Raw genomic sequence first — 72089 nt, 5'->3', positions numbered from 1 at the left:
CCAAGAAAAAGCTTTCAATGCTCTTAAGGAAAAGCTCACCAATGCACCCATTCTAGCCCTCCCCAACTTTGCTCAAACCTTTGAGCTAGAATGTGATGCATCCGGTTTTGGCATAGGTGTCGTGTTACTTCAAGGAGGCCACCCTATTGCTTACTTTAGTGAAAAACTTCATGGGGCTACCTTGAATTATCCCACCTATGACAAGGAGCTTTATGCCCTTATTAGAGCCCTCCAAGTATGGGAGCATTACTTAGTGACTAGAGAGTTTATCATACACACCGATCATGAGTCACTTAAGTACATTAGAGGGCAAGGGAAGTTGAACAAGAGACATGCCAAGTGGGTAGAATATCTTGAGCAATTTCCTTACATTATCAAATATAAGAAGGGAAAGAATAATGTAGTGGCAGATGCTTTATCTAGAAGACACTCATTACTCTTTTCCTTGGGCTATCAAATTCTTAGATTTGATAATATAAAGGAGTTGTATGAGAAGGATCAAGATTTCCAATCCACCTTCACCAAATGCCTCGAAAAGCCTTTTGATGGATTCAATCTTCTTGAGGGGTATCTTTTTAAAATGGGAAGACTTTGCATACCCCAAGGATCCATTAGAAAGCTTTTGATTAAAGAAAGTCATGAGGGAGGTCTCATAGGCCATTTTGGGGTTGATAAAACCCTGTCTTTTAAAATATAAATTCTATTGGCCACATGAGAGTGGATGTTCAAAGGCATTGCTCCAAGTGTATCACTTGTCTTCAAGGAAAATCAAGAGTGATGCCTCATGGACTCTACACCTCTCTCCCTATAGCTAGCTCCCCTTGGGTTGACATTAGTATGGATTTTGTACTTGGTCTCCCAAGGACCCAAAGGGGATTCGATTCTATCTTTGTGGTAGTAGATTGTTTTAGGAAAATGGCTCATTTTATACCATGCCACAAAGTAGATGATGCTAGCTATATTGCTAAACTTTTGTTCAAAGAGGTGGTCTGTTTGCATGGGTTACCCAAGACTATTGTGTCCGATAGGGATGTTAAGTTCCTTAGTCATTTTTGGAAAATTCTTTGGGAAAAACTAGGAACAAAACTTGTTTATTCCACTACTTGCCACCCACAAACCAATGGACAAACCGAAGTAGTGAATAGATCCCTATCCACATTGTTAAGGGTCACTCTCAAAGGGAATAAGAAGACTTGGGATGAATGCCTCCCCCATATAGAGTTTGCCTATAATAGAGTAGTCCACAAGACTACTAACTTATCTCCCTTTGAGGTTGTATATGGCTTTAATCCTCTTACCCCTCTTGACTTGCTCCCACTACCTAATACTACTTCCTTGTATCACAAAAAAGGAGTATCAAAGGCTGACTTTATAAGAAAATACCATGAGAAAGTCAAGAGCCAAATTGAAAAACAAACTGAAAAATATGCCAAATACAACAACAAAGGGAGGAAAAATGTGACTTTTGAAGTTGGGGATTGGGTTTGGCTTCACTTGAGGAAGAATAGATTTCCTACTCAAAGGAAGTCCAAACTAAGCCCTAGGGGAGACGGTCCTTTCCAAGTCCTTAAGAAGATTAATGACAATGCATACATCCTAGACCTTCCCTCCGAATATGGAGTTAGTTCCTCATTTAATGTTTGTGATCTTACACCTTTTGTAGGGACTAATGACATGGATGAGGTTGAAGATTTGAGATCAAATCCTTCTCAAGAAGGAGGGGATGATGGAGGACCATCCTTGAGACATCATATAGGGCCTATCACAAGGTCCATGGCTAGGAGAGTAGAGGAAGATGAAGAACACACCACACCAAAAGCCATGATCATCATGTGTGTGGATTTTGGGCCCTCTCCTTAGCTTGTTGCTTTCCTTTCCTATTTTGCCCTTGTATTTTGGGGTACATTAGCTATTAGGATTTTATTGTGTATTTTTATTTAGCCTTTGTATTATGGGGCAAAAATAGGATTAGGATTTATTTAGGGACTTAACCTTGACTAGTAAGGTCAAAAGTCCATTTCTTTTATTTTCTAGGACTAAGGGTACTTTAGTCTTTTTGGAGAGATGAGAGTCATTTCATTTGGGCTGCATCTAGGGTTCATTTAGGGTGCATTTGGGCTTGAAATTTTTGGCCAAATGCTCCCAAGAAACCCTAGGATGCTCTCCTCTCTCTATAAGTACTCTAGTCCCTCCACCTTGTACCCACTTTGGAATATATGCATTTTGAGTGAGCCTTTGTGCCTCAAAATCCTTCCTTAGTCTCCTAGGGTCCTCATGCCTAACCTCCTCTCCTCTCTACCCTAAAGAGAGTTTGAGTTTCCCTTGAGTGGCCTCCACCAACCCTTGGTGGAGAGAGCTAGCCAAGAGCACCAAAAACACCTTCCACCTTCTCACCTCCATTTTCGTCCACCTTCACCTCAACCCTTCAATATTGTTTTTCCACCACCCTTGAGGAACATCCAGCCATCATCCTTCTTCCTAGACCATGGAGAAAGAGTGAGCTCCTACTTGGAAGCCAAAGACACACCATGGAAGGAAGGAGCCCATCATTGGCAGAACAACAGATGAAAAGCCCCCATGACCGACCTCAGCAATGATAACCAAATTGGCTGAACTAGGAAGGGATAGAACACTCCTACTATCCAAAGGTCGAGGAAGAGATTGCAACTTCTCTATGTCCTCCTCATCCACGGCGGACAAAGCGAAACCAATTGAACCAGCAAACCTAATCAAATTTTGCTGCCAATAAAGGGGGAACTTCGGGTCCCCATTTAAATGGAAAAGATGCTCAGATGCCACATCGGTATTGATAGGGCAGTTCTTAAAATAATCCTTTTTGAAATTTTTATAAGAAAGGAAGAATAGTGAGAACAACCCTCCTTCCTTACTACCACTCAAGAATAACCAACCTAAAGGAGGATCCCCCAACTTCAACTGGTAAAAATGTATAAACTTGGCCAACAAAACCTCTATCCCTAAAACCGAGCATAGAACTTGGAAAGCTCGGAGAAAACCCCAACTATTCAAATGAAGTTGGCTAGGAGCAACATTGACATGACTGAGGAAAGAGCACTCAAAGGGATTAAAGGGCACTGAGACACCGAGATCCTTGAAGAGACATCGATACATATAAAAGAAGGGAGAGAGACCTGACAAGAACATATGATCGTCAGGTTGGCAGTCGACGACCTTGACGAGATCGGCCACCGAGGGGGTGCAGATTGACAATTACTTAACAAGTAAATCCATTGACGATAGGGACAAAAACCTACTCTCAAATTTGCCGACATCCCCCCTCACCCACTCGTAACTAGGGATGGCTATTAGAGGGTGGGAATCTTTCCTATTATTCCCACATCGCTTCCTCTTGTTACCCTCATCCTCATTACAACCTTCCCCTTCCACCCTGGTATGACTACCTTCCATAATACACGCTCTTAAGCAAACAAGCAAAAAGAAATGGTACGAGAAGCCAATACCTTCATATCGGAAAAGAGGGAGGACGAACTTGCAAAGAAGCCATAAATGGTAGAAACAAAGAATGTCAAGGAGTAAAAAATGCACCAATGAGATGAAGATGGAGAAAGTGACGGTGGATAAATACATGAGAAAGTAAAGGTAAAATGTGGCCCCCCACCGCATTAAATAACATTCATGGTGGAGTGGTGCAGCTGGTCATAAAGGAACGCACCCCACCATTAATAAGGGGTCACCGTTTCCCAAATGACGAAAATGCGCGCCTCCTCGAAAACCTTGCCCAAAAGGTGATGTTTGAAAAATGAAGAGACACCACCCAATCCTAGCGACATGACGGGTCTGTACACCCTCTGGAGGCTCAAAAGCCCCTTTGCTCTTACATCACTCGGTGCTTGGGGGGCAAGTGTACTGGCCTTGCCAAGTTGCCAACTTGTCCCTCACCAAGCTGCCAACTCAGTCAAAGGTTTACCAGCTCGACCAAGCTACCAAGTCGGCTAAAGGCCTACCAATTTGACTAAACAGTAAACTCGAAAGCTGCTTAGAAGCCCCTTTGCTCTTACATCACTTGGTGCTTGGGGGGCAAGTGTACTGGCCTTGCTAAGTTGCCAACTTGTCCCTCACCAAGCTGCCAACTCAGTCAAAGGTTTACCAACCTGATCAAGACTTGGTCGAAGGCTTACTAGCCTGACCAAGTAGTGAACTCATTATTGCCGAGCTCCTCAGCTTGGCCATGAAACATGGACATCTGAACACCACATCATCCCAAAGAGGCCACGTCATCAAACAGATAAAAATACAATCTTGTCACCGCGCTGCAATCACAGGGTAAAACCCTAAAAATGCCAATGTGCCAGTAAACAGTAAAAACCCTAAAATCACCAAGGTACATCTGCTATATATACGAGACCCCTACACTATCAAGCACTAACTTTAGCATCAGAGTCTCTTTTGCAGGTGCCACCCCAATCTCAGAGTGGACGACCTGCGACTAATGGAGGCTCACCAATCTCATCAGAGTGATCGTCACTAATCCAATCTCAGGTGAGAACAGGAAGCATTTAGGGTTGATTTGAAGGTGCACATGTTCAGCCACTAGTGTTGAAAAACATGTGACTCAAATGCATCTTAAATGCTTTCTAAATTAAATTTAGGTTAGCCTAATTAGGCTATTTAAGTAATCCTTTCAAATTCCTATTCTAATGGCCTAAATACAATGTCCAATCAAATACAATGGAAAGGAAAAATTACAAGAATGAAAATGAGCCCAATATTGGGTATCAAAAGCCCAAAGGCCCATGGAGCCCAAAACTAGGCGCAATAAGCCTAAAGCCCAAAATACGTATACTATTGGCCCATAATACAAGACCAAACAATATGAAATCCTATACTACCAAAGATATAAGAAAGGTGGTCAACCATGTAAGGCCCAAGTGAAGAGAACCCTAGGCCCACCAAGCCCATTGGGCCCACTAAGCTCTGAAGCAGTCAAATCTTCAAGTAATCTTCTAGCTATAGCTCTAGTGGTTGGACCTTTGGTCCATGCTCTTCCATCATCTCCTCCCTCTTGAGAAGGATTCTTCCTCGAATCTAAAGATTGATCCTCATCGTTACTAGCTCCTACAAAAGGTTTTAAATCACTGACATTAAAAGTAGGGCTAACACCATAATCAGAGGGTAAATCAAGCCTATAAGTGTTATCTTTGATACGTTGTAAGAGTTGAAAGGGTCCATTTCCTCGGGGACTAAGTTTTGACTTCCTTTGTTGTGGAAAAAATTCTTTTCTAAGGAGAAGCCAAACCCAATCACCTTCCTCGAAGATCATGTTTCTTTTGCCTTTATTACTAGCCTTAGTATATCTCTCATTTTGTTGTTGTATATGAGATTTAATCCTTTCATGTAATTTTTTTTACAAATTAGCCCTTCAAGCCCCTTCCATATGTATAAAATGATTAACATTAGGGAGGGGTATCAAGTCCATAGGAGTCAAAGGATTAAACCCATAAACAACCTCAAAAGGAGAAATATTGGTAGTTTTATAGGTAGTTTTATGGACTACCCTGTTGTAGGCAAACTCAATGTGTGGTAAATACTCATCCCAAGATTTATGATTACTCTTCCAGACAACTCTAAGCATAGTAGATAGAGACCTATTAAACTACCTTAGTTTGACCATCAGTTTGAGGATGGCAAGTAGTAGAAAAGAGGAGTTTAGTTCTTAGTCTTGACCACAAGACACGCCAAAAATGGCTTAGGAACTTAGTATCTCTATCAGACACTATAGACTTAGGGAGTCCATGAAGCTTAACCACATCTCTAAAGAAGAGTTTAGCAATGTTTCTTGCATCATCTACTTTGTGGCATGGAATAAAATGGGCCATTTTGCTAAAGCGATCCACTACTACAAAAATAGAATCCATACCCCTTTGGGTCCAAGGTAAACCTAGCACAAAATCCATGTTAATATCTACCCAAGGGGATGAAGCAACATGCAAAGGTGTATAAGTGCCATGAGGCATAACTTTAGACTTGGCTTGTAAACAAGCCACACATCTAAGGCAATGCCTTTTGATGGAGGACCATCCTTGAAGACACATGTGGGCCCCATAACTAGGTCCATGGCTAGGAGAGTTGAAGAGGAGGAGGGAGTTCACACACCAAGGGACACTCTCCTCATGATCATAGAGTATTAGATTCTCTCCTAAGCATCATTAGTATAGGGTTTATTTTATTTGCCAATTTTACCCTTGTATTTTGGGGTATTTTAGTCATAGGCTTAATTTTTCTTGTATTTCCCATTTTACCCTTGTATTATGGGGTTCTTTAGGTGATTAGGCTTTTAATTTTGGGCTAGGGTGTAAATTAGGGGAGTGACGCATTTTTTGGTGCTTATTGGGTCTATTTTTAGTGTTAGAAAGGCTTAGGCCCAAGTGGAGGGCAAAGGTTGCATGGTCTTATCATGCACCTAGATATAGCCAATCTAAACCCATAGATTCCATACTTGGCCACCAAGTTGCATCTAGGGTTCATTTGCATTTCATTTTGAATGCATTTGCCTACTCCAAATGCAACCCTAGATGCCTCCCCTCCTATAAATACCCAACAACCCACCACTTGTAAATACTTTGGATTATATAGAATTTGAGTGAGCCTTTTGTGCCTCAAATCCTCTCCTTAGTCACTAGGTCTACACGGCCTCCCCCTCCTATCTCCTCCCTTGAGTGAGTTTAGGGTTTATTGAGTGGCCTTCATCTCCACTTGGTGAAGTGAGCCAACCTAGAACCACCTAGACACCTCCTCCCTTTTCTCCTATTCGCCCAACCATCACCCTACACGCCCACCTTCCTTTATTGCCTCACCCTTGAAGGAACATCCACCCTTAAGGTCATCATTTTGGCCTTAGCTAGGAGATTCTTCCCACCTTGGATGTCCATGATCAACCCCTTGGTGGAAGGAGTCCATCACCTTTGGTATCAAGAGCTTAGGTTATCTTCAAGGGTAACTAGCTTCCTTTCCATTTTCTTTGGTATCAAGAGCTTAGGTTATCTTCAAGGGTTTCTTTGAGTTTAGCCTTTTAATTGAGCATTTTCAGTTTTATTCCTTTGGCCTCCTTCTTGTTCTTGGTTGGTTTGTTATCTTTGGGTGTAGGTGAAGTACTACCTCCAAGAAACCCTTAGCAAAACTTCTTTGGGGGATTGAGTGGAGACTAAATCCGTGAGGTCCCAAGTGCTTTGGAGAAGGATATCATATCTCAAAGAGTGCAAACACCAAAGGAAAGGACTAACTTTGTTTGTTCCTTGTGAAGGGGAGCCAAATTGGAGGAGTTGAAGACCTTTAATTTCTTTTCTTTCTTACTTGCTCATTTTTGCTCAATTTTTGGCCACTTGTAATTGGGCCTTGCTTCTTTATTTTGGTTTGTAATTGGCCATTTTAAACCTCTTCATTTTGGTGGTAGTTTCGTGTAGTTGAAGGTGATTTGAAAAACTTCACCTAGGCATTCGACTAGTATATGCTTTAAGTGCTTTCCTTATGCATGTTTTAAAGCTTTTAGTAGTATAATTGCTTAGGTCTTTATTTTGCCTCAATTTTCGTTTAGAAGGCTCACAATTGCCTACTAAGGGTCCGTGCACACACACACCTTATTGTTGTGCCAACTTGTTTTGTGAGAAAAGTGAAAAAGGCTTAGTGATTTTTACTTGATAAGGCTTGGTTATTAAGTGATTCTTTGTAGTCCACCTCCCTTTGAAAGTTCACTTTGTGCACTTAAGCCTTTCCTACCTATCTTGCACTTTGAAAACCTTTTGTGAAAACCTTTTTATCACTCACTCTTTGTGAAAACCTTTTCAACCCTTTTGAAAACACTTTGTGAAAACCTTTTTGGATCAAAGATGAGTGATCATTCTAGTGTCCATGGTCATAACTCTTGTAGTACTAGGTCTAGTGTTAGGGATGAACTTAGGAAACTAAAAGAGTACCTAAGAAAAAAAGAAGAGGAAAACATAAAAAGAGAGGAAGTGTTGAGAAGAAAAGAAAAAGAGTTTGAGAAAAATAATGAGGAAATAAAAAGGTTGCTTGAAAGACTAGTTGTGGGAGGAGAGGCTAGTGGTTCAAAACCAAGAGTCACTTCTCCTAAATCCTCAAAAGGCAAGGGGCATATGTATTCAAGTGTTCATGAGGAGGAAGGGCATCATACCCAACCTCCAAGTGATATCTTCTTTAGTAGTCATCACAATGATGATTACTATCAAAGACCCCCAAGGCATCATAGACATAGGGAGTCTTCCAATAGGGAACCCCACATCCCTCTTCCCCCATTCCATGGCAAAGACAATGTGGAAACTTATTTGGATTGGGAAATGAAAGTAGAACAACTATTTTCTTGCCATGGAGTGAGTGAAGAGAGAAAGGTTTCTTTGGCAACCCTTAGCTTCCAAGGGCATGCCATGTATTGGTGGACCTCGTTAGAAAAAGAAAGAAGAATAAACCATGAGCCTCCAATTCAATATTGGAATGAGCTCCGTAGTGCCTTGAGAAGGAGGCATATTCCTCCATACTATGACCGTGAGCTTATGGATAAGCTACAAAGATTGAAACAAGGGTCATCTAGTGTGGAAGAATATAGGCAATCTATGGAGTTACTCATGATGAGGGCTGGGATAAGGGAAGAAGAGAGGATCACCATCTCAAGATTCCAAAGTGGTCTTAACCTTGAAATAAGGGACAAAGTTGAGCTCTTACCATATAGAGATTTGAATGAGCTTGTTCAACTTTGTTCTAGAGTGGAGCACCAACTTAAAAGAAAAACTTTTAGAAAAGACTCCACTCCATCTTATTCCAAGAGTTTTAAGAAGGAGGGCCCCTCTTCCCATCCTTTTCCTAAAGAAAAAGCAAAAGAAACCTCTCAAAGGACGTCTTCCAAAGACACTAAGACAAGTGACATCAAGTGCTTCAAGTGCCTTGGTCGAGGGCACATTGCCTCTCAATGCCAAACAAAGAAAATCTTGATTTTAAAAGGCCAAGACCACTATAGTAGCCTTGATGAAGCTACTTCTTCTTCTAGTGATGAAGAAGAAAACTTAGAGTCCGAGGAAGAAATTTACCCTTGTGAAGGAGACTTGTTAATGGTTAGACGGCTTCTTGGAAACCAATCTAGTAACCTAGACCAATCCCAAAGAGAGAACTTGTTTCATACAAGGTGCAAAGTTTTAGAAAACACTTGTGCTCTCGTTGGGGATAGTGGATCTAGTTGCAATTGTTGTAGCACTAGATTAGTGGATAAGCTAGCCTTAACTACTATACCTCACCCAAAACCTTACAAATTACAATGGATCAATGAAGAGGGAGGTATTGTAGTTAATCAACAAGTAAATATACCTATCTCCATTGGCAAATACCAAGATGAAGTTTTATGTGATATAGTGCCATTGGATGTTAGTCATATTTTACTTGGAAGGCCTTGGCAATTTGACAAAAAAACTATTCATGATGGCCTAACCAACAAAATAAGTTTTCATCACTTAGGTAAAAGGATTGTGTTGTGTCCTCTATCACCCTCTCAAGTGTGTGAGGACCAACTCAAAATGAAGGACAAAAGAGAGGTAGAAGAAAAAAAAAGTAGAAAACCAAAGAAAGAAAAAAAAGACCTTTCCCTTAAAAATAAAGAAGGGGAAGAGGAGGTACCAAGTTTAGAGGCAAGTGTCGCCTCTAAAGAAGTTGTTCATAAAAGTGTATTATCCCTTAAAAATGATATCAAAAACACACTTTTGATTGAACAACCTTTGTACCTTCTCTATTTCAAAGAGACACTTGCTGCCACTAGTCATGAGCTTGAGTCTCTACCTCATGAGGTTCAAAAACTTTTAAAGGAGTTTGATGATCTATTTCCTCAAGAAGTTCCAAGTGGACTTCCACCTTTAAGAGGAATAGAACATCAAATAGACCTCATACCGGGTTCTAGTCTTCCTAATAGGCCCGCCTATAGGACTAACCCACAAGAAACCAAAGAGATAGAAGCTCAAGTTGATGACTTGTTGAAGAAGGGTTGGGTTCAAAAGAGCCTTAGCCCTTGTTCCGTCCCCGTTCTCTTGGTGTCTAAGAAAGATGGTAAATGGAGGATGTGCACTGATTGTAGAGCCATCAATAACATAACAATAAAATATAGGCACCCAATCCCTAGGTTAGATGATATGTTAGATGAATTGCATGGGGCCATCATATTTTCCAAGATTGACCTTAAGAGTGGTTATCACCAAATTCGAATCAAAGAAGGTGATGAGTGGAAAACCGCTTTTAAGACCAAATTTGGTTTATATGAGTGGTTAGTGATGCCTTTTAGCCTCACTAATGCCCCTAGTACTTTCATGCGCCTAATGAATCATATTCTTAGGGATTGCATAGGTAAATTTGTGGTTGTCTACTTTGATGACATCCTTGTGTATAGTAAGACCTTAGATGAACATCTTGGACATCTAAGGCAAGTCCTAATAATTCTTAGAGTCAACCACCTCTATGCCAACCTTGAAAAATGTACTTTTTGTCAAGAGCAAGTAAAGTTTTTGGGCTTCATTGTTGGCAAAGAGGGAGTACAAGTTGACTCCGAGAAAATAAAGGCTATCCAAGAATGGCCCACCCCAAAGAGTGTTGGAGAAGTTAGAAGTTTTCATGGCTTAGCTAGCTTCTATAGAAGGTTTGTAAAGGACTTCTCCACACTTGCATCCCCTCTTAACGAGCTTGTTAAGAAGGATGTACCATTCCTTTGGGGTGAAGCCCAAGAAAAAGCATTCAAAACCCTAAAAGAGAAACTCACCAATGCACCCATTCTAGCTCTACCAAATTTTGATCAAACCTTTGAGCTAAAATGTGATGCATCCGGTTTGGGCATAGGTGCTGTGTTACTTCAAGGAGGCCACCCCATTGCTTACTTTAGTGAAAAACTTCATGGGGCCACCTTGAATTATCCCACCTATGACAAAGAACTCTATGCCCTCATAAGAGCTCTCCAAGTTTGGGAGCACTACTTGGTGACTAAGGAATTTGTTATTCACACCGACCATGAGTCACTCAAGTATCTTAGAGGGCAAGGGAAGTTGAATAAAAGGCATGCAAAGTGGGTGGAATATCTTGAACAATTCCCCTACATCATCAAATATAAAAAGGGAAAGAGCAATGTGGTAGCCGATGCTCTTTCAAGGAGGCACACCTTGCTCTCCACCTTAGGAACACAAATACTTGGCTTTGATGATGTAAAGGAATTGTATGAGCTTGATTTAGACTTCCAAGCCACTTATGCTAAATGCCTCCAAAGGCCTTTTGATGGATTCTATCTTCTTGAGGGGTATCTTTTTAGAATGGGCAAACTTTGCATACCCCAAGGATCCATTAGAAAACTTTTGGTCAAAGAGAGTCATGAAGGAGGTCTCATGGGCCATTTTGGGGTTGATAAAACCCTAAGTTTCTTGAAAGCTAAATTTTATTGGCCACACATGAGAATAGATGTCCAAAGGCATTGCTCCAAATGCATTACTTGTTTGAAAGCTAAATCAAGAGTAATGTCTCATGGACTCTATACCCCCCTTCCTATAGCTAGCTCCCCTTGGGTAGATATTAGCATGGACTTTGTGCTTGGGCTTCCAAGGACTCAAAGGGGATTTGACTCCATCTTTGTGGTAGTGGACCGTTTTAGCAAAATGGCTCATTTTATACCATGCCACAAAGTGGATGATGCTAGCTATATAGCTAAACTTTTCTTTAGGGAAGTGGTCCGTTTGCATGGTCTACCCAAAACAATTGTGTCCGATAGGGATACTAAGTTCCTTAGTCACTTTTGGAAAGTTTTATGGGAAAAACTAGGAACTAAGCTCCTCTATTCTACTACTTGTCATCCTCAAACCGATGGCCAAACCGAAGTAGTAAATAGATCCCTATCCACGTTGTTGAGGGTACTCCTCAAAGGGAATAAGAAAACTTGGGATGATTGTCTCCCCCATTTAGAATTTGCATACAATAGAGTAGTCCATAAGACTACTAATCTTTCTCCCTTTGAAGTTGTCTATGGCTTTAACCCAATCACTCCTCTTGATCTTTTACCCCTCCCTAATACCCCTTCCTTGTTTCACAAAGAAGGAGTATCTAGGGCAGATTTCATTAAGAAATACCATGAAAAGATCAAGAGTCAAATTGAACAACAAACTCAAAAATATGCCAAATACAACAACAAAGGAAGAAAGAAACTCACTTTTGAAGTTGGGGATTGGGTTTGGCTTCATTTGAGGAAGGATAGATTTCCTACTCAAAGGATGTCAAAACTAAACCCTAGGGGAGATGGACCATTCCAAGTCCTTCACAAAATAAATGACAATGCATATATATTAGACCTTCCTTCTGATTATGGCACTAGCTCATCTTTTAATGTTTGTGATCTCACACCATTTTTAGGAGCTGAGGATTTGGATGAAGAATCAAATCTGAGGACAGATGCTTCTCAAGAAGGAGGGGATGATGGAGGACCATCCTTGAAGACACATGTGGGCCCCATAACTAGGTCCATGGCTAGGAGAGTTGAAGAGGAGGAGGGAGTTCACACACCAAGGGACACTCTCCTCATGATCATAGAGTATTAGATTCTCTCCTAAGCATCATTAGTATAGGGTTTATTTTATTTGCCAATTTTACCCTTGTATTTTGGGGTATTTTAGTCATAGGCTTAATTTTTCTTGTATTTCCCATTTTACCCTTGTATTATGGGGTGCTTTAGGTGATTAGGCTTTTAATTTTGGGCTAGGGTGTAAATTAGGGGAGTGACGCATTTTTTGGTGCTTATTGGGTCTATTTTTGGTATTAGAAAGGCTTAGGCCCAAGTGGAGGGCAAAGGTTGCATGGTCTTATCATGCACCTAGATATAGCCAATCTAAACCCATAGATTCCATACTTGGCCACCAAGTTGCATCTAGGGTTCATTTGCATTTCATTTTGAATGCATTTGCCTACTCCAAATGCAACCCTAGATGCCTCCCCTCCTATAAATACCCAACAACCCACCACTTGTAAATACTTTGGATTATATAGAATTTGAGTGAGCCTTTTGTGCCTCAAATCCTCTCCTTAGTCACTAGGTCTACACGGCCTCCCCCTCCTATCTCCTCCCTTGAGTGAGTTTAGGGTTTATTGAGTGGCCTTCATCTCCACTTGGTGAAGTGAGCCAACCTAGAACCACCTAGACACCTTCCTCCTCCCTTTTCTCCTATTCGCCCAACCATCACCCTACACGCCCACCTTCCTTTATTGCCTCACCCTTGAAGGAACATCCACCCTTAAGGTCATCATTTTGGCCTTAGCTAGGAGATTCTTCCCACCTTGGATGTCCATGATCAACCCCTTGGTGGAAGGAGTCCATCACCTTTAGACATCTTTTCGCATATAGGCCCAAAAGAATTTTTTTAAGCAAATTAAGAGTTTTATCAACCCCAAAATGCCCCATAAGCCCACCTTCATGATTTTCTTTTATCAATAGTTTCCTCATGGATCCTTGTAGTATACATAATTTTCCCTCCTTATACAAGTACCCTTCATCCATGTAAAAACCATGTAAGGCTTTTTGTTGACAATTTGAATAAATACTACCAAAATCTAGATCTTTCTCATACATCATATTATTGAATCCAAGAATTTGAGTTCCCAAAGACACAAGCAAGGTGTGACTTCGTGATAAGGCATCAACCACAACATTGGCTTTGCCTTTCTTGAATTTAATAATATATGGAAATTGTTCAAGAAATTCTAACCATTTGGCATGTCTTTTATTTAACTTACCTTGGCCTCTTAAATACTTTAGTGACTCATGGTCACTATGTATCACAAACTCCTTGGACACTAGATAGTGTTCCCAAGTTTGTAAGGCCTTAACCAAAACATACAACTCTTTACCATAGGTAGGATAATTGAGAGAGGCACCTTTTAGTTTTTCACTAAAATATGCAATGGGGTGTCCTCCTTGCAATAACACAACCCCTATACCAATTCCAGTGCATCACATTCTAGATCAAAAGTATTTTCAAAATTGGGTAAAGCTAGTACGGGTGCATTTGTGAGTTGGTCTTTCAAGAGTTGAAAAACTTGATTATGTTTATTTCCCCAATCAAAAGGTACATCTTTTTTTACAAGTTCATTCAAGGGTGAAGCAATGGTATAGAAGTTAGGCACAAATCTTCTATAAAAACTTGCAAGCCCATGAAAACTCTTAACTTCACTAACATTCTTTGGTGTTGGCCACCCTTGAATGGCCATGATTTTCTCAGGGTGGACTCGAACCCCTTCTTTACTAATAATGAATCCTAGGAAAACAACATGATCCACACAAAAAGTACATTTTTCAACATTAGTAAACAAGTGGTTTTGCCTAAGAATCAGCAAAACTTCTCTAAGATGTCCTAAATGATCATCTTGAGACCTACTATAGATTAAGATATCATCAAAATAAACAACTACAAATTTTTCTATACACTCTCTCAAGACATGATTCATAAGCCTCATGAATGTACTTGGTGCATTAGTTAAGCCAAAAGGCATAACTAGTCATTCATACAATCCAAACTTAGTCTTAAAAGCAGTTTTATACTCATCACCCTCTTTGATTCTTATTTGGTGATATCCACTTTTAAGATCTATTTTGGAAAATATATTAGCACCATGCAATTCATCAAGCATATCATCAAGTCTAGGGATTGGGTGCCTGTACTTGATGGTTATGTTGTTAATAGCCTTACAGTCACAACACATTCTCCATTTTCCATCTTTCTTAGGGACTAACAACACAGGGACTCAAACTCTTTTGTACCCAATCCTTGTCCAATAACTCTTGAACTTGGTTCTCTATTTCCTTGGTTTTTTGTGGATTTGTCCTATAAGCATGCCTATTTTGTAGGCTTGACCCAGACACAAAATCAATTTGATGTTCTATACCCCTAAAAGGTGGAAGGCCCTTTGGATCCTTACTAGAAAATACATCATCAAATTCTTTTAATAATTGTGTGACACCAAGTGGTAGAGAAATAGGTTCAAGGTTTAAATTATGACACTTAAACACACTTCTACAAAGAAGAATATAAGAAGACTTTTCAACAAGAAGTGTTTGTTTAAGAATTTCTTCTTGTTGAAGTCCTTCTAAAGGAGAAATATTTTCTTCCTTCTTCTTCTTTATAGACTTATGCTTCTCTCTTTTTTTTCTTCTTTTTGCAACTTTTTCTCCTCTTCTCTTTTTAATTTCATTTGTACTTGATCTTCTATCACCTTTGAAGGTGATAAAGGATGAAGTACAAATTTATTTTCTTTGTGAGTGAAAGTTATTTCATTAGTGAGACCATTATGCATAGTTCTTTTGTCAAATTGCCATGGTCTCCCTAATACAATATGGCAAGCCTCCATAGGAACTATGTCACAAACCACTTGGTCTTCATAGTTGCCTATAGAAAACTTTACTTTCACTTATTTATCCATAATGATGTCCCCATCTTCATTTAGCAATGAAGTTGATAAGGTTTTGGATGGGGAATTGGTGTTAGATTTAGCTTCTCAACCAACCTAGTGCTACAACAATTGCAACACGAATATCTATCCGCAATTAGAGAACAAGCTTTATCCAAAATTTTACACCTTGTGTAAAAAATTCTCTTTTTGTGAAGCATATGACTCACTAGGTTGACCTCCTAGAAGCCTCCTAATCATCAAAAGTTGACCATCATAAGGATAAGCATTTTCAACTTGATGGTCTTCATCACTAGATTCACTATCACTTGTAGTATTTGAACTAGATTCATCATGACTACTATAAATGCCCTGGCCCCTTAAAATCATGATTTTCTTTTTGGGACATTGAGAAGCTATATGTCCTTTCCCAAGACATTTAAAGCATTTAATGTCACTAGATTTGCTACTAGAAGTGATAGCATTTTTACTTTTTTTTGTTTTTTTCTTTTTCTTTTTCTTGACCTTTGACAAAATTCTTGGAGGAGTCATATTTGGAAAATTGACCTTCCCTCTTATAGTCTTTCTTAACATAAGAAGTAGATTGAGTTTTATCTTTCTTGAAAGAATTTTCCTCAAGTGTTGTTCCACCCTTATACAAAGTTGGACCAAATCATCAAGGCTCCTATAAGGGAGTAACTCAACTCTACCTCTTATGTCAAAATTTAGACCACTCAAGAATCTAGCAATGGTTAATCTTTCTTACTCCCTTATTCCAACCCTCATTAAGTATAACTCCATCTTTTGTCTATATTCCTCCACACTCATATTCTTTTGTTGGAGTCTTTGGAGCTTATCCATAAGCTCCCTACTATAATAAGAAGGTATGTGCCTTCTTCTCATAGCTCCTTAAGTCATTCCAATACTCAATGGGTGGATCATTATGGAGTCTCCTTTCCCTAACTAAGGTTGTCCACCAATACATAGCTTGTCCTTGGAAAGCTAAGGTGGCTAAGGGAACTTTTCTTTCTTCCCTTACTTGGTGACAAGTGAAGATTTGCTCCACTTTTATTTCCCAATCCAAGTAAGCATCCACATCCTCTTTGCCATGGAAGGAAGGGAGATCAACTCGTGTTTCCCTAACATTTGGCTCTCTTATGACTCTTCTAGGAGTAGGTTGATAGTAATCATCCAAATTTGAACTTCCTACTTCCTCTTGGCTTGTGGAGCTATGGGAACTTCTATGGCTCTTCTTTTTTTTGTTTTAATTTTTCCAAAAGTTTTGCTTCTCGTTGCTTAACCTTTTGTATTTCTTCCTCAAGTAAAGCAAGTTGTAATTCTTTTTCAATTCTTTCTTTTACCTTTTGCTTCCTCCAAAGTTTTAGTGATTTCAACTCTTTGGAAAAATGAGAGAAAATTTTTGGAGAGTCCAAATCACTATTACTTTGAGAATGATTACTCATGGTTAAGTTTCAAGAAAATTTTAGTATGCAATGCAAAAAAGAAAATTTTAGTATGCAATGCAAAAAAGAAAATTTTAGTATGCAATGCAAAAAAGAAAATGTTTTTGGAATTTTCTAGGAACAAAACTAGCACCTGGCGATCTAAGTATACAAATTGCACTATCAAGGGAGGTGAGCTACTAAGATCCACTTAATAACCAAGCCTTTTCAAGTAGAAATTACTAAACCCCCTGTGGTAGCTTCAATTCCACAAAACCTTTCACAAAAAAATTTTGTTGTTTAATGATTTTCAAAGATTTTCTTGACTTCTATCTAAATGTGTGCAAATAACCAAGCCTTTTCAAGTGGAAATTACTAAACCCCTTGTGGTAGCTTGAATTCCACAAAACCTTTCACAAAAAAATTTTGTTGTTTAATGATTTTCAAAGATTTTCTTGACTTCTATCTAAATGTGTGCAAATAAAATTCTACACAAACTAGTCGAATCTACAAAAGTAAAGCAAGCAAAGGAAACTAAACAATAGCAAGAACAAGATTAACAAGCTAGTCGGTTTCCTAAGTGGAAGCTTGAAATCATATGAAATTTTCAAGCCACTTCTACTAGATCTACACGTGAGTGATTAAAAGGTTTGAGATATACCTGACCAGCTTCTTAATACTCCCTCCAAGCTATTTCAAATTGATTGAATTGAAGAAAATAACAAGAAAGAACAAATCAAACAAAAACAGAATTTAGTGATGGAAATGGAGATAACTTTAGAGACGAATTTGGTGACTGATTTTCTAGCAACAATTTCTTTCACTAATCAGTCCCTAATCTTGAAGTCCTTAATCATTTTTGTAACCTGCACAGTTTGAACAACAAGCGCAGCAAAACAATGTCTCCTCACAATGATTAGGAAGGTTCACTCATATGATTGGAAATTTAGAGGTTTTAGGTCATCAAATTTGGTCAAATTTTAAGTCCTTAAGTCTTAGAATTAGCAATACTCCTCTCCTAATCTTGTTGAGTCAATGTTTGTTTCTCTTGCAAGGATTTGAGGCCACTTACAACACTAGAATTTTGAAAGAAAACTTGACAAAAAACAAAATGCACAATTAGCAAAGCTTATACCAAAACAAAGAATTAAGTGTATATTGACAAGACTCAAAGATAATCAATGAAACAAAGCTGAAAATTAAGACTCCAAATGAAAGCTAGCACTCAAAAGGAATGTTCCTAGATAGGCACTCAAGTAGATTATAAAAACCAAAAGAAGTAGAAGAGAAATCACCAAAGATTTGAATCAAATTAGTAGATCCATAACTAGCGAAACTTTGGTTTTATACTTTGTATCCTTCTCAACTTTTTTCTTTTTGTTTTGATTTTATTTTTTATCTTTTGCTTTTCTAATGTTATTAATCAATTCCAAAGAAGGTAGTTTCCTTTTACACCAAAGAAAATCACATAACAATTATTCACAAAACCGGATCTACTAGGAGAAGTAATTTCAAGTGAAAACTCAATTTCTAGTGCACTAGAATTGAAAATTTATTTTGGATTCTTTTTGTATCTTCTTTTCTTCTTTTTCTAAAACTTTTGATTCACTTTTCCTCTATATTTGTTCTATTTTCCAGCAAGCAAATTTTCCATAACTTGAATCCAAACCACACAATGCACTAGAAGTAGGCATATCACTTAACAATCCAAGAAAATTGATGAATAAAATTTTTAAGATAGAATTTAAATTTTGAAAACTTTTCAAACACAATAGAAACCTAATTGTAGGAATTCATCAATGATCTAATGATGAATATGAACTCAAATATACAAAGATAAAAGCACACAAGCAAAGCACATATAGTGAAATGTGAGTCTCGGCCAAACTCAAAATTACTCAAAAATCACTAGTACAAAAGAGACATTCTATGTCGGACATTTGGAGCTTTTTACGTCAGAAAAAACAATGACGTAAAAGCGGGAGACATAAATTTATGTCGGTTCTGTAAAACTGACGTAAATTTACGTCAGACATTACGAAATCCGACGTAAAAAAGTAGTAAAAAAAACAAAAAAAAACATAAGAATGAAAGCAGAACGACCTGTTCTGCTTGCAGAACGGCCCGTTCTCCAAGCAGAACGGCCCGTTCTACTTGGAGTACAAGCCGTTCTACTTGCAGAACGGGCCATTCTGGCAAGCAGAAGAGGATGTTCTACATGTAGAACGAGCGTTCTACAAGCAGAACAGGTCGTTCTGCAAGCAGAACAGGCAGTTCTGTAAGCAGAACAGGCAGTTTTGCAAGCAGAACAGGCCGTTCTGCAAGCAGAACAGGCCGTTCTACAAGCAGAACAGGCCATGCTGCTTCGTAGAACAACCCAAAAGAAAACGCCAATGACCTACACAAATAGAACAACCAAAAAATCGAATAAAACAGATAGCCACAATAGCAATGTGAAGTAGAAAAGTGTTAACGAAACCTTGATTCATACCTGATGAAAAGCAACAATGTGCGAATGAGTAACAAAGAGTTCATCCCTCTGCAAAAGACAAAAAAACGATTCAGTAACAAAGGAGAGGGAGAGGGTTTACAGAGAAAAAAATGAAAAGTGATGAAGAGTGAATCGCGCGTTGTGCCTCGCACTCTCTTAGTCAAATTTGCGTCATTTTTTACGTCGGACCTGGTAGGGTCTGACGTAAAATGTCAAATCTACGTTGGACACAACATACCTCTGACGTAGATTTGACTTTTTACGTCAGACCCTACCAGGTCCGACGTAAAAAAGTTCGCAAAAATTACAAAACTGCCACCGCATTTTTTTTACGTCAGATTTTTGTATTTTCGATGTAAAAGGGGTGACGTAATACGCTTATTTTACACTAGTGAATATTCAGCACTAGATTAACAAGCACATCTTGAATTGTATATGACATTTAAAGGAATTCAAACATGACTTAGACAAAATTTTCAAAAATTTAAAAGATTCACATGCATAGGAATTAAAATGATCGATTCAAACAATCAAGATGAAAATGACTCAAACAAGTAAAAAGTTTGCACAAGTTGAATCCTAGAACACTATTGATTGCGGATTTGACACAAAATGCAATCAACACTTGGATCTATAAGGAATTGATTTCAAAATTATAGATCCACAAGGAAACTCAAGATGTGACAATTTTTAGAACACTAAAATAGAATTCAATTGGTGAAAAGAGTTACATAACCTCAAAGAAGTTAACCATGCTTATGATACCAAAAATTATGGAAAAGATTGTAAGAACTGAATGTTAAGTCTCAATTATGCTTCTTTTTGGACAAGACTTATTGAACAATTCCACTCATCCTTTGCACCATTGCAAGATAATTGTTCTCTTTTTGATTCATTTTGTATGCAGATATAACTAACCCAATTTCACCTAACAATACCTTGATTCGCCTCATTTTTGTGTAGGTATTGAGGGAAGAGTTAAAAGTTGAAGATCCTTTGTATTGGAAACTAAAGGAGCTAAGAAGCAGAGAAGAGTGACTGCGCCGGGCGCAACATTACCCGCGCCGGGCTTGAGAAGAACAGAGTGCCTCATCCTTGCAAGCCATATATGCGCCGGGCGCGAGACTACCCTGCACCGGGCATGATCGAGACAAAGAGTACCTGAAACTCTTTGGAAGACATTGCGCCGGGCGTAAAAGGAATTGCACCGGGCGTGTACCGAGGCAGAAAGTGCTTTACTTCCTGGAAGACCCTACGCCGGGCGCAAAGACTTATGCACCAGGCGCGTAACCCTAATCTGACTCCCGAAGCGTGTATTTGAAGACATTTTCGAGGGTTTCTTCCTCATTCACACAGGGGCACGTTTTAGGAGCTGCTGAAGGGATTCCCGGAGCTTGGAGCCGTTCATGTGTGGGTCTTTCCTTAGGTTTCTTCATTCTCTCTTCATCTCTATTTTGTATTTACCCTCATTGTTTTGAGTGGTTCTACCCATTTTTGTGGGGTTAGATGTAACCAATGAATTCTAATGTAATCCTTACGTTTTAATGATATATATACATGTTGTTTCATTCATTGTTGTGTATGTTTCTATTCTTAATGCTTGCTTTGGATTGATTCTCCTTGCATGATATAGGTTCCATTGGGTATTGGAAAATAACCATTGAAACTAGCTCTGAAACAAATGCCTAGTGGGAAATGTATCTAGGAATGGAGCTTGGCCCATTAGTAGTCTTAAACCCTAGCCCGTAATACAGGTGTAGATATTGGGTACTCAAGGGATTGATATTCAATACCCGCACCTAGGCTCTTACTCTAAGAGATTAGGTTTGAGTAAACTTATGGGTTGACTAAACAATGTTTGTAACAAGAGATTAAGGATTCATTAGTCTGACGTTTGGTGAAATTTGACCCCACAATCTCACAAAACCATTATACCATTTCTATCCTTTTTCCACACTAAAACCAACATTTTTATGGTTTAACATTCCAGTAGTCATGCTCTTCAATTCACATTTACATGACAACTACTAAAATGGAATTAATCTTTAGTCACGAATAGTCAATAAATGCTTATTTTACCTACTAATCCCTGTGGATACGATAGAATTAAACTAATTTACAATTATAACAAAATGTTTCAAGGGAAATCTCAACACTAAATGGACTTGCTTCTTGAATCTTCACCAAAGCCACAGATCTTCTTCTTGAGGAAAGCTTCGGATGGAAACCTTGAAGTGAGGAACAAAAGGTGTTAGAAAAGAATGGCACAATCCAAGAGGGGGGTGAATTGGATTTTATGACCCTTTAAATATTTATCAGAGTATTTAGGATCTTTATTTCACTTAAACTTTTCTAAAACTGAATTTTCAAATGAAACTCCTCTAAAGACTTGTTAAGGAAGTATGAATGCAATATGCTCTGTTGATTACAAAATAATAAGGTTCAAATGTAATGCTCTAATTCAGGTTTAAACCATCAATGTTCACACACATGTTAATCAAGAATTATCTTCTTTAATATTCAACTAAAAAATTACTCAAAGTAAAAGATAAGGTAGAAGAAGATTACACAAGTCTTTTATACTGGTTCAGTCACTCCACATGTGACCTACATCCAGTCCTTAATCAACAACCGATTAAGATTTGTTCCACTATCTTAAGTAAGAAGGTTTACAAGCACACCACACATGCATATACTTTAATACTAAAGATAGCCACTTTCTTGACCCCAAGAAAGCTCCCCTTGTAGAAACCCACTACAAGAAACCTTACCACTTGAGAAACCCTTCTCAAGATTTTACAAGTATTCACAAAGAATAAAAGAACGAATTCACATGGAATTCTTGACACAAATCTTAATCTTCCCTTTCAAGAATGATATGATGATGATGATCTTTCAAAGTTTTTCATAAACGTTTCTCTTCTTGGATTCACAAAGAAAACTCTCCAAGATGTCACAAAGACTCCACAAAAATGTTTTTCTCAATTTGATTATCAGTTCTAACTCTTGTTTGATGTTTCTAAAAGTTCAAACTATTTATAAAAGTCTCAGACCCAGATAATCAATTATTTTAAAGGATAATCGATTATTTTGTTCTTCAGGTTTTCTGGAAACCAACCAAGAACAATATAATCGATTATTTTGCTGGATAATCGATTATTCCAGAGAGTTATTTCTGAGATAATTGATTATTTTGGCAAATAATCGATTATTGCAGCAAGGCATCCCATTTTGCCTATTGCTGGAATAATCGATTATATTTAACGATAATCGATTATTTTGAGTTAGTTTTTAAAACTTCATTTTATACCTCAAAATAAGTTTCTAATCTTCTTAATTCATCATCATACACTCTCTACTTAGTTTAGATACAGAATTTGCTTATGCACAAAACATACGAAGCACACACAACATAAAAACTCATCCAAAACAATTTATTTTCTAAACTCTATTACATAGCCCTTATTACATAGCATTTTCTTGACTTTCTCTAACTTTGTTTTTGTGCTTCCAAATTATTATTGTACACACATGTTGTGATCATCAAAACTCCTTTAAGCTTCAAGCTCTCCTAAGCTCAACAATCTCCCCCTTTTTGATGATGACAACCCATGACTCAAATCATATCAAGCCCAAGCTATTGTGCTTCAACCTTTCCAACCATTGTGCCTTTAATTCCAACATTCAAAACCTGCACAATACACACACACAAGCACAATACCTGCAAAAACAACAACTATACACACACAACCTACAACACAATACCTGTAAAAACAACAACTATACACACACAACCTACAACCTTTTCTCCCCCTTTGGCATTATCAAAAACAGAGTAAGCCATTATTTGTGCAGCAATTAACCACAATTCAGAACAAGTTAAGCCAAGAAAAACATTAACACAATATCAAAACAGAGTATTCCAACCAACAAAATCAAAACAATCAATACTTAAAACAGAGTATTATAGCATCAATCAGCCATGATTCAATTTGCTCATAAGACATCAAATTTTAAAAAAAATAGAATTTAGTGCCACATCCAAAACAACAAATCAGCAAAATAAACTCCATATTTCACCAGAAATTAATTGTCCAACACCATAAAGCAGATAAAATTGTTCCAAACTTAGACTATTACAACCAAATCGAAAATAATTGTTCAAAACCAGAATTTAAACTCCTAATTAAAACTAAGCATAGAAACAGAACAAAGATCAATCTTCATCCTCCGGTATGCCAAGGTGAGTCTTGAGCAGCTTCACTTCATGATCAAGATCATCAAACCTATCAAGAATACCAGAAAACAAAGATTCATGCCTTCTTGACATTTCCATTACCGCATCCAGCTTGTTTATCATTATTTGCTCAAAAGGTGAAAACGGTTTTGGCTCCGCTTCTGACTCCCTGCCAGGTTCAGCTTCCACCTGTGGTGGCTGATCCTCATCATGGGATGGAACACCTTCTTCATCTGTTGCCAGCTCCGGGGTAGGGGGTACATCTCCTTTGAATACCCACTTGTCTTCTTGTTTAAGCATCCCCATATGATGCAAAGAAGATTTCTCAATCTTGTTCGAAGCATGTAAAATTATTTTTCTTTCCCCTGTTAAATCTACACCAGCATTCTTAAAAATCTTTGACAATAACAAAGCATATGGAATCGGACCATCTTCCTTCCGCCTTGCTTTTCACATACAATCATTTACGACTGACACCCAATCAATCTTGATTTTCTTTTTAATAACATGCATCAACAGAATGTCATCCCTTGACATTTGAGCATGATTATGCAACCTAGGTTTCAACATCCAAGCAATAATGAAGGAAATTAAACGGGAATTCTTTTTCATACCTCTTGCCAGGAATTTGTCATAGTTGGTGTTCACCAGGTTCCTTTGACAATCCTGGAAGGTAGTCAGCTCTTCAAAATCCCCAAAATTGAAAGGTTGGGGTTTCTCCCGTCCAGTGCCGCTCAGTCCCGCAGCAGCCTTCAAAGTTGGCCCATCCAACTTAATCAGCTTTCCTTTCACCACCAATTGCATGATACCCTCATTGCTTGTGGTGAAACAGAGAAATAACCTGATCAACTCAGGATAATAGGGACCTTTCATTTCTAAAAACTTGCCTAGTTCTTGGTGCTCCAGCAGGGTTGGAAAACTAAAACCCTCATTCTTAAACCATTCAAGCTTAAGGGTCTTCGGAGGAATGATTCTCCACCCGGCGTACCACTCAAAGTAGTATTCTTGAGTCTTCTCGTCTGGAAAACACTTCGTAATCAGTTGCCCAGAGGGTAGAGGACGTTTGCTCCCCCTCACTTCAAGCTTCTTTGGTCTCTTAGATGAAGATGCCATGGGTGGGTTTTGAAGAAGATGAAGAAAATGAGAGATTTGAGAGGGTTTGAGAGAGTTAGGGTTTGTGAGTTGAGAGGAAATGAGAGAATGAGAGAAGAGAAGTTGTGAGAAATGTTTTATGCCCTAGCACATTCTGAGTGGGAGAGGTTTTAAGAGTAATGGGTGGTTTTAAGAGTTGGCGCGTAGATAACCGTTCAAAACGCTTCAGGAATTTGAAAACCGCCCAAATAATCGATTATTTATGCAAATAATCGATTATTTGCATCAGCAAAATCCCTTAAAAACGCAATCTGATATGGATAATCGATTATTTTCAAGATAATCGATTATTATAGAAGGTAGTTTCTCCTAACATTGCCCAGATAATCAATTATTTACAGAATAATTGATTATTCCAGTGGCCTTTCAGATTCCACTACTCAGATAATCGATTATTTCCCAAGATAATCGATTATAATAGTGACTCTTTCGATTCTTCTTACCAGATAATCGATTATTTCCCAAATAATCGATTATTTTCATGGGTTTACTTAAGATAATCGATTATATTTCTAGATAATCGATTATTCCAGAGAAGTTTTGCTTCTCAGAAATTTTGACACTTCAAATTACACCAAGTCTAATTTGCCACTTGAATACACTCTTCTAAACATCTCTAACTATCACTCTTAAAGCATAATCAATTCAAACATGATTCATTTATTATCCCTAATTCAATTCTCAATTGGTTGAATCTTTCCCTTGGTAGAGCTTTTGTAAAAATATCAGCTAGTTGTTTGCTTGTCTCTACAAACTCTACAACACAATCATTCCTTTGAACATGATCTCTCAAAAAGTGGTGTCTTATCTTAATATGTTTTGTCCTTGAATGCAAAATTGGATTCTTGGTTAAATTTATTGCACTAGTATTGTCACACCTCAAAGGAATTTTACTCAGCTCAACTCCATAATCTCTTAATTGTTGTTTCATCCAAAGAATTTGAGCACAACAACTTCCAGCAGCTATATACTCAGCCTCAGCTGTACTCAAAGCAACACAAGCTTTCTTTTTGCTATGCCATGAGACAAGTGCACTACCTAGTAGGTGACAAGTTCCACTTGTACTCTTTCTATCTAGTCTACACCCAGCATAGTCTGAATCTGAGTAGCCTATCAGACTTAGTGAGACTCCCTTTGGATACCACAAACCTACGTTGGTTGTACCTTTCAAGTATTTAAGGATTCTCTTCACACTCTTCATGTGAGATTCTTTAGGATTAGCTTGGAATCTTGCACATAGGCACACAACAAACATTATATCAGGCCTACTAGCTGTCAAGTATAAGAGTGATCCAATTATACCTCTATACTTTGAACTATCAACAACTATTCCTTTCTCATCTAAGTCAAGATTGCAATTTTTTGATATTGGTGTGGCAGCCTCCTTACACCTTTCCATACCAAACTTTTTCAGAAGTTCATTGCAATACTTGCTTTGACTTATGAAAATTCCATCATGCATTTGTTTGATTTGCAACCCCAAAAAGAATGTAAGCTCCCCCATCATTGACATTTCAAATTCTCCTTGCATGGTTTTAGCAAATTCTTTGCATAGAGAGGTATTTGTTGATCCAAATGCAATATCATCCACACTTGACAAATAATGTATTATCAACCTTTCCTCTTACATAGTCATTCTCAATAAAAAATTTGCTTAACCTGTCATACCATGATCTTGGAGCTTGCTTCAAGCCATAGAGTGCCTTTTTGAGCTTATACACATGATTAGGATTCTTAAAGTCCACAATGCCTGGTGGTTGTTCAACATACACTTCCTCTTGTATCAACCCATTGAGGAAAACACTTTTCACATCCATTTGATAAAGCTTGAAATTCATTATAGAGGAATAAGCAAGAAGTAATCTAATGGCTTCTATCCTTGCTACAGGGACAAAAGTCTCATCATAGTCAATTCCCTCTTCTTGATTATACCCCTTAGCCACTAGTCTTGCCTTATTTCTTAGAATTATCCCAGATTCATCAAGCTTATTTCTAAAAAGCCATTTGGTTCCAATAATTGGATAATCTTTTGGTAATGGCACTAAATCCCATACTTCATTCCTGTCAAGCTGATTTAGTTCCTCTTGCATGGCCATTAACAAATGTTCATCTTTTAGTGCTTCATCAATGCTCTTAGGTTCAACTTGTGATACAAATGCCATATTGTTGCAAATATTTTTAATAGCACTCCTAGTTGAAACTCCCTTACCAATATTTCCAATTATGTTATCCATTAATAAGTCTCTAGAAGTTTTCCATTCTTTGGGCAATTGTTCACTTGTTTCCTTTGCTTTCTCATGTGATTCACTCTCCTTAGGCACTTCATATGGTTCATTCTCCAATAGAGGTTGATCAAGCAACTCAGTTAAGTCTTCAATTTCATTTTGCCTTGTCTCTTGTTTATTTGACTCATCAAATACCACATGAACAGATTCTTCTACAACTAGAGTTCTCTTGTTATAGATCCTATAGGCTTTACTATTTGTAGAGTATCCTAGAAAGATTGCCTCATCAGCCTTTGCATCAAACTTTCCAAGTTGCTCTTTCCCATTGTTCAGTACATAGCACTTACACCCAAACACTCTAAAATATGAAATGTTAGGCTTCCTTCCATTATATATTTCATAGGGTGTCTTCTTTAATATAGGCCGAGTCAGAACTTTGTTTAACACATGACAAGCTGTGTTAATAGCATCAGCCCGAAAATATTTTGGCAAGTTTGTTTCATTCAACACTGTTCTAGCAAGTTCTTCTAAGGACCTATTTTTCCTCTCAACAACCCCATTTTGTTGAGGTGTCCTAGGTGCTGAGAAATTATGGTTTATACCATGTTCCTCACAGAATTTGTGAAACATTATGTTTTGAAACTCACCTCCATGGTCACTTCTTATAGAGGTAATGTTTAAACACTTCTCATTTTGAACAAGCTTGACAAATTTTCAAAAGGCATTAAAAGCATCATTTTTGTTTGCAAGAAACATAACCCATGTGTATCTTGAGTAGTCATCAACAATCACTAAGCCATAGTAGTTTCTGCCTAACCTCATGGTTCTTGAAGGACCAAAAAAATCCATGTGAATTAATTGCAAAGGTCTAGTTGTGGAAATCTGATTTTTGCTTTTAAAGCTAGCCGTCACTTGCTTGCCCTTTTGACAAGCATCACACAGTTTGTCCTTTTCAAACTTGAGTTTAGGTAGACCAATCACTAATTCTTTCCTACTCAGCTTATTTAAATGATCCATATGAATGTGTGCAGCTCTCCTATGCCAAAGCCATATGTTTTCTTCTTGAGTTATTAGGCACTTAGTGTTTGAAATTGCTATAGAGTGTTCTAAGTCAAGCATGTATATATTGTCAATTATTTTACCTATGAATCTGATTTCTTTAGTACTTTATCACATATCAAGTGTTCTTACCGGAAATCTGCTGTAGAGTTGATCCGCCTGGTAAGATCGGTGAGCCTCCTTCACTGGTACGCTGGTGCTCCAAGATGGCGGTGGTTCCTGCAAAAGAGACTCTGATGCCAAAGTTAGGGTTTGTATGAGTATTAGTCTCGTATAAGTAATGCACGTACCTTGGAGTGATCTAGGTTTACTTTGGGCTTTGGGCCTGAGATAAGATATAACATGATAAAATATGATTAAATGATGGATCTCGTTTGGGGCGCGATCCTTAGGGATCAGTTATAATTTGCTTAAATACCGAGCTGACGTCACGTAGCGCGTGCCCGAGATCGTCTTGTGTTGTTGTGCCGAGCTCGGAGCTCGACCTCGCGGTACGGACAGTACACTAGCCCCCGAGCTCCGAAGAGCGTAGTTCGAGGAGTTAAGACCGAGCTCGCTGGGAGGAAGTGACCTTTCACGTATGCTACCTGTAAAGGTGCCATGTGTCACAACCGTTCATTTCCCGGAAGCGTGCAAGTGGCACGTCAAGGGAAATGACGATTATGCAATGATGGTTCTGCAATTAATGTATCGTCAGGCGTGCCCCTTGGTTGACATGTGTCGTGACGGTTTTGAATTTGGGGAAAGCTTTTTCTTTTCTCTCACTCGCACCTCTTCGTCTCTTTCACTTTACTCTTTTTGTTTGCTTTCTGGCTTCTCGAGTATGATAGCTCTTCTTGCCTTCTTGCTCCCGTTCGTTTTTCGTCCCTGCTTTCACAGTCCCTCTTCGAGTCTTCTTGCTATTCTTGATGGATGGTGGACGTGGTGCCGGTTCTTCTGCGCCTACCAGAGGCAGGGCGCGCGGTAAGGTGGCAGTTGCCGGAAGGGGCGTTGCTGAGAGGAAAGAACCATCCCCGCCCATAAACTTGGAGCCGGGGGTTCCTGGCTATGACTGGGTTAAGCGTGAAATGGTGGGGGTCCACAGTGTGTTCCGGTCGCGCCTGGATGTCAATGCGGTTTGGGAGACGCATCAGATTTGCGACCCCTCCATTTCTCAGTTGATTCGACTCAAGCCTTGTCCGGCCGGCGAGGGTGTGTACATGGGGAGTTCTACTGATCCTCCTCATTTCTATGTTTATCAGTGTTTCTTCAGGGACCTGGGCGTTTGTCTTTCTTTCACTCAGTTCGAGTGTGATTTCTTGAACTACATCAACGTGGCCCCTTGCCAGCTGCACCCCAATAGCTGGGATTTCTTGAGGGCGTTCCAGGTCCTGTGGGCGGTTTTAGGGATAGAGTTATCCCTTCGCGTTTTTCTTCACTTCTACTAGTTGAAGTTGGGTGTTCCGCTATGGCGTTCTTTCTCTGAGTGGGAGTAAAGATGGGGGTTTGTTCATCCCTTACTCCCAGTCTTATAAAAACTATAGGCATGAGTTCTTTCGAGTTGTCCTCATGGGCATTGACCCTCTAGAGGATGGGGAGTTTTACTTCGGCGGGCTGCCGAAGTTTCCTTTGTACTGGTGCCCCAAATCGTCTAGGTTTCACGGGGTGGACCAGTCGCAATTGACGGCTTTGGAGGTCGTTGCAATTGGGAATCTTTCGGCGCTTCCCCGCCCGCTGGATTGTCGGTCCGTTCTATCGCTTGCGAACTCGGTAAACAAGGAGAAAGGTCTAGAGAGTGAGTGTCTTGTACTTTTGATGGCTTGTTGGGATTTGTATGGTTTTTCTTTGCTGATATGTTCTATTTTCTGTCTGCAGGCATCATGGGGAAAGAGTTGTGGCTCAAGCTGAAGCCTCGCTTCAATGTGACCAAGCTCGAGGTCCCTGAACCTCCGGAAGAGGAGGTTTCTCCCTTAAAGATTAACCGGAAGAGGAAGAGGGGTGTGAAAGAGGTTGGCGGGACCTCTGCTCCTGGCAAAGTGGAGGAGGCTACCTCTGAAGCCATTGGCGTCGAAGCGGTGGGCTTGGCCGAGAGCCCACTGCCTGAGAAGGGTGCTCGGGTGGTTACCGAGGAGGTGGCGACGACTGCTGAGCCCCTTGCTCGACCTACTAGGGTATCCACCTGGGCTGCTGAGCGAGTTATTAGGGCTACCGTGGTGAGTGCCTTGCTTGATTATTTTGCTCTTTTATTCTGTATGCTCTTTTTCAGTTTCCTGAATTGGGATTGTTTGTTATAGGTGGGGGCTATTGCCGGGACGGCTACCCAGGTCGCTGGTCAGGTTGCCCCGACCTCTAGAGTGGTGGCTCCGGTCGCCAAACGGGTTGCCCATGCTGCCGAGGTTAGCAGCATGTACTTGTGATCCTTTGATGCACTGTACCCCTGATTGTTTTCTGTTTGCAAAGTTTATGCTTCTTTCTCTTTTCCTTTTGTAGGCGAGCAGGGCCGTCGAGGTTCTGGAGACTCCAAGGTCAGTGGCGATAGGGGTCGATGTTTCTGGTGCAGGGTCAGAGGCTTCTGCCCCTGGTTCGGCCGGCACTCGCGGGGAAGGGCCTAGCTCTAGGGTCCCGGCTTCTGCTCCGCCGGCGAAGGGGCCTCCAAAGCGCTCGTATCTTGCGTACCGCTACGCGCGGGAAGGCACTCCGTTGCGATTGGAGCATCTAAGCACGTCGGAGGAGATCGACTCTCTATGGAGTGCTTCATTGACTCCGGAGAAGTTTTTCCCCAGGGGGTCACTGAGCTTGGCTGACTAGGCAATGCTTGAGTCAGCCGGGCCGATGGGGAGTTTTGATGCCGCTCAGATCTTCTTGCAGAGGGGCACGACCATTGTGGATCACTGGAAACACAAGTGGTCCAGGCAGCAGGAGGATCTGGCGAAGCTGAAGAGCCGAGTGCTGCCCCTGGAGGAGGAAAATAAGGTTTTGACCGCCGCCCTTGGTGAAGCGAAGATGCAGGGGGCCGAGCTCCAGGCGACTCTGGGGGACCTTGCCGAGGTCCAGAAGTCATTGGAGGTCGCCCTGCACTCCAATGAAGGTTATGCGGGCCAGGTTCGCTCTTTGGAAGAGGAAGTAGCATTTTTGAAGGGTGAACTGGTGTCGGTGACTGAGAAGCGTCTTCGCGACGAGGTAGTTATTATTAGGAAGGAGGAGGAGATAGCCGCCCAGAGGGTAGGTCTTTCGGCGCTGGAGGCCGAGAATGTGGCGCTAAAGAGGAGGCTTGAGGAGGTTGAGCATTCTATTATGGTGGAGCACAAGAGGGGTTTCCTCAAGGCTGCTCGTCAGGCTGGATTCCTCGCGCCAGGTTTTGACTTCTCCGCTATGCATGTGGAGAAAGTTATTCGCTTTGGGAAGCTCGTCAAAGAAGACGACGTGGAGGATAGTTCCAGTGAGAATGCCTCCGCGTAGGCCAATTTTGTAATAGTCTAGTTGAATTTGTGTATTTGAACTTGGCAAGGATGATTCTGTATTTATGCCCCCTTTCTTTTTTTTTCTTTATGTGTGCGCACTTGATTTGTGCGCGTTTTGAGACACCCGTTCTATGTCTGTTGTATGCTTTTGTGCTTGGTGATATTTCACCTTGATTTGATCATGTCAAGGCTCGGTCTTGACCTCATTTTTTGTTAAGTGTCGCATTGCGAAGGTTCGAACTCGACCTTGGGTATATCGAGGTTCGAACTCGGCTTTAGATATGTCGAGGTTCAAACTCAACCTCGAGTTTTTCGTTAAGTAACCTCTGTGAGGGTTCGGACTCGACCTTACTCATATCGAGGTTCGCATTCGACCTCGGACTTTGGGTTTTTCGTTGAGTAACCTTTGTGAAGGTTCGGACTCAACCTTACTTATATCGAGGTTCGCATTCAACCTCGGACTTCAGGTTTTTCATTGAGTAACCTTTGTGAAGGTTCGGACTCGACCTTACTTATATCGAGGTCCGGATTTGACCTCAGGCATGCCGAGGTTCGAATTCGACTTCGGGTTTTTCGTTAAGTAACCTTTGTGAAGGTTCGAATTCGACCTTACTCATATCGAGGTTCGAATTCGACCTCGGATATGCCGAGGTTCTAATTCGACCTCGGGTTTTTCGTGAGGGTTCATACTCGACCATGGATAAACGTGTTAGGGTTCGTATTTGACCCCGAGTAGGCGGGTTAAGGTTCGTATTCGACCTCAAGTTTTAGTAAAACGTAAAATAATGTGAAGTTTGAGAGATATAAGTAGAACAGAATGAGTGCTTTCATTGATTGTGTAAATGTGCCTCGTTAAAAACCCTCTTAGCCAAAACCCAACGTTCTATTTTTTAGGACAAAAGACTGAGGCGGGAAAAGAGTGCACAGCTCATTCATACAAGTTTCAACTAAAATAGAACTTGAGGTGCGTAGCATTCCATGTTCGCAGTATAGGTTTTCCGCTGAGTTCCTCTAGTCGGTAGACCCATTCTCCAAGTCTTCTGTAACTCGGAACGGGCCGCCCTAAGTGGGTGCGAGCTTCCCATCTGACGCGTCTTTTCGTGCTTCACCTAGTAACCGCCACACCAATTCGCCTGCCCGGAAGGAGCGAGGTTTTACTCGGGTGTTGTATCTTCGGGATGCTCAGAGCATGGAGGCTTCCTTGTGGATTCGGGCTTCGTCTCTAAGCTCGTCCACTAGGTCGAGGTCGGCTGCTAGTTCTTGGGCATTCTGTTTGCCGTTGAAGACTTGGCGTCTGTGGGACGCTTCGCCGACTTCTACCGAGATCATGGCGTCCGCTCCGTAGGTCAGCCTGTAAGGCATTTCTTGCGTGGTTGATTGAGGGGTACAATGATACGCCCAGAGGATGCTGGGGAGTTCATCGGGCCACTGTCCTTTGGTGTTTCCTAGTCACTTTTTGAGTTCTCGGAGGATGACTTTGTTGGCAGCTTCGGCCTGGCCGTTGGTCTGGGGGTGTTCCACCGAGGTCGTAAGGTGTTTGATTCCGAGTTCATGGAGGAAGTCCTCGAATTCCTGTGCGATGAACTGTAGGCCATTTTCAGTAACAAGGGCGTGAGGGATTCCAAACCTGCAGATGATACTCTTCCAGGTGAACTTCCGCACGTTCTCAATGGTGATTTTGGCAAGTGGGCACGCTTCGATCCATTTGGTGAAGTAGTCGATTGCCACCAGGAGGAACTTTAGTTGGCCTTTCGCAGGGGGGAATGGCCTAAGGATGTCTATTCCCCATTGGGAAAAAGGCCACGCCGATATCATATGGTGGAGAGTTTCGGGTGGTTGTCTGTATGCATTGCCGAATTGTTGGCATTCTTTGCATTTTTGGATGTGGCTTTGGCAATCCGACTTCAGAGTGGGCCAGTAGTACCCAGCTTGGAGTACCCTGGTCGCCATTAAACGTGCCCCCGAGTGCATGCCGCATATCCCCCGGTGAATTTCCTTGATAACATAGGCTGCCTGAGACGCAGTCAGGCATTTGAGCAGTGGAGAGGAGATGCCGCGTTTGAACAACTCATCTTCGATGATGACTGTAGACCCCTAAAATTGTCCGGGTCGGAAATAAAGCTTGAAGACTCTCGAAGACTAAAGGAAAGTCAGCCGGAAGGACTCCTGGAAGACCCTGGAAGACCCTAGGATGATTATCTGTAGGTTTAGAGGTCTTAGAGTAGCAAAAAATAAGAAAGTGGAGGGAATGAAGCCCAATACGGCCTCCCAAGAGTTCAGTACGGCCGTATTGAACATTTTAAACTACAATACGGCCGCACTGAACTCAATACGGCCGTATTGAAGTTCAATACGGCTGCATTGAACTCAATACGGCTGCACTGAACTTCAATACGGCCGTATTGAGGTTTTTGAACTTCAATACGGCCGTATTGAATTCAATACGGCCGTATTGTAGTTCAAAACTTCAATACGGACCGTATTGACCCCCAGAAACCGTATTGAGCCTCTTCCCTATAAATATGACGTCAATGGGACGTCATTTCACACTTTTACACTGAGTTTTAACCCTCTTCTTGAGTATTCTGGGTTTTTTTGAGCAGTGCTCTGCCTAGAAATCACTCGGAGAGTTGATCCGACAAAGTTCTCGAGTTCTGAGCTTTTTGCTTGAGTCTCGAACTGAGTCGAAGGGAAATCCTCCGGATTTCCATAGTTAAAATTTTCTAGGAGGGAGCGAGCGGGCTTGTAGAGCGAGGGAACGCCAAAAAGCTTCCCAGTTTTACTTGAATATAAAAGCACGCTTCAAAGGTTTCTTCTTAAGACCTTCCTTTTACTGCTTTCTGTGTGTATATTTAACTGTCATCATGTAGATAGTTAAGTTATAATTGTTTAGAATAAATAGGGGTAATTTAGTAATTTCGCACTATTATTTTTAGAAATAATCTGTCATAGGGAACCCGAAAGGGGCGCTGTGGGGTGCTAACACCTTCCCCACGCGTAACCGACTCCCTTACCCGACTCTGGTTGTCATGGCCGAAGTCGATTTTTGAATCGATTGCCTTAAACTTCTTTTTCCAATGTTTTGAGTAAAACATTGGTGGCGACTCCATGAACCCTTCCTTTTTATGAAAATCGCTAATCCATGGAGGGTCCCGCTTGGGATTAACATGGATTGGTGAGCCTTTTAATAAAATTGCTCGTTTGACAAGGTCTCAGTTTGAGAATAAGTCATTCTAGCAATCCATATTTTTAAAACAAATAAAAGAGTCCAACCATCCATCGCGAATGTCGAAAGCCCGTTTCGGGCCGGTGGCGACAGATGGCGACTCCACTGGGGAAGCTTCGAGAGTCAGTCCCATTGAGTGACAGATTATTTTTAACAAATAATAGTTAAAATTACTTTATTACCCCTTGCTTGTATGATAACATGTTTATCTAATTGGCTTTAATAACTGTTGTTTGTTTAATTTTCCGCAATTGTTTGAAATACAAACTGCACACGAACCTTTGCACACAACAGTTCCCTCTATACCCGGGGGCATGAGTGGTAAGCCATAGGGAGTGGATGTTAGTACGGCCGGTTGCGAATGGGTCTATAGGTGCCCGTAGACCGTTGTCGGAAAGCATCACTCAAGGTGATAACCATGAACTCGAGTCCGACAGTGCGTTGGAGCTTTCCATCGGCTTACGACGAGAGGAATTGGGTCCCTATAATGGGGGCACCTTGGGGGCCTCAGACCGGTGAGAACAGTTAGAACCACCTTGAATATGCACTTTTCTGCAGGATACCCCTACCTCGTGATTCGCTCGTGACTGTTCGTGGATGAGTGAATTGTTTGTGCATTGTTTATGTGAAATTGTTTGAGCATACATTGCATTTCTTTAAACATACAACATTCCTATTCTTTTAAAATAAAAATAAATAGGAATAAGAATCTTCCATTGCATGGTGTTAACATCTACCTTCATCACATTCATGTAGGTAGTTTCCCTTTTCACCCAAAAAAAAATACAAAAAACAAAATACCCAAAAAAAGGAAAAAAGGGTTATTTATCCAAACCAAGCAATATCATGCATCATCTTAGGGACATCCTAAAAACATGATAATGCTTAGTTGAATAAACACAATGCATGCATATTCATCGTCATCATCTCATATCATGCATTCTTATCAAAGATCATGGAGGGATCTAGGTTTACATTTCATACATCCCTCCTAGTAAATCATTAATAAACATTAATAAAAAGAAAAAATTAATCGATGCGTATGTTCAAAGAATGGATCGCACGCCGTTCGTTATCAAGTGTAAGCCAACAACCGTGCCAAGCGAACACACGTCAACTCCGTTGTTGGTAATCAAGACGAATAAAGGGGAAGGTCCAACACCATTAAGGATCACTGCTCCAAGACCTTTCCCCTACGAATCAAATAAGGCTGTGCCATGGATATACGACATCCATTCTTCTGCCGACAGCGATATTTCCAACATCGCTGGACTTGGGGGCATGACTAGGAGTGGCAGGATCTACACTCCCGAAGATCTTCATGATAAAGCCCCCAAGAATAAAGAAAAAGAAGAAAAGAAAACCGAGGAAAAAGAATCCGAGAAGGAGACAGACGAGCTGTTAAAGTTTATCCGACAGAGCGAGTACTCCATCGTGGATCAACTTCATAGGACGCCAGCAAAGATTACGCTGTTGTCGTTGATCCTAAGCTCCGAACCGCATCGGCAAGCTCTGTCGAAAGTCTTGAACGAGGCATATGTGTCGCACACTATCTCCCAAGACAAGTTTGAGGGGATTGTTAGTCACATCACGGCTAGTGATCACCTCACCTTCACCGATGAAGAAATCCCCGCTGGGGGACCGAATCATAACAAGCCCTTGCACATCTCTGTAAAGTGCAAGGAGTATCACATCGCTAAAGTCTTGGTAGATAATGGATCTTCCTTGAATGTGATGCCAAAAAGAACGCTCAAGCAATTGGCAATCAAGGGAGTCCAAATGCGCCCGAGCAACATGATCGTTCGAGCCTGCGATGGTTCTAAAAGAGAAGTGGTGGGAGAAATCAATCTTCCAATCCAAATTGGACCCACTATCTTTAATGTCGAATTCCAAGTGATGGACATTACTCCCGCATACAGCTGTCTCCTCGGCCGACCTTGGATTCATGATGCGAAAGCTGTACCCTCTACGCTCCACCAGAAAGTCAAGTTCATAGTGGATGACAAACTGGTGACCGTACAAGCTGAAGATGACATACTCATCAGCAAGCCATCCACCATACCTTACGTGGATGCAGCAGAGGAAGCTTTAGAAACCGCCTTCCAAGCATTGGAAATCGCCAATGTCGAAACGTTTCCCCGAGAAATGAAGAAGGTAGCCTCCATGCTCACCAAGAACGGATACTTGCCAGGACAAGGATTAGGCAAGGACTCCCAAGGAATCCCGGAGCTACCCATTATCAAGGATAATCCGGGGAAACAAGGGTTAGGATACAACCCTTATAAAGATCAAAGGACGAAGAGAAACCAAGATCCTTCTCGACGTTCTTTAAGCCAGATCTTCAGGAAGGCCGGTTCACAAGCGTCAAGGCCGGTCGTTGTCATCAAGTGCTCTTCTCCTTCCGATAGGGATGTGTAAACCTGATGACTATTAGAGATTACTCCTCGGGGACAGCCCGACCCCCGAGCCTCGATAGGGCACATGTTTCCACTATGATTATAATAAAATCATTCTTCATTATTTCTTATTGCTTCTTTTCTTGCTTGCAATAAATCTCTAAACCACATTATTTAACCCTGTTTGAATAAACATAAATGAGGTTAAAATCGTCTTAATAAAAATAAACCCGCATCTTTTTTATGTGGAAGTGTGTGTGACAACTTGGAGCACCTTTCCTTGGCTTCGACAAGTGCCATCATGGATAAAAAGAAATCCATTCAGGACAAAAATCCTAAAAAATAAAAAGCTCGGCAGGAAACCCAAAAAGGGGACTGCGCAAAAATAAGAGCAAAAGACCCGCTAGGAATCCCACAAAAGGGTGACCTAGGCAAAAATTAGGGTTACAAAATAATGAACAAAAACAAAAGCCCGCTAAAACTCCACAAATGGGTGTTTTAGGCAAAAGTTAGGGCAATCGAAAAACAGAATAAATCCATGATGGTACCACCAACTGAAGGGGCTCAAGAAAAGCTATCCAAGTTGTCAAATCACAAATGTTAATAACCAAGACGTGCTTAACTTCATAAGTGTTTAATCAAACAAGCCTAAACACTTAAGCCTACCATTGGCCAAGCCATTCTTACAAAATCCATTTTTCAAAAAATAAATAATCCCCTCTAAAACACAAACTTTCGAAAAAAAATATCCTTTCCTTCTTTTCTCTCTTGTCCCAAACGATTTTTGAATAATCTAGTGGAAACATGGAGACATAGTAGTCAATAGGAGGGTTGACACATCTTCTAAAGGAAAGGAAAATCATTTGGTTGATGACACCAAATCTCAATATAACATGCATCATTCCTCGGTTACAGAAATCGGCAGCACACAGCTCGTCTAGAGGAATGGCAAAAATCCAAACAGAGAAACGCATCGGTTAATTCTTTTGAAAAGTGAATCAAATAGAATTAGGTGCATCATACTGCATACATGCATACAGATGATAGGTGTAATGGAAGATCACTTATTCTCTGTTTATTGAAAAAAAAAAAAAAAAAAAAAAACAAACAAAAAATATATAAACTTCAGAAAAAACAAATGCGCCCGTATCATGTTCAGTACACCTGTACTAAAAACAGGGTTATGAACAAAGTTTCAACTCAGTACGGGCGTACTGAAATAGATATGGCCGTATTGGCCACAAAGAAATATTCAAAGACCTCATCATGAGGCAATTGCATAAAATAGAAAAAATAGAAAATTGCTTGTGTATGACAGCAGTCAACAAAAGCCGAAAACGAAAAAAGGCAAGGATACAAACGATACTCCTCAGTTTGTACAAAAATAACTGAGCCTGGAGAGGCTTGCTGAAACAATACTCACACAGAATAACTGAGCCTGGAGAGGCTTGCCGAAATAATACTCCCACAGAATAATTGAGCCTGGAGAGGCTTGCCGAAATAATACCCTCAGAATAACTGAGCCTGGAGAGGCTTGCCGAAATAATACTCTCTCAGAATAATTGAGCCTGGAGAGGCTCGCCGAAATAATACTCTCTCAGAATAATTGAGCCTGGAGAGGCTCGCCGAAATAATACTCTCACAGAATAATTGAGCCTGGAGAGGCTCGCCGAAATAATACTCTCTCAGAATAACTGAGCCTGAAGAGGCTTGCCAAAATAATACTCCTCAGAGACATTTCTGTACAGAAAAAGCCGAAATCAACCAAAAAAGGCAAAAACACAGAAAAAGCCAAAATCAACAAAAAAAGGCAAAAACACAGAAAAAGCCAAAATCAACAAAAAGGCAAAATACAGAAAATCCAACAAATTATACAGAATAACTGAGCCTGGAGAGGCTTGCCGAAATAATACTCATACAGAATAACTGAGCCTGGAGAGGCTTGCCGAAATAATACTCCCACAGAATAACTGAGCCTGGAGAGGCTTGCTGAAATAATACTCCCACAAAATAATTAAGCCTGGAGAGGCTTGCCGAAATAATACTCTCCAAAAGACGTCTCAGCTCGCATTCTTGGGCTGAACAAAAAACCAATTCTTCATACAGAATAAATTGAGCCTGGAGAGGCTTACCGAAATAATACTCCTTCAGAATAACTGAGCCTGGAGAGGCTTGTCGAAATAATACTCCTTCAGAATAATTGAGCCTGGAGAGGCTCGCCAAAATAATACTCTCTCAGAATAATTGAGCCTGGAGAGGCTTGCCGAAATAATACTCTCGCAGAATAACTGAGCCTGGAGAGGCTTGCCGAAATAATACTCTCATCAGAATAATTGAGCCTGGAGAGGCTCGCAGAAATAATACTCCCCAGAGAAACCCCAACTCAAGCTCACGGAACAAATCCCCAGCGAGAGCTATCAAAGCAAGATCGACAAAATTCCCAATGGAAGCACGATCACCCAAGCAGTATATCTAGTCAAAGGACTTAAAACTTCCTCAGTGGAAGATAGCTCTCCAACTCAGGCGTTGAGTGAGTCTAAGCCTGTAGAGGCTTCCTAAATAATACTCTGGGATACATAAGATCCCCAAATCCCCAGTCGCCTACTCAAGAGGCATTCCTACAAAAAGGAAAAAAATCAAAAGATCAATAATCATTCCCCAAATGGAATCCGGCTCTTGGCCAAACATCAAGCGTCAAGATGATTTGCCTAACAGAAGAGGCTAATCACAATCAATGACAAAATCCCCCAGCAGATAACAGCCTACACAGAGGCGACAAAACCAGAAAAACAAAAAGAGTCACCCGAATAAGGATAACCGGGATACTCCACCATCGTCGAAAGGACGTCAGCCAATCATAAGGCACCGCTCATCTCAGAAAGAGCATCTTCGTGTCTACACCCCAGGGAAACAGAAATTCCTCAATGGGCACCAACTATGCAAAGGAAAGTTGGGACACAAGAACCTATGAGTAACTGCACATCCCCTAGACGGATCCCTGCGTTATCCAGCCCTCAGTGGCACAAAAATAAAAAACAATCGTCAAAGCAGCATCGTGGACTGTGGAGACAAAATCAAAATCAACATCCAGAACCCTCAGTGGATAATAGCCTACACAGAGGCTACAAAAATCAGAAAAATCAAAGAGAGACACCCGAATAAGGATAACCGGGATACTCCACTTACGTCAAAAGGACGTCAGCCAAACATAAGGCATCGCTCAAATCAAGAAGAGCATCTGTGTCTACACCCCAAGGAGTCAGAAATTCCCCATGGGTACCAACTATGCAAATGCAAGTTTGGGCACAAGAACCTATGAATGAATGCACATCCCCTAGACGGATCCCTGCGTTATCCAGCCCTCAGTGGCACAAAATCAGAAAAACGTCGAAGCAGCATAGTGGACTGTGGAGACAAAAAAATCATCTCAGATCCCTGGAGAGGGTAAACTCGCATTGCCGAAGTGATCAGAAGACACGGACGCAGACCCTGGAGAGGGCAAACTCAGTTGCCTAGGTCGTCAGAGACCAAACAAAGTCTGGAGAGACGGTACTCAAACAAAGTCTGGAGAGACGGTACTCAAACAAAGTCTGGAGAGACGGTACTCAAACAAAGTCTGGAGAGACGGTACTCAAACAAGGTCTGGAGAGACGGTACTCAAACAAGGTCTGGAGAGACGATACTCAAACAAAGTCTGGAGAGACGGTACTCAAACAAAGTCTGGAGAGACGGTACTCAAACAAAGTCTGGAGAGACGGTACTCAAACAAAGTCTGGAGAGACGGTACTCAAACAAAGTCTGGAGAGACGGTACTCAAACAAAGTCTGGAGAGACGGTACTCAAACAAAGTCTGGAGAGACGGTACTCAAAGAAAGTCTGGAGAGACGATACTCAAAGTCTGGAGAGACGGTACTCAAAGTCTGGAGAGACGGTACTGAAGGTCTGGAGAGACGGTACTCAAAGTCTGGAGAGACGGTACTCAAAGTCTGGAGAGACGGTACTCAAAGTCTGGAGAGACGGTACTCAGAGTCTGGAGAGACGGTACTCAAAGTCTGGAGAGACGGTACTCAAAGTCTGGAGAGACGGTACTCAAGGTCTGGAGAGACGGTACTCAAACAAGGTCTGGAGAGACGGTACTCAAACAAGGTCTGGAGAGACGGTACTCAAACAAAGTCTGGAGAGACGGTACTCAAAGAAAGTCTGGAGAGACGGTACTCAATCAAAGTCTGGAGAGACGGTACTCAAAGTCTGGAGAGACGATACTCAAAGTCTGGAGAGACAGTACTCAAGGTCTGGAGAGACAGTACTCAACCATCAGCGTCGTCAGAGGCACGTTGGTGTTCAACTTCCGGCTCGGGCGTCGAGTGAAGTTGACCCTGGAGAGGGTAAACTTAGCTACCGAGGTTGTCAGAAGCGCCGAGGTATGCAACAACCTGGAGAGGCTACTCAACAATTTTCCACCGGAAGACGCTACAAGTCAGAAGGTTGGCACATCACCTGGACAATTGGGTCAACTCCTTTACTTGTCAGCCGGTACACCAAAAGGCCGTCCAACTAAGTAAAGGGGGGGCAGCTGTAGACCCCTAAAATTGTCCGGGTCGGAAATAAAGCTTGAAGACTCTCGAAGACTAAAGGAAAGTCAGCCGGAAGGACTCCTGGAAGACCCTGGAAGACCCTAGGATGATTATCTGTAGGTTTAGAGGTCTTAGAGTAGCAAAAAATAAGAAAGTGGAGGGAATGAAGCCCAATACGGCCTCCCAAGAGTTCAGTACGGCCGTATTGAACATTTTAAACTACAATACGGCCGCACTGAACTCAATACGGCCGTATTGAAGTTCAATACGGCTGCATTGAACTCAATACGGCTGCACTGAACTTCAATACGGCCGTATTGAGGTTTTTGAACTTCAATACGGCCGTATTGAATTCAATACGGCCGTATTGTAGTTCAAAACTTCAATACGGACCGTATTGACCCCCAGAAACCGTATTGAGCCTCTTCCTTATAAATATGACGTCAATGGGACGTCATTTCACACTTTTACACTGAGTTTTAACCCTCTTCTTGAGTATTCTGGGTTTTTTTGAGCAGTGCTCTGCCTAGAAATCACTCGGAGAGTTGATCCGACAAAGTTCTCGAGTTCTGAGCTTTTTGCTTGAGTCTCGAACTGAGTCGAAGGGAAATCCTCCGGATTTCCATAGTTAAAATTTTCTAGGAGGGAGCGAGCGGGCTTGTAGAGCGAGGGAACGCCAAAAAGCTTCCCAGTTTTACTTGAATATAAAAGCACGCTTCAAAGGTTTCTTCTTAAGACCTTCCTTTTACTGCTTTCTGTGTGTATATTTAACTGTCATCATGTAGATAGTTAAGTTATAATTGTTTAGAATAAATAGGGGTAATTTAGTAATTTCGCACTATTATTTTTAGAAATAATCTGTCATAGGGAACCCGAAAGGGGCGCTGTGGGGTGCTAACACCTTCCCCACGCGTAACCGACTCCCTTACCCGACTCTGGTTGTCATGGCCGAAGTCGATTTTTGAATCGATTGCCTTAAACTTCTTTTTCCAATGTTTTGAGTAAAACATTGGTGGCGACTCCATGAACCCTTCCTTTTTATGAAAACCGCTAATCCATGGAGGGTCCCGCTTGGGATTAACATGGATTGGTGAGCCTTTTAATAAAATTGCTCGTTTGACAAGGTCTCAGTTTGAGAATAAGTCATTCTAGCAATCCATATTTTTAAAACAAATAAAAGAGTCCAACCATCCATCGCGAATGCCGAAAGCCCGTTTCGGGCCGGTGGCGACAATGACGAACTTGGCCGATCTCATTCTTATCTTCTGAGCTTCGTCTTTATCTTCGGGCAGGACTCCTTCTTTCAAGTAGCCCCAGATGCCTGCCATCCAACCCAGGTCTTCATTTTCATTGACGTTGATAACCTTGTCGTCTAAGCTGGGGGAGTGCAACGTTTCCTAGATGATGGTTCGGTGGTGCCCGGGTCTTTTGGTGCTGGCGAGCTTTGATAGGAGGTCAGCGCGGACATTTTGCTCTCGTGGTACATGCTTTATGGTGAATTCGTCGAACGACGAGATTTGGTGGGATGCAGTGTGAAAGTATCGTTGCAGTAGAGTGTCCTTTGCCTGGTATGTCATGCTAAGTTGCTCCACCATGAGTTTTGAGTCGCTGTTACAACTCACTCTTCGAGCCCCGAGGTCACGGGCTAGTCTTAGTCCCGCGAGAAGTGCCTCGTACTCCACATGGTTATTGGTCACCTTGAACCCAAACTTGAGGGATTGCTCCAAGGCGACTTGGTTTGGTCCTTCGAGGATGATTCCTGCACCGCCACCTTTAGAGTTGGAGGACCCGTCGACGTGCAGTGTCCACACCTGGGGTTCCTCAACCATAGTTGGCGTGAGCTCGGTTACGAAGTCGGCCAAGCACTGAGCCTTCAGGGGTCCGCAACTTTTGTATTGGATGCCGAACTCGGATAATTCTACCGACCAGGCGATCATACGGCCGGCGAGCTCGGGCTTTCGTAGAATTTGCTTGATGGGGTAGTCAGTTTTGACTACCACCTGGTGGCTCTAGAAATAGGGTCGGAGTCACCAGGCCGCGGTGACGAGCGCTAATGCTAGTTTCTCGATCATTTGGTATCTCCTCTCTGCGTCATGGAGGACTCGACTGATGAAGTAGACGGGTGTCTGCACCTTTTGGTGCTCTTGTATGATGACTGTGCTGATGGCGTTTTCTGCTACGGCCAGGTAAAGGAGGAGGTCGGTGTTGTGGTCCGGCCTCTGTAGGACTGGTAGAGTTGTGAGGAAGGTTTTGAAGCTTTGGAAAGCTTCTTCGCACTAATTTGTCCACATGAAGTCCTTTGGCTTTTTTAGCAGAGTGGAGATTGGTCCTGCCCTCTCTATGAGTTTGGGGATGAAACAGGACAGTGAGACTAACCGCCCGGCCAGGCGTTGGACTTCTTTCACCGTTTGTGGGCTTTGCATTTGGATGATAGCTTTGCACTTCTCGGGGTTAGCCTCGATTCCTCTGCTGGTAATCATGAAGCCGAGGAGCTTACCTCCTTGGACGTCGAAGACACACTTCTCCGGGTTGAGGCGCATGTTGTGCTTCCTGACCTGAGCGAAAACTTCGGCGAGGTGGCGGCGTGGTCTATAGCCGAGGTGGTTTTGACTACCATGTCATCGACATAGACCTCCATGTTTCTTCCAATCTGCTGATGGAAGACCTTATCCATCAGCCGCTGGTAGGTTGCCCCTGCATTTTTTAGGCCGAAGGGCATCACCCAGTAGCAGTAGTTGGCGTGGTCGGTGATGAAGGACGTGTGCACTTCATCAGGTTGATACATCATTATCTGGTTGTACCCCGAGTAGACGTCGAGGAAATTGAGGAGGGCGTGTCCAGAGGCTCTGTCGACTAACCTATCAATGTTTGGCAAGGGGTATGAGTCCTTGGGGCATGCTTTGTTTAGGTCGGTATAATCAACGCACATACGCCACTTTCCTGAGTTCTTCTATACTAAGAAGACGTTCGCCAGCCATGTGGTATATCTGACTTCACGGATGAAACCGGCGTTGAGCAATTTTTGTGTTTCGGCGACGATGGCCTCTCGTCTTTCACCGCCTACTTTCCTCTTTCTCTGGGCGACTGGTTTTGCCTCCTTGTATATTGCTAGTCTGTGACAGATGAACTCGGCGTCTATGCCAGGCATGTCGGCGCTAGACCATGCGAAGAGGTCGGCGTTCTTGAGGATTTCCGCTTCGAGTTGCTGTCGCAACTCTAGAGTTAACTGCCTGCTGATCTTCGTGGTTTGGTCGAGGAGTTTCCCGATTTGGAGGTCATCGAGCTCATCAACGGGGCTAGGCCGTTCGTTGTGAGCGTCAGATCTCGGGTCAAGGTCAGTGATTTCTTCGTGGTTGGTGCAAGCCACGGTGGCAAGGTCGCTTTTGCACTACTTACCCGGTGAGGCGATTTTCAGGCTTTCTGCGTAGCATTGCTGTGCCATCTGCTGGTTTGCTTTGATGGCGATAATCTTCCCACCGTGTCCTGGGAATTTCATGGTGAGGTGCGGGGTGGACACCACTGCTCCGAGTTGGTTGAAGGTTGTCCTGCCAATGATGATGTTGTAGGAGGTGTCGGCTTCCACGAGTAGGTATCGAACCATAACTCGTCTTGAATCCGGAGGTGCTCCGAAAGTTATCAGTAGGTCCACGTATCACCGGGTGTGGATGCTTTTTCCTGCAAAATTGACTAGGGGTTCTGTGTGAGGTTGTATGAGAGAGTAGGGGACGTCTAACCTGAGGAATGTTGGCCAATATAGGATGTCAGCTGAGCTCCCTTGGTCGACCAGGGTCTTGTGTACCTCCCAATTGGCTAATGCCACGGCTATGACCATGGGATCTTCCTGGTTGGGGTTGACCCCGGCGTAGTCGTCGTCGGTGAAAGTGATCCCTGGCGAGCTATTGATAGACTATGGCCAAGGCCAAGGAATCCAAGAGGTGATATCATAAAAGAACCAAGAGGAATGGGATGATCTTCAAGACCTTTTCATATGTTTTGTACATAGTTTCTTTTGTATAGGTTATTTTTGCCTTTGTATTTGTAAGGCACTTTATTTCCCTTTTTAGTAGCTATTGTATATTGATTCTAGGGTAGGTTACTTGGACACTTTGACTCCATTTAACCTAACCTAGAAATACATTCTTTTCTTAGTTTTCTAGTAGGAGTGGCATTAGCAAATTAGAGAGTGTCCTTAATAAGCTAGAGAGTGCTCCTAGCAATTTAGCCAAAGGTGGTCCTAGGCTAAATTTTTCATATTGGACTCATTTTACTCCTAATTTTTCATAGATTTGATTTAGCTAGGTTTCATTCCCATTGAATGAACCCAACTAAACCAAATTAACCATTTTCAAATCAAAAGGAGTAAATTAATTCCAAGAAGCCGCCCACCTTAGAAGTGTGTTCACACTTGTGTTCACACTTGTGTGAACACTTGTGTTCACACTTGGACGAAATTCATGGAGTTTCTTAAGCTTGGAAGCTTGAAGCACAAGCTTCTCCTTGGCTAGCTTACCAAGCAAGCCAAGTGAGAAGCTTGCTCTCCAAGCCTCTTGACCTTGGACGGTTTATCTAGACTCAACCATGGTTCCTAGTGAACCATGGTCAAGACTAGCTTGCTCTCCAAGTTTCCTACTCCTATAAACTTGTAATTCTTTGATTGTAAAACACTTTTGACCAATTTGAGAAATGAAATCTGAATTTTCTCTCTAAATCAAGAGTCACAAAAACCGAAGAGAACTTTCTCTCCTAAGTTCTCTCCAAAGGTGCTTCAACCTTACCTTGGTTCCTTAAGCTTCTACCTCAAGCTAAGGAGTAACCGAGCCACTTCAAGGCTTCTTCTCCATTGAAGAACACTTCAAGGAGCTTCAAAGAGTCATTGGAGTCTTAACCTCAATAGCATTCACGGTCCTAAGCATGGAGCAAGTGAAGGAATCATCAATCTCCTCACCTAGTTCCATCATTTTTGGTATCTAGAGCCTAGTGCTCTTGAGGTTTTGTTTCCAAACTTTTCTACTTGAATCCGTGTTGTATCTTCCTTCTATTACATGTCTTCTTATGTTTGCTGAATGGATCTAGATTTTATTCACACTTTGATGGATCCAAAATGTCACATAATAATTGTTTGATTCATATTTGCTTGTCTCCTAATTCTTGAATCAAACCGATTTTGTTGTGCTTTAGGTTCCTATACTTGTGCTTTTAATTTTGCTTGAGTCTCTTCATTCTATAACATGTGTCCGTGATTGGACAACATTCATATTGTTTAGATTTTGCTTTTGAATCATATGTTTTGTCTAGAGTCATGTGTAGTCATTTGAATGTCATTGATTCCTAGACTAGCTTGTTTTGACCTAGTTTTTGTGTTGTGTTGATTGAGTCCGAAATTTGTTGTGTATTTTCTTATTAAATCTGAACCTTCCTATATGTGCTTTTGCTTTACATGTTTGAGTTCTTAATTTGCTATTAGTTCTAGCAAATTTCCTAGAGTTAGGTTTCTATTATGTCTTGTTAAAAGTTTTTGTCAAAAAAAAATTGTTAAACACTTCTCCTATTAGGTTTCCTTGTGTCTTGTGTTGTGGCTGAAACTTTGTGCAATTTTTTTAGCCTTAAAACAGAGCCAAAACAGAGGTGTGAGTGTCTTATATGCATGAGAAAAACAAAGGAAATAGTGCTTAAAAAATTTGACCTAAAATACTACAAAATTGTGAAGCACTAGAAAAGAAACATGCATGTGAACACCTTTGTTTTGTGTAGAAATTTTGCTGCAGTTTTTCTACATTAAATCCGAGACTTATAAGTTTTTAAAAGGCATTGAAACTCCTGAATATCAAAATAAAAATAAGAGAAAAATATTTTGCAAAAGAAAAAGAAAGAAAATAGCAAAAGAAAAAGCCATAGGAGTGAAAATTTGGTGTTGTGTGCTCTCGGATTTGGAAAATTTTTGTGACTTGTTTGCTTTGGTCCAGCCATATCTTTGAGTCTTATTTTGTTTTCTAATCTTAGCTTTTGATTTGTTAATCCATTCTAGTACCATTCCTAGGTTATTCTTTTGTGTGCTAGCTTTCTAAAATTTGCCTTAATTTTTGCTTGTCAAATTTTGTGGAACTCTTTCTAGTCTTGTCTCATTTCTCTTCTACCAATTGGTGTAGCTTTCCTAAATTGTTCATTTTCAGTTTTAGCACTAATATTCAGTCTTGAAGGTGGTTGAGTGCTTCTTGAAAGGTGTAGGAGGCCAAGGCAAAGGACATCCACTTGAAGGCTTTGGTGGTTGCTTAGGGAGTTTGTTCTCTCTTGGTGGCTAGGCTCTTGGAAACACCTAGAAGTGACTAACATCAAAGTTGCTTCTAAAGAGAGGAGTGAAACACCTTGTGAGGCTGCAGTTGGTGGCTGATTTGGATCAACAAGAAACTAAACCAATTGTGAAAAATTTTTGTGAAAATCTAGAACTAAATTTAGTGACGGAAATTTTGGTTTCTAAAACCTAGTTTTTCATTACAAAATCCGTCTCTAAATTTGTTCTAAATTAGTGGCTAATTTGTTTTCCTTGAAATTAGGTGCAGCCACTAAATTCATTTGAGAGTGAATTTACATTTCATTTGGAGTGTAAATTTACATTTCATTTGAAGCAAATTTGAATTTCATTTACCTTGTAATTTTTGTTTTCTAAATTTTTGTACAAGGCCTTTATTAAGGAGTGTCTTGGAGTGCCTTTGGTGTATCTCCATCTCTCCTTAAGAACTTTTATAGTAATCCACGTGTAGTACTTGTGAGAGTGGTCCTTGAAGGTCTTTGGTGCCTTTCAAGCTCTCACTTAGGTTTTATTGCTTTAAACGTCTAGTTTAAGTTTTCTTGTCTTTAAGTTTTCAAGCACTTTATGTTTTAAGCAATTTATGTTTTCAGTCATTTAAGTTTTCAAGCAATTTATGTTTTCATGCTCTTTATGTTTTCAAGCATTTTATAAATTGTACACATAGGCACTTGCTTGTTATTTTTCCTTTAAGAAAAGTTCTTTGTGAAAATTGTTTTGTGCAAGACAAAAGTACAAGGGGGTTTAGAGATTTTTACTTGAAGAGGCTTGGTTATTAAGTGGCTCTTTAGTAGCTCACCTCCCTCCAAAGTTCAATTTGTACTCTTAGACCTCTAAGTGCCAAGTCTAAAGCACTCCAAAACCTTATTTTCATAAAAACTATTTTTGTGTGAAAAATATCTCTTGAATTAAAATGTCTCAAGATTCCTCCCATAGTGAAAGTGATGGCTCTCCAAAAAGTCTTTCTTACATTACTAAAGAGCTCAAATCACTTAAACTATGGAAAAAGCAAGAGTCCATTCAAAGAGAGAAGGAAAGAATTGAAAGAGAAGGACAACTTGCTTATCTTGAGGAAGAGTTGAGAATTTTAAAGCAAGAGGAAGAAAAATTGAAAGAAGATATGAGAAAACATAGGAAAAAGAGTAGGAGTTCACATTCACAATACACATCTCCTAATGAAAGCCTTAATGTAGGTAACCATTATCAACCTCCCCCAAGAAGAACTATTAAAACTAGGGAATCCAAGGTGGATCTCCCTCAATTTTTTGGGAAGGATGATGTGGAGGCCTACCTTGATTGGGAGATGAAGGTAGAACAACTCTTTGCTTGCCATAGGGTAAGTGAAGAAAGAAAAGTCCCTCTTGCAACCCTTAGCTTTCAAGGGCATGCAATGTATTGGTGGACCTCTTTGGAAAGAGAAAGACGTCTCCACAATGATCCACCTATCCAATATTGGAATGATCTTAGGAGTGCATTGCGGAGGAGACACATTCCCTCTTACTATGGTAGGGAGCTTATGAATAAGCTCCAAAGGCTTCAACAAAGAGATATGTTTGTAGAACTCTATAGACAACAAATGGAGCTTTTAATGATGAGGGCATGCATAAGAGAAGAGGAAGCCACTACAGTAGCCAGATTCTTAAGTGGTCTTAACTTAGAGATTAGAGACCAAGTGGAGCTACTACCCTACAGGGACCTAAATGACTTGGTCCAACTTTGTGTAAGGGTAGAACAACAAATGTTGAGAAAATCTTCTAAAAGAGAAAGCTCCCACTCTAGATCTCTTAGGAAAGACTACTTGGAGGAAGAAAAACCTTTTGAAAAGAAAATTATTTCAGAACCCTCCAAAGAATTGGCTAAAAGGAAAGAGAAAAATAAAGATAAGGATAGAGATCTCATCACTCCACACACTAGCACAAAGACTAGTGATATTAAAGGTTTCAAGTGTCTAGGGAGAGGTCACATTGCTTCTCAATGTCCTACAAAGAAAGTTATGATCTTAAGGGGGCATGACACTTATAGTAGTCAAGAAGAGACTACTACCTCCTCTTCTAGTGAGAGTGAGGTTGAAACAAAGCTTCAGAGGTCCAAAGTGGAGCCAATTTATCCTTATGAAGGAGAGCTCCTAATGCTTAGGAGAATCCTTCATAATCAACCTAGTGGTACCCTATTACAACGAGAGAACATCTTTCATACAAGATGTAATGTTTTAAATAATGCTTGTTCTCTCATTGTTGATAGTGGTTCATGGTGCAACTGTTGTAGCACTAGGTTGGTTAAAAAGTTGAGTCTAATTACTATGCCACATCCTCAACCTTATCATTTGCAATGGCTTAATAAGGATGGTGACATAGTAGTTAACCAACAAGTGAAGGTCAAGTTTTCCATTGGGAAGTATGAGGACCAAGTTTTATGTGATATAGTACCAATGGAAGCTTGTCATATTTTGTTAGGAAGACCATGGCAATTTGAAAAGAAAACAGTACATGATGGTCTTACTAATGAAATTACCTTCACTCATAAGGAAAAGAAATTTGTGTTTTATCCTCTCTCACCTCAACAAGTGGCCGAGGATCAAACACAAATGAAAATAAAAAGAAAAAGTGAGAAAGTAGGGAAGAGTAAAGAGGAAGAAATATCCTCTAAGGGAGTTATGTCTAAAGAGAATTACTTTGTCAATAAAGAACCTATGAAAACTATTCTCTTTATTCATAAAGACCTTAACTCTTACCCTCACGCTGCCACTAGTCTTGAAGAAGAGATTCACAAATCCATTATTTTTAAAGAAAAAGAATCTCAACTTCAAGATTTTGTGAAGGAGAAGTGGACTTCTTTTAGTTCTACTTCTCATGCTACTTCCTTGGTGGTGCCCAAGGTAGATAGTCTTCCTACCTTAGTTGTGTCAATAATGCACCCAATTTATGGAATATATTATTTGTTGGATATAACATCTGAACCTTCAAGGTTCCTTGTGACAAATTCTTTTCATAACTATCCAACAAATAATATAATCCAAAATTGTTTAGGGAATTTCTTAGTAGTATTTTCCTTATTTTTTAGGAAAAGCCTAGCTTACCACATAGGGTACTTTAGGCAAGATATTTTAGTTTTTAGGATTAAGTCTTTAGTGTGGTATAGTTTTAGCTTTAGCACATTTTTAGGATTTAGAAATATACCTAGTCTATGTTTAGGAGAAGATCCTATTCATTATATTAGTAGGTCTAGTATCATAGATTTCTTTAGGTTTCATGAAAGGATTCCTTCTAGGATATTCCTTTCACATTTATTTGTTGAAAATATCACTTCTGATGAATTTCATTATATATTTGTAGGTATGGCCAATAATCATGAGGACCCTCGAGATTTGAGGTCAAATCCTTTTCAAGAGGGAGGGGATGATAGACTATGGCCAAGGCCAAGGAATCCAAGAGGTGATATCATAAAAGAACCAAGAGGAATGGGATGATCTTCAAGACCTTTTCATATGTTTTGTACATAGTTTCTTTTGTATAGGTTATTTTTGCCTTTGTATTTGTAAGGCACTTTATTTCCCTTTTTAGTAGCTATTGTATATTGATTCTAGGGTAGGTTACTTGGACACTTTGACTCCATTTAACCTAACCTAGAAATACATTATTTTCTTAGTTTTCTAGTAGGAGTGGCATTAGCAAATTAGAGAGTGTCCTTAATAAGCTAGAGAGTGCTCCTAGCAATTTAGCCAAAGGTGGTCCTAGGCTAAATTTTTCATATTGGACTCATTTTACTCCTAATTTTTCATAGATTTGATTTAGCTAGGTTCCATTCCCATTGAATGAACCCAACTAAACCAAATTAACCATTTTCAAATCAAAAGGAGTAAATTAATTCCAAGAAGCCGCCCACCTTAGAAGTGTGTTCACACTTGTGTTCACACTTGTGTGAACACTTGTGTTCACACTTGGACGAAATTCATGGAGTTTCTTAAGCTTGGAAGCTTGATCACTAGCTTCTCCTTGGCTAGCTTACCAAGCAAGCCAAGTGAGAAGCTTACTCTCCAAGCCTCTTGACCTTGGACGGTTTATCTAGACTCAACCATGGTTCCTAGTGAACCATGGTCAAGACTAGCTTGCTCTCCAAGTTTCCTACTCCTATAAACTTGTAATTCTTTGATTGTAAAACACTTTTGACCAATTTGAGAAATGAAATCTGAATTTTCTCTCTAAATCAAGAGTCACAAAAACCGAAGAGAACTTTCTCTCCTAAGTTCTCTCCAAAGGTGCTTCAACCTTACCTTGGTTCCTTAAGCTTCTACCTCAAGCTAAGGAGTAACCGAGCCACTTCAAGGCTTCTTCTCCATTGAAGAACACTTCAAGGAGCTTCAAAGAGTCATTGGAGTCTTAACCTCAATAGCATTCACGGTCCTAAGCATGGAGCAAGTGAAGGAATCATCAATCTCCTCACCTAGTTCCATCAGCTATGGTGCGAGGCGGAGATGGTGAAGTGCACGCGGTGAACGTTACGCAGGTTTTTTTTCTGGGCCGCGCTGCTGGTGCCCCCTCCTGCGAAACCCCCTGCGATTGTACCGACTATTCCCTGTAAGGGAGCTGGCCCCGCTGCCTGGTATACCTCGGCTTGCGTTGCACCGCCGGGGTTGAATTGAGGGCCAGGGGGAGGATCAGGTTGTCGTCGCTAGGGTGGAGTGCGAATCCTCTTGTCTCCCGCGCGCAAGGTCGCGAGGTCGACCTCGTTAACAGTTTGTATTGCGGCCAGGTCAGTTTCGTGCTGGGCACGTATGCTCTGCGGATCAGTGTCGTGCTGTTGCCGCGTCTGCTCGACTTGGTCGATCAGCTTCCTCGAAGTTACAGTGTCGCTGTCCTTGGTGACTGAGTGATTTGCGTCGTCTGTCGTGCATCTACTATGGCTCTTGGTGAAAACCATATAGGTGGCAGATAAGAGTTGTCTTGATCGGCCCCACGGTGGGCACCAAATGTTCTTACCGGAAATCTGCTGTAGAGCTGATCCGCCTGGTAAGATCGGTGAGCCTCCTTCACTGGTACGCTGGTGCTCCAAGATGGGGGTGGTACCTGTAAAAGAGACTCTGATGCCAAAGTTAGGGTTTGTATGAGTATTAGTCTCGTATGAGTAATGCACGTACCTTGGAGTTTTCTAGGTTTACTTTGGGCTTTGGGCCTGAGATAAGATATAACATGATAAAATATGATTAAATGATGGATCTCGTCTGGGGCGGGATCCTCGGGGATCAGTTATGATTTGCTTAAATACCGAGCTGACGTCACATAGCGCGTGCCCGAGATCGTCTTGTGTTGTTGTGCCGAGCTCGGAGCTCGACCTCGCAGTACGGACAGTTCATCAAGCAAATTGTATTATCAAATTCAATTTTAAAGCCTTTGTCACTTAGTTGACTTATACTCAGCAAATTATGTTTCAAACCATCAACAAGCAATACATTCTCAATCAATGTTTGAGAGGAGGAATTACCAACATTGCCATGGCCAAGAATTTTCCCTTTGTTGTTGTCACCATAGGTAACATACCCTTCATTCTTCAATTTCAGACTTGAGAACTTTGAAGGATCCCCAGTCATATGCCTTGAGCAACCACTATCAAGATACCAAAGTAAATTTTTGGCCCTCAAGCATTCCTACAACAAAGATTCAAAGAAAAAATTTAGGTACCCATGTCAAGGGTCCTTGTTGGTTAGTTCTCAGCCTTTCGCTCTTTTCAACCCAAACCATCTCGCCATTTGGAACTCCATATTTCCTAGAATAGCAGTTCCTAATTGTATCGCCTTTTTTATAGCAATAAAAACAAGTTGTTTGTCTAGAGAAATTGCTTTTAAATTTTCTAAAATTTTGATTTTTCTTAAAAGCTTCTTTCTTTGACTTAAATGGCATGCTCATGCTTGAATTAAAACCAAGTCCACTCCTATCAAAAGTGTTTCTTTGTTTTCCCAAAAGAATATGTAAGTTTGCATTTCCATTTGTGAACTTTTCAAGAGTGGATTTTAATCTAGCATTTTTCTTTTTCAAAAGTCTTGCAATGTTCACAAACATCTTTTGAGGAAGTGGGGTTTTCACAATGAGCTTCACTAAAATTAAACATAGTTTGAAGATTTTCATGCTCATGCTTCAAATCCTCAAGCTCTTGTTCAACTTTAATTAAAGCATTTTCATACCATTTCAGCTTGTTTTTCAACTTTGAATTTAAGGCTCCTAATTTGACAGCTTCTTCATGAATTTGTATAAAAGCTTCTTAGAGTTGATCATAGTCCGGATTGGATTCAAGGTCAGAATCACTTACAATTGTGTCTTGGTCAGCTCCAGCCATCAAACACAAGTTGTTCTCCTCACATTCGGATTCATCACTTGTTGTGCTTGAGTCATTATCTTCCTAAGCAATGTAAGCTCTCTTCCATTTTCCATTTCTCTTGGTTTTCTTCTCCTCTTGTTGCTTTTTCAAGAGGTTTGGACACTCAACTTTCATGTGTCCCGGTTTTCCACATTCAAAGCAGTTGAAGGAAGATGTGCTTGCTTCCTCTTTCTTGTTTGTTTTTTATGTTGAATTTGTAGGGGGAATTTTTCCTTCTCCTTATGAATTTTCTGAACTTCTTCACCAGCAAGTTGAAGTTCTTGGTTTCGGAATCATCGGAGCTTGTTTCTTCACACACCTCTCTTCCTTTGGCAGTTTTCAAAGCTTTCAATGACACTCATTTTCCTTTCTTATCCTACTGCTCATGTTCATCAAATATGTGCAGCTTTTGTTCATGCTCTCTTAGCTTCCCAAAGAGAGTAGCAAGTGTCAAGGAGGTCAAATCCTTTGATTCTTCAATGGCTATCACCTTTGCTTGCCATGATCTGTCCAAGCATTGCAACACTTTCAAATTCAGCTCTTCTTTCTCAAATTTCCTGCCAAGGTCAACAAGGTGATTTATCAAGTGTGTAAATCTCTTTTGAAAATCAGAAATAAATTCACCATTTTGCATTCTAAACAACTCATATTCTCTTATGAGAGTATGCTTTCTTCATCTCTTTACATCACTTGTTCCTTCATGAGTGACTTGCAAAGTGTCCCACATTTCTTTAGCAGATATGCATTGTGAAATTCTAAAAAATTCATCAATAGACAATGCAGATGTAATAATGTTTTTGGCTCTTTTATCATGTTGGGCTCTTTTCTTTTCCCCATCACTCCACTCACTCCAATGTTTTTCTTTAATCTCATCACCATCTTTTTTCATAGGGACATAAGGTCCATTTTCTATAGCATCCCATACAGCAATATCAATAGCTTCAACGAAAATTCTCATCCTAATTTTCCAGTAGACATAGTTTTCACCATTGAAAATAGGAGGTCTATGAATAGACACACCCTCACCATAGGGTAAGTTGTTGTTGGCCATTTTTGAAATCTTGAATAACTCTCAAGAACCTTGCTCTAGATACCAATTGTTAGAAAAGAATGGCACAATCCAACAAGGGGGGTGAATTGGATTCTATGACCCTTTAAAAGTTTATCAGAGTATTTAGGATCTTTATTTTACTTAAATTTTTCTAAGACTGAATTTTCAAATGAAACTCCTCTAAAGACTTGTTATGGAAGTATGAATGCAATATGCTCTCTTGATTACAAAATAATAAGGTTCAAATGTAATGCTCTAATTCAGGTTTAAACCATCAATGTTCACACACACATGTTAATCAAGAATTATCTTCTTTAATATTCAACCAAAAAATTACTCAAAGTAAAAGATAAGGTAGAAGAAGATTGCACAAGTCTTTTATACTGGTTCAGCCACTCCACATGTGACCTACATCCAGTCCTTAATCAACACCTGATTAAGATTTGTTCCACTATCTTAAGTAAGAAGGTTTACAAGCACACCACACATGCATATACTTCAACACTAAAGATAGCAACTTTCTTGACCCCAAGAAAGCTCCCCTTGTAGAAACCCACTACAAGAAACCTTACCACTTGAGAAACCCTTCTCAAGATTTTACAAGTATTCACAAAGAATAAAAGAACAAATTCACCTGGAATTCTTGACACAAATCTTAATCTTCCCTTTCAAGAATGATATGATGATGATGATGATCTTCTTTCAAAGTTTTTCATAAACATTTCTCTTCTTGGATTCACAAAGAAAACTCTCCAAGATGTCACAAAGACTCCACAAAAATGTTTTTCTCAATTTGATTATCAGTTCTAACTCTTGTCTAAAGTTTCTAAAAGTTCAAACTATTTATAAAAGTCTCAGACCCAGATAATCGATTATTTTAAAGGATAATCGATTATTTTGTTCTTCAGGTTTTCTGGAAACCAACCAAGAACAATATAATTGATTATTTTGCTAGATAATCGATTATTTCAGAGATTTATTTCTGAGATAATCGATTATTTTGGCAAATAATCGATTATTGCAGCAAGGCATCCCATTTTGCCTATTGCTGGAATAATCGATTGTATTTAATGATAATCGATTATTTTGAGTTAGTTTTTAAAACTTCATTTTATACCTCAAAATAAGTTTCTAATCTTCTTAATTCATCATCATACACTCTCTACTTAGTTTAGATATAGAATTTGCTTATGCACAAAGCATACCAAGCACACACAACATAAAAACTCATCCAAAACAATTTATTTTCTAAACTCTATTACATAGCTCTTATTACATAGCACTTTCTCTGACTTTGTTTTTGTCTTTCCAAATTATTGTTGTACACACATGTTGTGATCATCAAAACTCCTTTAAGCTTAAAGCTCTCCTAAGCTCAACAAAAGGAAGACTAATTATCATTAATGATTCAAAGTAATATAAGAGTGAAAGGTTTGGGCTTATATAGGCTCGGTTTGAAAGCAAAATGGCGACAAGGTTCAACCATCACATTTGGCGCCTAGTTGAATTCACATTCAAATTTGAATTGAATTTAAATTCAAATCTCCACTCCCCATGTGGTTGGCCATGAACCTAGGTACTCTAATGCATCTAAATGTAATTTAGGAAGAATTTAGGGTTGATTTGAAGGTGCACATGTTCAGCCACTAGTGGTGAAAAACATGTGACTCAAATGCAACTTAAATGCTTTCTAAACTAAATTTAGGTTAGCCTAATTAGCCTATTTAAGTAATCCTTTAAAATTCCTATTCTAATGTCCTAAATACAATGACCAATCAAATACAATGGAAAGGAAAAGTTAAAAGAATGAAAATGAGCTCAATATTGGGTACCAAAAGCTCAAAGGTCCATGGAGCCCAAAACTAGGCCCAAGTGAAGAGAACCCTAGGTGTAACGCCCCAGTTTTCAAACTTTTATTGGGGGTAATATAGTAATTTTTATTAATTTATAAGGGTGATAGCCCAGAACGGGCCATTCCCAAATTCGAACAGATCGTTCTAAACTACTAAAATAAGAGTGATTTAGTAGCCCAGAACGGGCCGTTCCCGAATTGGAATGGGTCATTCCAAACTACTAAAAAGGCCTATAACCCTAATTGGGAACGGGCCATTCCAAAAATATGGCCGTTATGGGTTAAATTGCAACCCAAGAACGAGCCATTCTGGTTTGAGAACAGGTCATTTTGAATGTGAATTTTACACATGATGTAAGAGTCCAGAATAGGCCATTTTGGATTTGAAATGGGTCATTCTGGTGACTCCTAATGCCTATAAATAGAGCGCTCTAACACTCCCAAAAAGCACACTTTTCACTTCTGACCCTTTTCTTCTTTACTCTCTTCTTTTCTTCTACACTCTCTGAAGACCGAGGGGAACCCAGGGGAGGAGACCAACCAAATCTTGCTTTGTTTCAGCTATTGTTTATCAAGGTACGAGGGAAAAAAGGATTATTTGTATGCAAAGTTACATGAGGGGATTGGGTAGAGGAAGAATCTGTAGGATTATGGGTAATTTTATAATTATTTCTGTTTGAAGAATTGATGATCCCATTAGATTTTTCATGTATAGAGGATTATAAATATATATTTAATTTGTAAAAATGATGATTTGGGAGAGAGAACGAAACTGTAGAAAAGTGCCTATGAGTTAGGTTTTGGAAAAATTGGGGGTTTTACTATTTGGGTTAAGATTCTATTAAATTGGTGATTTAATCTGGTTTTATATTAATTTATAAATATTATTATTATATTATTTGGTAAAATTAATGATATAGATGTGGATTCATGGTGAATTGCTTGAGGGGTGTGTGAACCACTATTTTGTGTGGATTTTGTGTATTTGTTGTGGAATTGAGTTATGAATGTGAATGTGATTGTGGTTCCTCACACTTGTGACCAAGGGTGGCACGACCTTGGCCAAGAGATGCTACAGACGTGACCTTGGCATAGTATGGGATGGGTGATTCCTCATGCTTATGTCAAGGGTCACACGACCTTGGGCAAGAGATGCTACAGGAATGACCTTAGCATAGTATAGGACGTGTGATTTCTCATGCTTATGTCCGGGGTTGCATGACCTTGGGCAAGAGATGCTACAGGCGTAACCTTGGTATAAGGTGGGATGTGTGAGGCAATTAATACTTATGTCGGGGGTGGCACGACCTTGGACAAGAGATGCTACAGGCGTGACCTTCGCATAGTATAGGATGGGTGATTCCTCATGCTTATGTCAGGGGTGGCACAACCTTGGGCAAGAGATGCTACAGGCGTGACCTTGGCATAGGGTTAATTGTAAGATTTGTGATGGATTGGTGTGATTGTGAATTGTGATGTGAAGATGTTGCATGATTGATAGAATTAGAATATATAGAAATGCTTGTAAATACTTCATTAGGTAATGAGTTATGATGAGACGATGTTATGGATCTTCCTTGTGCTCTTTACATATAGATGTTTTCTTTTCTCACCGTATAATTTATGGATGTTTTAGGTGAGGAAGATCCAGCTATGAGTGGCATCTAGAATGCCAACAGTTGAATTATGGGTATGCTCTGATATTGTGACATCGGGGCAGAGGATTTCTAGGACATGGAATTTTTACATGTTGTATTTATTATTTTAAAAACAATTTGTAAACTCTTATGTTTAATTTTCCAATGTTCATTTTGAATCATTTTGGATATTGAAGAACATTTGTGAAGGATTTTATATGAACCCTTTTACCAATGTTAAAAAAAATATTTCCTTAGTTTATTTACATTATTACAATATGTGTTGGGGTAGTAAGGGTTTCACATTTAGTGGTATCAGAGCAGGTCGATTCAATCGGTCGTGAGTTATGAGTCTACTATGCTTTTTTGGTAGATGAATGATATAATGAATTGATTGTGAAACTTATTGATATGCTAGTGTGATAATTGATTAAGTTTGTTGTTTATTTAATTATAGTATAATTGTTAACTTTTCTAGGGATTAGAAGAGTAATGGAAAGAGGTAGGAATGATCGTGCAATCGCTGATGCTCTACAAGCGATGGCTCAGGCTCTTGGTACTTTTAACCAACGACCAGAGGTAGATTGGCTGAAGAGATTCCAGCAAAATAATCCACCATGCTTCAGTGGGGTTTATAATCCTGATAGAGCTACTAACTAGATTTTTGAGGTTGAAAAGATATTCCAAGCTTTGGAATGTCCTTTGGTGCAGAAGGTGACCTTGGCTGCCTTCATGCTTTTTGGAGAGGTTGGGGTCTGGTGGCAAGGTGCTTTGTAGAGAATGATGGCTGTAGGTACCCAAGTGAATTGGGAGAATTTCAAGCAGTTATTCTTGGAGAAATACTTTCCACGAGATGTGAGACATAGGAAATAGGTGGAATTCCTTCAGTTGAAGCAAGAAGAGAATTTTGTGGCTGAGTATATGACTAAGTTTGAAGACCTGGTTAGATTCTCTCCCATGTATGATGGTGTGGGTAATGAAGAGGACAAGTGTGTGAAGTTTGTGAGTGGTCTTCGCCTTGAGATCAAACAAGTTTTTAGTTACCAAGGGGTCACTCAATATCATGAATTGGTAAACAAGTGTCGAGTCTATGATGAGGACAACCGTGCTAGAGTAACTCATTATAAGAATGGAGGACCCATGAAGAATCATAATAAGTTTGGTTCATCTAGTAAGGGTAAACCTTACACCAAGATTCAAGTTCTAAAGTGAATAACCAAGGTTCTGTGCAACAAAGGAGTCGAGCTCCAATGGCTAGCCAAACTTCTAGAGGGGGGAGTGTGGGTTCTGTTCCACACAACAACTGCTTCAACTGTGGAGAGCCAGGTCATATGGCATATGAGTGTCAGGTGCCAAGAGTAATAACATGTTTTATTTATCAAGAGAAGGGACACAAAGCTCGTGAATGCCCTAAGAACAAAAAAAGGAACAACAGGAGTTAGAGGGAGCGCTAGCAAACCTAGGGCGATAGGAAGGGTTTTTGTCTTGAGTGGTGCTGAAGCTACTTAATTCAAAGACTTAATCCAAGGTATGTGTTTCATCAATGGAAGTCCTCTAATTGTTTTGTGTGACTCTGGTGCGACTCACTCTTTCATATCATATACGTGTGTGTCCAAGTTAAAATTACCTGTTTCTTCCTTGTCTTTTGAATTAATAGTAGAGACACCAACTAGTGGTTCAGTTTTTACTTCTGATGTCTGTTTAAAGTGCCCTTTGAGTATTGATGGTAGAAATTTCATGGTTGACTTAATTTGTTTGCCTCTAAGTCACCTAGATGTTATTCTAGGTATGAACTGGTTATCTTCCAATCATGTCCTTTTTGAATTATGCTGATAAATCTATTATTTTTAGCGAGCCTGTTGAAAAAGTGAGTAAGGACTATTTAACTGCCAACCAAGTTAAGGTATCTTTGCAAGAGGATTCCCAAGTGTACATGTTGTTAGCTTCTTTAAATTTTGAGAATAATGTTTTGGTGAATGAACTGCCTGCTATGTGTGACTTTTCAGATGTCTTCTCTGATGATATGTCTAGCTTACCACCTACAAGAGAAGTAGAGTTTTCCATAAACTTAGTACCAAGAACAGGACCTATTTCTATTGCACCTTGTAGGATGTCACCCGCAGAGTTAGTGGACCTTAAGAAATAAATAGAAGACTTGTTGGAGAAGGGTTTCGTGAGGCCTAGTGTATCACCTTGGGGAGCACCTGTACTCTTAGTTAAGAAGAAGGATGGTAGCATGAGATTGTGTGTAGATTATCACCAATTAAATAAGGTAACCATTAAGAATAAGTATCCATTGCCTAGGATAGATGATCTTATGGACCAGTTGGTGAGTGCTTGTGTATATAGTAAAATTAACCTTAGATCGGGGTACCATTAGATTAGCGTTAAGGGTGAGGATTTACCCAAGACAACATTTAGGACTCAATATGGACATTATGAGCATCTAGTAATGCCTTTTGGTGTGACGAATGCTCCTTCAATTTTTATGGATTACATGAACCTAATTTTTCATTCGTACTTGGATAAACTTGTAGTTGTATTGATAGATGACATACTAGTTTATTCCAAGACTAAAGAGGAACATAAGGAACACTTAAAGGTAGTACTTCAAACCCTTAGGGAGAGACAACTTTATGCCAAGTTGTCTAAGTGTGACTATTGGCTAGAGGAGGTGAGTTTCTTAGGACATGTGATTTCCAATGGGGGTATAACAGTAGATCCATCTAAAGTTGAGGCGGTGCTTAAGTGAGAGGCACCCAAATCAGTTAGTGAGATTAGGAACTTCCTTGGATTAGTTGGCTACTATAGAAGATTCATAGAGGGATTCTCTAAGTTAGCATTACCCTTGACAAGTTTAACTAGGAAAGGAGTTGTGTTTATGTGGGATAGTAAATGTGAGAATAGTTTCCAAGCCCTTAAGGAGAAGTTGACTAGTGCACCTATGTTAGTGTTGCCTGACCTTAGTAAGACTTTTATAGTTTATTGTGACGCTTCTAAAATGGGTTTGGGTGGAGTGTTAATGCAAGAAGGAAAGGTTGTATCGTATGCATCTAGACAATTGAAAATATGTAACATCCCAAATTTTCTACTAGTATAATGATTATTTATTATTTATTTTATATTTATGGAGATTATTTTATTATAACTATTTTAATGGGTTTTATAGAATGTTTTAAAGGTTTTTAATAATTATGACTTTTTTTAACAATAAATATTATGAAAATTATTTTGTAATATTTTGATTTTTTAGTAGCCCAGAACGGGCCGTTCCAGACTGCTAAAATGGCCTAGAAAGATTAGGTTGGAACGGGTCGTTCCAACACATGATTCACTAAGTAAACTTTGAAACCAGAATGGGCCATTCCGATTTGGAAACGGGTCGTTCCAAATGTGGTCGTTGTGAGTAAAAACTCATATGCAGAACAAGTCGTTCTAATTCTAGAATGGGTTGTTCCAAATGTGAATTTTGGACATGAAGTATGAGTCCAGATGGGTCGTTCCAGATTTAAAACGGGCCGTTCTGGCCACTCCTGATGCCTATAAATAGAATGCTCCGGCACTCCCAAAAGCACATTTTTTACTTCTGACATCTTTTTTCTTCTACACTCTCTGAAGACCAAGGGAGAACCCAGAGGAGGGGAATATCAAGATCTAGCTTTAGTTTCAGCTCCTGCTTATCCAAGTAAGGGGGGAGTGAGAAACCTCGCTTTGGGTGTGGGAATATCTCTTGGGTAATGAGATTGGCCCCCAATCTTGTGTTTGTTGTATTTTTTGTATGCTTATGTATGAGGGGTTTTCCCCAATTGTATATATTTTTCCTATTATTTTCTTATATGTAATTAATTGTATGAATTGAGATCTCTATGGGTTCCTATGGGAAACCCTAAGGGAATGCATTGGTGATTGTAAGAGAAGATGGTTTGAAGAGGTAATTGTATGAGTTAATTGTGTTATTTTAAATGTTTATTGTATGAATTAGAGTGCTTTGTGGGTTCCTGTGGGAAACCTATTAGAAACCACCCTATGAGAAATAGGCAAAATAAGAATATTTTCTGTTTTGCTTTTTGATTGTTCTGGTGTATTCCTTGTTGAATGAGATGAATGAATATGTGTTTAATTTCGCAAATAGATGAGTTTTAATATGGATTAAAGTGCTCTATGAGAATTGTGCATATAATGTGATAATGTGAATGTGATGATGGAATATGATGATCAAATGTGATGATGAAATATGATGATGAAATGTGATGATAATAATGTGATATGAGAATGCATAGAGTCTTGATTGACATGCATCATGTGCATAAATGTTTTTAAGGGTACGATATGGAATACACCGCCAGAGAAGGCCCCCTAGTGTAAAAGCTTTGGGGGTTAGTCCTTGGGGATAGCTCGGTTTGGAAGTCCCAGTCTCGCCCATTGTGTGCATGGGATGTATCTTGCGCGGCTTAGCTATCTTGACGAGACTCTAGTAGAATATCCTTCTAGTGAGAGTGCCCAGAGGGTGTGACCCAGCATATACTCCTAGACTACTCTTTGTGTATTGCTAGCGGCAATATGCCATGTGATGTTTTATTGGCGCCATATGCATGATAATATATAGTCTGTGTCCATACTTATGCATTTTTAATTGATGGAGTAAGGTTGAAGCAATGGAGTGATTCTTGTTTCTTGTGACCTTCTTCGAATATGAAGACCTTTTCCTTGAGCTTGCCATGGTTCAAATGATGGAAGAAGATGATTGGAATGGTAGAAGAATCCCTAAGCTAAGGATGGAAGCATCCAAGCTATAGATCCAAAGGAAAGCTCACTTTCAAGTCTAGGAATGGAGGTTTTCCTAGAGATAGAGTGGGTGAGGTTTCGGTGACTCTTGGAGAGAATATGGCTGAAGTAAAATTCAGAATTCTCATTCATTCAAAAGTGTTTACAATAGTGAAGGATTCGAGCATATAAAGCCACGGATCAAGGAGCCATCACATGTGCACTAAAAGTGGCACCAATTTTGAATTCAAATTTGAATTTGAATTCAAATTGAACGTCCACTTGTCCTAAGCCATGTGCAGCCCTTCCTTCTAGATTATTAATTGCATTTAGAGGTAATTTAGGATTCATTTTAATGTACACATGTGCAGCCACCTTTGGCACAAAACATGTGACTCAAATGAAACTCTAATTACTCCTAAATGTAATTAACATTTTATGATTCATGCTTTATTACTTAACCCTTTTAAATTCCTATTCTAATGGCCTAAATACAATGGCCAAGCAAATACAATGGAAAGGGAAAATTACAAGAATGAAAATGAGCCCAATATTGGGTACCAAAAGCCCAAAGACCCATGAAGCCCAAAGTTACGCCCAATAAGCCTATGGCTTACCATGCTACTCTATGTGGTCCAAAATACAAGACCAAAATATATGATACCTATACTAACATCATGTGTACAAAACATAAGAAAATAGCTATAAAAAAATATGGCCCATGAGAAGTTCAACTTGGGCCTTCCCAGGTCCATCGGGCCCATTGGGCCTTGACTGGCCCAAACTTTCATGTCTAGCCCATTCCTCTTGGCTCTTTCAATGTGTCACCCCTTGCCTTCCTAGGCATGATTCCATCATCCCCTCCCTCTTGAAAAGGATTTGTCCTCAAATCACGAGGATCCATGGAATAAGAATCATCACCTACATGCATACCATACCATGTGTAAGAGGTGAAATGTGAAGAAAATGGACTGTGGATCCTAAGAAGAATCCTTCCCTCTATCCTAACAAAGAAAACTAAACTTTTGAAATTAAAATCCCTACAAGTGGAAATAGGATCCTCTTCTAAGCATAACCTAGAAGGAAATCCTAAACAATTTTGAAACATATTGTTTGGTAGATAAAAAGATAATGTCTTGTGAAATCCTGAAAACTCAGATAAACTATTTTTGTCTTGTAGGGAAGGGTGCAAATTAAGTTCAAATAAAGATGAACTTCTCATAAGATCAAAAATAGAATATGAAATATGACAAGATGAATCTATCAAACAATATATTCCAAAATTTGGGTGCTTTATTAGAACAACTAGGGTAGAAGGAGTCCTAAAGAGAGGAAGGCTATCTTCCTTGGGCACCTCCAAGGAAGTAGCACAAGAAGTGGAAATAAGTGTAGTCCACTCCTTCTTCACTACATCTTGAAGTTGAGATTCATTTTTCTTTAAAATATTTTGTTCTAGAATCTCTACTTCATGACTAGTGGTAGCATAAGGGTAAGAGTTAAGGTCTTGATGTATGAAGAGAGTATTTTGCAAATGGTTTATAGAACAACTCTCTTCACTCAAAAGTCCTTTAGAGGGGATATTTTCCTCCTTACTCTTCTCTAAGAGAAATGCCTTTTGTCTTTCTTTTTCTCTTGTTTTTCTCAATTTTTCTTTTGCTAAAAGCTTTTCTTCCTTTTTTGTTTAAGAATGTGAAGTTCTCACTATTACATGTTGTACTGTCTCGGGTGATATCCGAGATGACCTACAACCCGATCATACCTTGTAACACATCGAGGTCGGTGATGACTCGATAGAGCGTTTGAGGTGAGTCCCTTCGGTCGGAATCCGACTAGGTAATTTGAGTCCAGTTTAGAATCCTCTCACCTGTAAGGACTGAGGAGACCACTCGGCATTAACCCGACTGGGTCCTCGGTATGAACCTAGTCGGTCAGAACCCGACTACACTTGTTCCTTTCAACCCCGCACCATCAAGATAAGAGCGGTTAGGAAAATCCCTTCATTCTCGGGGCCCAAAAGGCCCATGAACGACGTGCCATAAAACCCAAAACCCTAGAGTTGAGAGGGCAGATTACACTTTTGAATGCTCTGGCTTTGCGGCTTGACCTAGGAAAAACCCTAGCGCACCCCGTGACCGGAACATTTTGGCGCCCACCGTGGGGCTACGGTAAAACTGCTCCTACGCCCCGAATCACAGAGAAGAACCAACGGACTACCATGGTGAGAGGCGGCAACCACAACAATGCACAACCTCCTACAATGGAGGAGATGATGGCCATGATCAACGGCTTAAGGGAAGAGAACGCGCGCTCCAGGGAGAGAGAGGAGGCTATTCAACGTGAGAATGAGGAGCTCAGGAGACGAGCGGATGGGATGGAGGCCAGGTTGGAAGCTAGTGTCAGGACGGTAGAGGAGGATGTCATGATGGAAGTCCCTAGGGATTTTCGACCTTTTTCGGAAGCCATAGAGGCCGAGATCATCCCCAGGGATCTTCGCACACCCCAAGTGGAGCCCTTCGACGGGACCCAGGACCCCGATCAGCATTTGATGGACTTCCGAGCTCAAATGCTGATCTGTGGAGGAAGCATGGAAGCGCGGTGCAAGTTGTTCATGGGCACGCTCAAGAAGGCAGCGCTGGACTGGTTCAGCGGACTCCCGGACAGGTCAATCACCGACTTTGACGTGTTTAGTCGGCTCTTCATGGCGCAATTCGCCGCTAACAAGAAGAAGCCACCGATCACGTCGGACTTGTTCGACCTAAGGCAGCAACGCGAGGAGTCACTGAAGGATTTCCTGCGAAGGTTCAACGAGACCGCGCTGAGGGTGGCATCGTTGGACGAGAAGATGGCGGTCATTGCATTTCAGAAAGGTTTGAGATCGGGAGCTTTCGACATCGCGCTCGAAAGAGCGAACTGTCAAACGATGTCAGAGGTGAGGGCTTTCGCTCTGAGCCACATCAAAACGGAGGAGAATCAGATCATTAAAAGGGCGGCCGAGAACCGAGAAGCAGGGAGCAGCAATAAGGAGGGAAACAAGCATCTTCGACCGCGCTCAGACTGGAGTAAACGACATGACCAATACAGCAGGAAGGAAAGTAATTACAGGCAGACCGAACAGGGTAGTCGGGCAAGGGGCGAATGGAGGCGCAACAATGAGGAAGAAAAGTTCACTCCACTTACTGTTCCTAGGCGACAAATACTTCACGATGTCAACAATGCATCGTTTTTTGAGTTTCCAGAGGCGACGGAGCGTCAGCTGGGGCCCTCGAAAACCGATTGGTGTGAGTTCCATAGGGCTCACGGACATTCCACAGAAAACTGCTTCGTCTTAGGAAGACAGATCGAACGCCTGATCAAGGAGGGATGACTGAGGGAGTTTGTGGCGAGAAAACAAGAAGGAGGGTCGTCCGACAGGCGATCTAAACGCACACATGACGACGCAAGGAGGGGCTGTAGACCCCTAAAATTGTCCGGGTCGGAAATAAAACTCGAAGACCCTCAAAGATCGAAGGAAAAGTCAGCCAGAAGGACTCCTAGAAGACCATAGGATGGCTATCTGTAGATTTAGAGGTCTTAGAGTAGCTTAAAATAAGGAAGTGGAGGGAATGAAGCCCAATACGGCCGTACTACACTTAATACGGCCGTATTGAAGCTTCAACACGGCCGCAGCGAACTCAATACGGCGTATTGAAGTTTCTGAAACTTCAATACGGCCGTACTGAAATCAATACGGCCGTATTGAAGCTTCAATACAGCCGCAGTGAACTCAATACGGGCGCATTGAAATTTCTGAATTTCAATACGGCCGTATTGAACTTCAATACGACCGTATTGAAGTTCAAAAATTTCAATACGGCCGTATTGATTCTGTAGACCGTATTGCGCCTATTCCCTATAAATATGACGTCAATTGGACGTCATTCCACACTTTTTCACTGAGTTTCGACTCCCTTCTTGAGTATTCTGGGGTTTTTGAGCAGTGTTCTGCCCTAGAAATCTCTCTAGGAGTCGATCCGACGAAGTTCTGGAATTCCGAGCACTTAGCTTGGAGATTCGAACCTAGTCGAAGGGAAATCCTCCGGATTTCCATAGTCAAAAGTTTTTAGGAAGGAGCGAGCGAGCTTGTAGAGCGAGGGAACGCCAAAAAGCTTCCCAGTTTTACTCAATATATAAAAGCACGCTTCAAGAGCTTTCTTCTTAAATCCTTCCTTTTACTGCTTTCTGTGTGCATATTTAAACTGTCATCATGTAGATAGTTAATTTATAATCGCTTATAATAAATAGGGGTAATTTAGTAATTTTACGCTATTATTTTAGAAATAATCTGTCATAGGGAACCCGAAAGGGGCGCTGTGGGGTGCTAACACCTTCCCCACGCGTAACCGACTCCCTTACCCAACTCTGGTTGTAATGGCCAAAGTTGATTTATAAAATCAATTGCCTTATCCCTTTTTCCAATGTTTTGAGTAAAACATTGGTGGCGACTCCAAAGAACCCTCCTTTTGCGAAAACCACTAATCCATGGAGGGTCCCGCTTGGGATTAATATGGATTGGTGAGACATTTAATAAATAAATTGGATAAGATCGACAAGGTCTCAGTTTGAGAACAAGTCGTTCTAATAATCCAATACATTTTCAAAACCAAAATAAAAGCGAGCTCGACCGTCTTCGCGACCGCCGAGGCCCGTTTGGGCCGGTGGCGACAGATGGCGACTCCACTGGGGAAGCCTCGAGAGTCAGTCCCATTTAGTGACAGATTATTTTAAATAATAGTTAAAATTACTTCATTACCCCTTGCTTGTATTATAATATGTTTTATTATATGGCTTTAAATAACTGTTGTATTTTTAAATTCCGCAATTGTTTGAAATACAAACTGCACACAAACTTTTGCACACAACAGTTCCCTCTATACCCGGGGGCATGAGTGATTAACCATAGGGAGTGGATGTTAGTACGGCCGGTTGTCGAATGGGTCTATAGGTGCCCGTAGACCGTTGTCGGAAAACATCACTCAAGGTGATAACCATGAACTTGAGTCCGACGGTGCGTTGGAGCTTTCCATCGACCTACGATGAGAGGAATTGGGTCCCTATAATGGGGGCACCTTGGGGGCCTTGGACTGGTGAGAACAGTTAGAACCACCTTGAATATGCACCATTTCTGCAGGATACCCCTACCTCGTGATTCGCTCGTGACTGTTCGTGGATGAGTGAATTGTTTGTGTAAATGCTTATGTGCAATTGTTTGTGCATTAATAAAAAACCTCGCGATAAGGTCTAAGAATAATACCCATGCATGAAAATACCATGACATGAGAGGAAAAACCATGTGTGAAAATATAATAAAAGTAAGGAGCATAGGCATCATTATCAATAATACCTCATGCATCCTCATCATTATTTATAGGTTCACTAATACCCTCTCGATGTGAGTGAAAGAGACCCGTGACTATTGAGATTCTCCGTTGTGGAGAAATCATAGGCTAGGGAGGGCGATAAACTTTCATCTTAAAAAGGCAGCGCCTTAAAAATGAAAGATTATCAAGCTCACATCGAGAGTGTATTCATATCATAAATAAATTAATTAGATTAAAAAATTCATTTTAGAAAGTGGCTGGTCATCTCTCTGTCCTCACACGCGCAAAGAAGATCAAGAAAATGGAAGCATTGGAGGAGCAAAACAAAAAGCTCACAACCGAGCTTTCACAACTTAAAGACCAAATGGCGCAAATGATGGAACTCATGCGTCATCACAACATCCATGGATCTCATCACAGTGATCATGGGTCCCATCATGAGGGAGAGGAGGAAGAGCATGAAAAAGATCCTCCACACGCTGTACCCCTTGGGGCTGGAATTATGATTAAAGAGCCCGAAGTATCAAAGGAACAATTCCACGCCCTCGAGGATCGGCTAAGGGCTATGGAGGGGCATGATTTTGACATCAAGGATGCCGCCGACATGTGTTTAGTGAGGGACATCCAATTCCCTCCTAAATTTAAAGTGCCGGATTTCCCAAAGTACGTGGGATCGACTTGCCCCAAAAGTCATCTCACCATGTACTGTCGCAAGATCGCCGCATATGCCACAAATGAAAAGCTCTTGATCCACTGCTTTCAAGAGAGCTTAGCTGAAACTGCACTCAACTGGTATATGCAGCTAGATGGAAATCTAGTACATACATGGAGGCAGTTGGCCGACACCTTTCTCAAGCGCTATAAATACAACATCGACCTAACACCCGATAGGTCTGATCTTCAAGCCTTGAGTAAAAAGAACGATGAATCCTTCAAGGCGTACGCCCAACGTTGGAGGGAGTTGGCGGCACAGATAGAGCCCCCGCTGTCGGATAAGGAGACGGTGTCCTTATTCATCAACTCGTTGACTGGTCCCTATTACGATAAAATGATAGGGAACACAACGACACTCTTCTCGGACATCATCACCATTGGAGAAAGGGTGGAACAAGGACTTAAAAGTGGGAAGCTGGCTAAGCCTTCCCAACCATATGAAGCTAAGAAGGCCTTCGGGAAGAAGAAAGAAGGAGGAGTCAACGCTGTAACCATTTCTCCATCTTCTTCCGCTTCAAAGTCAGGCAAATCGCAAAACAACTCTGTGAAGAAGTTTGATAAACTTCCGACCACTTATAGCGATCTCCTGCCGAAGCTAGTAGAGGCGCGTCTTATAGCTTACATTCCACCAAAAAAAGTGAATCCACCTTACCCCGATTGGTACAATCCACAAGACAAATGTCTATACCATTCGGGGGCACCAGGGCACTCAACGGAGAACTGCAGAGCTCTCAAGTATAAGGTCCAAGACCTTATCGATGCTGGGTGGGTCACTTTCGATTCGACGGCGCCCGATGTGAGCAAGAATCCTCTACCGCAGCAGGAGTAGAGAGAAGGGCAAGCCATGATAGGGCCCCTCCACATTTTTTCTTTTAGGGACTCATGATCAGTACCCAAGATCATGAGGACCTTTTCATGTAAATAAAGGGTTTTGTACAGTTTTACATACATATATCAATAAAGAGGCATTTTTCACACATTATTCTCTCATTTTGTTCTATTCTCTCTCTCTCATTAATATTAATAAACTCTAAACCTAAACAGAACCAATAAATAATTATGTCTGTGATTGCTCGCTCTGACCGGGATCCGAAAGCCGAGGGTGAATGGGTTGAGTTGGACAGTGATGAGGAGACCATCTCTCCGGATCTGCAAAGACTGCTAGATCAAGAAGCTCGTCTACTCCAGCCATATCAAGAGAAATTGGAGACCGTAAATTTGGGGCAGGGTCAAGAGTTGCATGAGGTCAACATTGGGACCCATATCAGTGATGAAATAAAGGCACAATTGATCCAACTATTGAGGGAATACAAGGACGTATTTGCATGGTCGTACCATGATATGCCCGGATTGGACTCTAATATCGTCGAGCATAAGTTGCCATTGAAAGAAGGGTTTCGACCTATCAAACAAAAGCTTTGACGAATCAAGCCCGAATGGTCTTTAAAGATCAAGGAGGAGGTAGAAAAGCAATTAGATGCGGGATTCTTGGTCGTATCCCAGTATCCCGAATGGCTGGCTAACATTGTGCCAGTCATCAAAAAGAATGGGAAGGTTAGAGTGTGTGTTGATTATAGGGATTTGAATCGTGCCAGTCCAAAGGACGATTTTCCCTTGCCCCACATCGATACACTTGTGGATCACACCGCCACAAACACACTCTATTCCTTTATGGATGGATACTCGGGGTATAATCAAATCAAGATGAATATAGAAGACCGCGAGAAAACTTCTTTCATTACACCCTGGGGCACTTTCTGCCACAGGGTGATGCCTTTTGGACTTAAAAATGCGGGTGCCACCTACCAACGAGCGATGGTGACGCTATTCCACGATATGATCCACAAAGAAATTGAAGTATACGTGGATGACATGATCGCAAAGTCAAAAGACGAGATGGACCACATCCAATATTTGAGAAAATTATTCAATCGGCTTCGTAAGTATCAGCTTAAGCTAAACCCGGCTAAGTGTACTTTCGGAGTTCGGTCGGGTAAGCTTCTCGGGTTCATCGTCAGTGAAAAAGGCATAGAGGTGGACCCCGATAAAGTAAAGGCAATAATGGAAATGCCTCCTCCTAAAACTGAGAAAGAAATTAGAGGATTCCTCGGCAGGGTGAACTACGTCGCAAGGTTCATCGCACAGTTGACTGACACGTGCAAACCAATATTCAAGCTGTTGCGCAAGAATCATTCCGAAGTTTGGGATGAGAATTGTCAACAAGCTTTCGATAAGATCAAACAGTGCTTGGCCAATCCACCAGTGTTGGTGCCACTTGTCGAGGGAAGACCATTAATCCTCTATCTAACGGTGCTTGATGAGTCCATGGGAGCTGTGCTAGGACAACAAGATGAAACAAAGAAGAAAGAACAAGCCATCTACTACCTG

The 72089-nt window shown here is 40.7% G+C and overlaps 3 protein-coding genes across 3 annotated transcripts; 1 reads left to right on the top strand and 2 right to left on the bottom strand.

Moving 5' to 3' along the window:
* Window positions 1–43071: 43071 nt before the first annotated feature.
* LOC145953425 (uncharacterized) lies at window positions 43072–43503 on the bottom strand. The gene has a single exon (XM_083067378.1). It carries the CDS (start codon window positions 43501–43503, stop codon window positions 43072–43074), a length of 432 nt encoding a protein of 143 aa, XP_082923504.1.
* Window positions 43504–44624: 1121 nt separating this feature from the next.
* LOC145953424 (uncharacterized) lies at window positions 44625–52895 on the bottom strand. Its single transcript, XM_083067377.1, has 4 exons — window positions 52710–52895; window positions 45409–45581; window positions 45071–45349; window positions 44625–44970 (listed from the first exon to the last, which is right to left on the bottom strand). The coding sequence occupies exons 1-4, from the start codon at window positions 52893–52895 to the stop codon at window positions 44625–44627; spliced, it is 984 nt and encodes a 327-aa protein (XP_082923503.1).
* Window positions 52896–65845: 12950 nt separating this feature from the next.
* Window positions 65846–66994, top strand: LOC145953423 (uncharacterized). The gene has a single exon (XM_083067376.1). The coding sequence runs from the start codon at window positions 65846–65848 to the stop codon at window positions 66992–66994; it is 1149 nt and encodes a 382-aa protein (XP_082923502.1).
* Window positions 66995–72089: the final 5095 nt, after the last annotated feature.

Source organism: Cajanus cajan, chromosome 11 (assembly GCF_000230855.2).
Source record: "Cajanus cajan strain Asha chromosome 11, NIPB_CcT2T_4, whole genome shotgun sequence".
Lineage (NCBI taxonomy): Eukaryota > Viridiplantae > Streptophyta > Magnoliopsida > Fabales > Fabaceae > Cajanus > Cajanus cajan.
Note: the sequence above shows the minus strand (reverse complement) of the source record. Positions and strands in the feature narration are given on the sequence as shown.

Bases quoted from the DNA above. Each gene is read 5' to 3' on its own strand.
- LOC145953425 (XM_083067378.1), bottom strand. From the start codon at position 43,503: ATGGTTGAGGAACCCCAGGTGTGGACACTGCACGTCGACGGGTCCTCC.
- LOC145953424 (XM_083067377.1), bottom strand. From the start codon at position 52,895: ATGGTTTTCACCAAGAGCCATAGTAGATGCACGACAGACGACGCAAAT. The intron at 45,582-52,709 runs GTTAACGAGGTC...CCTTGGCCATAG, and splicing joins ACCTGGCCGCAATACAAACT to TCTATCAATAGCTCGCCAGG. The intron at 44,971-45,070 runs GTAAGTAGTGCA...CGAACGGCCTAG, and splicing joins CCTGAAAATCGCCTCACCGG to CCCCGTTGATGAGCTCGATG.
- LOC145953423 (XM_083067376.1), top strand. From the start codon at position 65,846: ATGGTGAGAGGCGGCAACCACAACAATGCACAACCTCCTACAATGGAG.